Raw genomic sequence first — 72,089 nt, 5'->3', positions numbered from 1 at the left:
CTTAAGATCATTTGATCTTCTTGCAAATAGGTTCTCGGTATCCCCATCAGATGACTAACATTTCACTGTAATTCCAGCTCCAGGGCATCTGATGTCTTCTTCTGGCCTTTGGAAGCACCCATACATATGTAGTACACACACACACACACACACACACACACACACACACACACACACACTCCTTCAAGCAAAGATTTAAGTATTTGCATACCATTCGCCCTCCACTGTAGGCCAAGTAGGTTCTATGGGTTATGAATTTAGACCATAAGGTCTGGCATTAGTGGAGTGAGATTGGAGCGCTGTGCTTTTCCTTGTAATTCTCCTTTTGCCTTCCTTGAAACCTCAGATCTCAGCAAGAACATAAGCTCAACTTGATTTAAATCCCAAACATAAGCAATGTTCGTTTTCAGGCTTCTAATTTCCAAAATAAAAATATTAGACAAAGACTGGCTACTTGTAAAGATTAGATTAAATTAAATTTATAATTATTTATTAAATAGTTGTTGCTGAGTATTTTTCAGTCCCTAGTAGCTTACTCATACTACCATACTACACTCATACTACAAAAGAAGAAATGTATTTGATCCCTTTACTAGGAGAATACAGAGATGCTAATGGCTAAGAAAATAATAACTATTAATTAAAATGAATTAAGATGCCTACTCACAGAGGGAGTTTATTTTAAAAGCTAAATCCTGAGGCTGTCATCAGTTTCATGTGTGTCCACTGGGAAGGCTCTGAGTAAAGCACCAACATATTCACATCTAAGTCAGCATCTTTTAGTGACCTTGGACTTCAAGCTATTGTTTGCTTATCTTGCTAATCTCAGAAAGTTTGTTGGTTTTATTGGCAAAATAATGTAAGGGATCAGATCTGCCTCTGAAGGGAGTTTTGAGTGTCCCATTATCTCAGGTTTTATCCAATCCAAGCTGATGATATCCTTAGGTGGACTGAATGGATATTCTCTTGATGAATGATCATGTCTTCTAGATTAGTTTTGGCAATTCAGTTTTGTATCTGTCTGTCTATCTATCTATCCATCTATCTATCTATCTATCTATCTATCTATCTATCTATCTATCTATCAATCTATCTACCATCTACCTGCTGACTAAATGGTCTACTAATACATCCATCTTGTGAAAACACTAATATTAAATATTTTCTTGATTTTAGATAGAAACTGAATTTCTCAATAGATTCAAGGGCAAACAATAAACAACTGTTTTAGTGATTTTTCTCAATTATTTTTCCAGTTATTTCCCAGTATCTCAAAAATATTTGACATTCTAGGAGTTTTTATTGTTTGAAAACACATGCACAAAAAGGGGAAGAGGTTCCCAAGGAAATCATGGTCATACGTTGCAATTACATGTTCTTTAAATAATATTAGATATTTGTTTTAATTACAAATTCAATACAAATGTGACTAAGTAAATTCAGTATCTTTTCTTCCCCCTTTTGTCCCTTTACATAGAAAAAAAAAGCCAAATGTCCTTTAATGGCCCATTTGGCCATAGTTATCACACCTATAATTTTAAACAGACTGAAACTTGATCTTTGGAACTTTTTCTTTTTATTTATTAAAATCTTGATGTACAAACTCTATTAGTGACCAAGGGCTTTGCATCATACACTTGAAGGAAATTAAGATTCAGAATGAGAAATTTCCCTAGTCAAATTCAAGCTTGACATTTTAAGCTCAAATACATTTATTTTTACTAATATGTGTATGCAGTCATACTTAATTTTAACAATTCTCAACACCAGAGCTAAACTCTACAATTCATACATCTTTACTCTCGCTTCAATGTTCTTTGTACTATTGCACTCAATTTTCCTCAAGTAAAAAATCCTCAGTCATAAGACCTACAATCATTTTCTGTGGAGGTCAAATTCTACTGCAGAAGGAAAGACCCGAGTCTTAGAGCAGAGATTTCAGAAATCCTAATATCTATTCAAAGCAATGGATACTTTGAATAGAATCCTTCTTATTATAGTAAAGCACAAATCCAAATTGTTCCAGGGGTGGGGGGAGAGCAGATTTACTTTTGACCCCCATGTCTATCTGCCTCTTTGCATAAGAAGCATGGATGAAAAGGGGGCATTTATTTGTCCCACTTTCAGTCACTAAACTTCCCCGAGCTACATTTTAATCATCTATAAAATGAAGACAGTAATAATACGGAGGTTCCTCATTATCTCAGTTTTATTATGTGTCTGCACCATAATGAGGCTGCACAGGAAAGCAAAAGCCATCATAACATGAAAATATTCTCTAATGCTCTAATGAGTTGATCATTTATAAAATTAGTCTGCTCTCCACATCCCTTCTCTCTGAAGATTCATATCTATACCCAACCATTAAATCAATGTCTTTGATCATTAGTCTATAAATATCATGCAAATCCTTTGTCAAAATACTAAGTCTCAGAAAGCCTTCTGAATTTCAAGCAAGAAGAGAGAGTAGTAATGGAGAACAGTGTGAACCACACTCAGAGCGACTGCCATACAAGGATTTGGCCTACTTAAGCAGCTCAGAACTTACAAGAGAGAAAAGATAAGGCTGGTGACAAGGTAGAAGTTTTAAAGTGAAAGGATTGAAATATCAGAATAATAAAAGTCCTTGGGAGAGCCGATAAAACCTTGTCCGTTGCTCAAAAGTGGTCTCCTTTTACACGATGTGTTCTAAGTTAATTAAACATGAAAAGATGTTGCACTGTGTTCTCACATGGTTTGCCAGAATTGTGTTCTTATAATAAAATCCATTATTTTCAACAGATGTCACTCAAAGTCATCATAAGTATTTTAAAAAACAACAACAACATTATTTTTGTTACTTTAATTCCATTTTTAAAAGATAAAGCCTTAATTGAATCATTTTTCCCTTTCAGGCCATGAAATTTTTGTTGCAGTTTTAAGTATGTTTCTATGTAGTGAATAATTATCTTTGCACAAAGAGCTCTCTTTTATCCACACCACTTCCTATTGTTATAAAGAACAAATGAGATGAGACTTGCAAATGCATTTTGGGAATTCTAAAGTGCTATATTAATGTTAGAATTTACTTTGTTTCTGAAGAACGTTTTGTTTACTATGTGCAAGTCATTTTCACCTACATTATTTATTTTGCTCCCAAAACAACTGTTGGAGACAGAATGCATCATCTCCAAACTACAGAAGAAAATAAATCTGTTCAAGGTCATACAGCTCTTAGGTGGGTTAGCTATACTGATATTCCCAAATTGGCTGTTCTCCTTCTGGAGGTCTTCTTTCTACTCATTTATACTATAAGAATCTTACATTTTCTACTTCAGGAGTAGTCATATAGCTGCATCCCATAGGTTCTATTTGACACATTAATTTAAGAAGCATTTATTGGCTACCTACTTCTCATTAGATGTCAGTCTGGATTCTACAGATGCAAGAGTAATCAATTTGAGCAATGTGTTATACTCATACATACAGACTGCATTCTAGTAGTGCATGTCATACTAACAATGAAGCAAATAATTTAGCCGAAAAGAAACCTTGTTGTTATGTTTAAATGTTCTCTAAATATAATAGGTGACAGAGAATCTGCCACAGACAAAATATTGTAGCACTTTGCACAAATCAACTCATCTAATTATCATAACTATATGAATAGGAAGTATTATAATCTTCATTTACTAAAGGAAAGCAAAGCAATGAAAGACAATGATGCTGAATATCTGTCTCTTGTCATGTAACTAGCAATGGAAGACCAAGCTTCAACATTCATTGATCTGTCGATGGCCCTCTTAGAAAATAACAGGATAGCTAATAGATAACTACAGTTGCTTCCTGCATTGTTTCATTAGTAATAGCACAGTGCCCAGATTCTATTTTTTTTTTTTTTTTTTGGTTTTTCGAGACAGGGTTTCTCTGTGTAGCTTTGTGCCTTTCCTGGAACTCACTCTGTAGCCCAGGCTGGCCTCGAACTCACAGAGATCCGCCTGGCTCTGCCTCCCGAGTGCTGGGATTAAAGGTGTGCGCCACCACCGCCTGGCCTTCTATTATTTTTATAAAATAAAATAGGTGGTCTTAAACAACATTTTCTCTAGTTTATTCCCGATTAATGGTGATGCTAAGATTTGAAATACATCACATAAGAATACATTTTGCCACTGTTTATACAACTGTTTAAGTTCTCAGCATCTCCATAGAGATTTTCTAAAAAATTTATTCACATTGGCTTAAGGACTTGTGGTCTGTAGAATAGTAGTTTACCTCCTCAATAATATTAGGACCATCCCATGGAGTTCTGTGACTACTGCATCAGGGAAAATGAAAAATTTAGAAGTACTGAATGAACTGGAGATGGAAATAGCTGATTTCAGGCTAGGTCCATCTCTTTCCAGCTGCCTACTTAGTTACTGTCCAGCTGTGATCCTTGCTCATCCCTAGATCTGAAGATCAGAGAAAATGATGATCGTACTTCCAATTAGAGCAACTAGTAGCTATCTTCAGTTGTATCATTAATCCTTTCAGGGACATTTGTATTGTGTTACTTATTCTGTAGCCTAATGAGGCATAAAAGAAAAATCGTTTTCCTTTTTCTGTCCCTAAATGCAAGTCTAAATAATTATTCCTGCTACTGGAGACTGGAGTTAATTTGAAATAAAGATTCAGCTGGAGAAATTTTCACTTGTCTAAGCAATAGAATCAAATGTGTCTAGGCACCTTCATAAAACTGTCACCTTCTGACTTCCATTTTTACAGTCTGTGTCTCGATTCTACAATCCCTTTACTTCTGCATGTCTGCTGGTTTGGATGTGTACTAAGAATTTTCCACACCTATGCACTAAAGTAAGTGTGTGGGTTAGATCAACTTAAGATGGCAATGAATGCACTTATTAAATCATTTTCTCCTTCAATAACAAGTGCGCCAAATTTGCATTAGGGCTGGTGAGGGAGAGCACTGGGATACCACCGCCATCTTGAAAGAATTAAGAATGTATTTGGGTGAAACAAGGAAGAGGAGTTAAATTAAAAATTAAGACTTCACAATTAAAATTCTGAAAAATAAAAGCATGAACAGTAGTTTTCTTCACTAGCCTCTGATGTTTCTTTCAAACTTTCTCTAGTACTCTCCTCATTCATTAGAGTCTGGCATTCTAGATTTATCTTCCAAACACCAGAGGTGTGACACACAGAATCAGTAACACTGAATGATGTCCTAAATGTACTTGTTTGAAGGAATATATCATTGTACTGGTTTGAGAGAATTTTTTTTGAAGGAAGCATACCAAAGAGTTTTTTTTAATGCACCTTCTACCTTTAAAGTATATTAAAGATTGTCTTATTATAAAAATTAGCTTGGGCACTTGTTAAAAACAAGAATACTCTTAAATATTCAAAGTAGCTGTAGTCTGGCCACCTAGTTCCTAGTCAAAAACTATTGTAAGGAGAATATAATGTGCTTTGTTCATATTATTATTTCATTTCTTTGTGAAATAAAAATATTTTAGTTATAGCTGTTGAAATGTCAAAAATTACAAAGAAAAACAGAAATTTTGTCCTTTAAACCTATAAGGGTTAGACATCCTAAATATTTTGAAGCCACATAATGTAGATCTAAAATAAAATCACAAGTAGATAAGGGATCAAATGCATACAAAACTTTAAAATATTGTTGTCCAGTGTTCACCAGAGAAGACTGTAAACGGAGGCTTCTCGGTCCCTCCCTGTCCCATAGCTGCTTTTTAAATAACCACTCAGAGGCTTAGATTTATTATCAATGTTTGGCCAATGGCTCAGGCTTATTACTAGCTAGCTCCTACATTTAAATTAACCCATTTCTGTTAATCTATGCATCACCACATGGCCCGTGGCTTATCAGTTCACTGACATCTTGTTCCTAGGGTGACTGGATTGCATCTCTTCAACTCCACCTTCTTCAGCTTCTTCATCTCCGTCTTTAGTTTGATTGTACTCAGCTAACCTTATTCTGCCTGACTATTGGTGAAATCAGCCTTATTTATCAACCAATAAAAGCAACACATATTTATAGTGTACAGAAAGAGCATCCCACAACAGAAAACTGCTCAGGTATGGGTTTAAGCCAATAGAAAGTCTTTATCAGCCACTGTGATTACACCGGGTGTTCAGGATTCACAGTGTAGCCCCCATACTTTCTCAGGGTGAGCTTTTAAACACACAAAAAAAAACATGGCCTGGGTTGAAATACTTCAGTTAATAAGAACAGTTAGCCAAAAATAGAACTAGAGAAGCAAAAAACCATGGTTACTACATTTAGAGACTTTCTTATAACTATGGACTTTGGTGGATTGGGTCTTTATTTTCATTTTGGCAGGTGGTGCTGTCTACTGCTAAGTTTTACAGCCTAAATGCCAATTCCATCATGGAGTCAGTTGTGCTAAGGTCTGGGGACCTTCTTAGGTCTGGAGCCCTGTTGTAATTGTGACCACATTCCTTAGACTACAGAACTGATGGTAAGCTCGGGCACATGGAAAGTAACAATGTTTTTTTTTTTTAACATAAAGATAGAAGTAGATGATAGATCAAAGTCAGTATATAGATGAGCAGATGATAAATGTAGAGATTGGTAACAGAAAGATATGTGCTATGTAGACAGATATTCAATTTGTGTTTAATGAAGACAAAATATTAATATTTAAAACCAAAATTAGATGGAAGATACTCCTAGTACTGATCAGACCTTTTAGCTCGTTGGGGAAATAAATCTTTTTGCAGTCTCTCTGTTGCCATACTCTTACAGCTCAGGAAGGGAGGAAACTTGAAGCCTTGGGATGAACTTCAGAATGAGAATAGAGAAAACTGAAGGAAATGCTAAAAGTTAACTCTTGGGAAAAGCCTATAGAAAAGGAAAGCAGGGGAGGGGTGGGGGTAGAAAGGACCATATTGACAATGGTACATTTTGTGAAAAAATGGAAGTGATTTGTGCATGCTGACACCATCCCTATCTCCACAAACTTTCAGTATAATGTGCAACACAGAATCAACCAAATGCTTCATAAGAGTGCTTTTGTTTCTGTCATTTTGGTGGCAATGGAAGGAGGAGAATATTCTCAGTATCTGTATCATGAAATGGGAACAATGTACTTAGCAGGAAAAGATAATGCCAACACTAATCTATTGGTACAGAAGCAAGATCTCAATACCCAAGGTGGATAAGAGGGTGTACACATTGATCCTCCCATCATTCAAACCACACCACCCCATAATATATGAACACATGCAGAATCTACCAGAATTCAGTGAGTAAGTTTTGAGGAAGGCTTTGTTTGAAACTCAAAGGTTAGTTTACATCTGAGCAACATACGCACTGAGGAGTAACTACATGTGTCCATTTATATAACAGCTTTAGAAATACAATAGGCACAGATTCCCATTTACATCTTCTCAAACATGAGATATAATACAGATGTAATACTAGCATTTGTTTATTTTGGTGATAGCATTTGGTCATGATCAGTTTACTCTGAGTTTACTTTGTGGTTTTGTTTGTATTGGGCAATGGAGTGGGAAGACTGTGGTGGTGGTAAAGGATGACAAAGATATATAGTTCTCTGTCCTAAAAATGAAGCAGGAATGCCCTAGAAGTGTATTGCTGTATAACCCTAACTGTTCCAGCATCCTTCACCTCAACTTCCTGCCTAGGTACTAGAATAACATTTTTATACTAATATTTTGTGAAAGTATCAAACATGTATGGCTTGCATGTTGCCAGTTCTCTTTGTTCACATCTGTCCATGGGGAATGCATTCAGCTCTAGTCCTGCATTCTTGAGGTGAACCAATGGAGGTTAGGGATAGACACTTCTGAACATGCAATTCTGTACCCCATCCCTCTCAGTCACCACTAATAAGAGTTACCACTTTACTTATTGGCAGCTCTAACATTAGCTCTGCAGTTTGAGTCAGGGTAAAGGTGGTAGAAAGTGCAATTGTCACCCAAGATCAAAAGAACTTTTCCCAATTTGTGCTTACTGAAATAAGGCTACGAGTTTGATCCCTGTTCATCTTACTCCTAGAAATTTTCTCAGCTGCTTCCAAACTTCTGCTAGGGGGCAAAAGACGTATGATTAATTATTACCCTTAAAAGCCAATGGTACAATCTATTTCCTCTGAGAACTGTGCCATTACTAAAACAGAAATAATCAGGTAATTGATGGTGATTGCCTTGCAGCTATGCCTTGGATGTCATTTCTAAAAAGGAAGCCAATTTTCTAAAAATGCATGTTAAATGCCGTACACAATTGATTCTGTATGCCAGTTAGTCAAGGAGGCTATGACTTAGGGGGCTATTCATTTTTATTTTACTTCAATAAATGTTAAGAGCTTCTAAATCACTTATAACAATTAAGACAATTAACTGTATGTGGCCCATAATGTTCGAACCTCTTTTGGTTTCTGATTCTTTTTTTTTTTCAAACAGAATTCACTTTGATGAAGCACACACCAGAACAGCAGTGTTCTTGGCTCTCATTTTTTCTTATGTAGTGAATGATCCTGTTGAGTTTAAGTTTCTTACTTAGAATTTTTGAAGTAAGGATGAAATAGTAACCCTTCACCATCTTTCACAAAGTTGAGAAATTTTGACAGATCGTGACTACTAAAGGGTTTTTGAGTTCTGTGTTCCTCGCCAAATTAACAGCTGACCTCTTTTACTGAGCATTCTAACAGATATATATATTCAATATGTTCAAAATAGGTTCAAAATGTTTCACTTATTGACACAGTCTTAAAATGTCTATCTAGAAGAGCATGAGAGGGGAGGAGCAGATCTTAAGGGAGGATGGAGAAAAGAGCATGTAATGGAATATCTGTGACCTGAACACAGAAGCGGGGACTATTGTGGAAGAGGATAAGCAAGAGACCAGTGTGGTTCTGCTCCCAAGGCTCAGCGAACATTGCAGAAGTGGAGGGTAGAAAGATTTTAAGAGCCAGAAGAAGAAGGAGTTTGCTGTGATATTGGTCTCCTTAAAATGTCAGAAGCCATACCCTTAGTCTCACCAACATGGCTGCCTAGATATGAGATGAGTAAGGATAACATTAGGCATGTTAATGTGGATGAGGGATGAGCTGTGAATCTCAGGAGGCTTCAACTCTACAAAAAGAACAGTAGAAATAGTCTTCCCCAAGGGAGAGCATGCCAATTAGTTCTCCAATCCCAAATGGTAATCCCTAAAAACATGCATACAAGTAATCTATAAACAATTAACAAAAAAGAGGCCACAAATTTGAAAGAGAGATCTATGGGAGGGTTTGGAGCAAGGAAAGAAAAGGGGAAATGATGTAACTACATTATGGTCTCAAAAATAAAAGAAATAATTTTTTAAAAGAGGAATGGGGGGAGGAAAGAATAAGTAGAAGAGGGAGATGAATAAGAACAAAGCATATATACATACATATACATATGGAAGTGTCGGAATGAAACTCAGTACTTTGAATACTAATTTTAAAATTTAGTGAAGAAAATTTTAATTGAAGTATCATTCTAAAACACCCGAGGGGACAATAGTGGGAGAAAACTGACACTCAGAAGCACTGAAGTCTGGGCACTTTAAAATATGACTGATTTCATTTTTGCAACAGTCTTTCCCGGTGTTCTCAGCTTTAGTTTACACAGGTGCATCCCTTCTGTGTGGTGTGAGACAGACCCCCAGAGCTGAAGAAGGTGGAATTCTGGATCACTAGATTTCAAAAGATCTCAGAAAATTATGTTTTGATTAATCTCCACATAACCCTAATGCTTGTGGCACGTGGAGTACATTATATGTTGGCTACTGTGGCTGTCTCTTCAATGAACAAGCAAAACTCAGAAAGGCTTGATAGCTTCTTTTAAGTCACCTACTCTTAGAAAACATGGGAAAAGTGTTTTTGCTGTTGAGAGTAAGCAACTCTGCTTACCAGGATGAGAAAGGAGTCAAGAAAGAATGAAAATATGAGACTGTGACATTGTCAGGGAATAATCATGGAAACAACAAATACCAAGAGGGTCTTTTGATTCTGGTGAAGGCAGAATGGTATCAAACCTACTCTTTCAGCAGAAAAAAAGGGGAAGGTATAAAATATAAGCGAAAAACTAAAATAATTGTCTATGGACACTGTTCCACAACCACCACAGAGGCCTATTCACTAAAATAGAAGTGGCACAAGGTAAAGAGCACATTTATATTGGCTTTCTCTGGCAGCATTTCTAACCCACACCACAGAATTAAAGTCCAAAACAAGTGCAAAAGTCTCACTAGAAAAGCAAACCGGCTAGAATCTGAAGTTTTCAAAGTGATGAGACTACAAGACATGTCTTTACATAGGAGAAATCAAAGTTAAAGGTCTCCAAAGTCTAAACAAGCATTCTCCCTAGGACTCTTGACCATCTCCTATTCTGTACATTTATTTGTAGGGCAAGACTCCAGTGTCCTGTGTCTTAGTCAAAGTTCTAATGCAATGAAGAGGCACCATGACCATGACAACTCTTATAAAAGAAAGCATTTAATTGGAGCTCGCTTACATTCAGAGGTTTAGTCCATTATCATCACAGAGGGAAGCATACAGACAGACATGGTGCTGGAGAGTGGAGAGGTAGCTGAGAATTCTACATCTCAGCAGACAGAAAGGAGAGAGAGAGAGTCAGAGAGACAGAGACAGAGAGACAGAAAGACAGAGAGAGACAGAGACAGAGTCAGAGACAGAGAGACAGAGAGAGACTGTGCCTGGCTTGATCATTAGGAACCCAAAAGCCCACCCCCAGTGACGCACTTCCTCCAATAAGTCCACACCTACTCCAATCCACACCTCCTAATCTCTGTCAAGTACCATTAGTACCTAATGGCCAAGCATTCAAATCTATGAGAATATAAGGGCCATTCTTAATTCAAACCACCATGTCCTGACGGGGAAAATTAGTGGGAAATTGGAGAGCTGAACAGAAATCTCAAGGCTTCAGAGTGTTAAGAAAATGTGTATCAGGGTCAATGAAGGGAGAGAGACTTTTGTGAGTCTCTCCAGATTTCAGTTAGAACACTAGAAAGACAGTGCTCTCAAAAAAATTACATATTATGGGTGAGGAATACTCACTAAGGGTATCAAATGTAAATATACATACATATACACACAAATATGTATGTATATGTGTATATATATACACACAAATATATATATGTGTGTGTGTGTGTATATGTGTGTGTTCACACCTAATGAGGTCTGAAAGCAAACCAGGATGAAGGATATCTTCCAACAGCTTCTTTCCTTATCTACACAAAATTTAACTCTCTCTAAATGATAGCGGTATAACTGAGGAATTTTAAAATTTATTGTATACTGTGTACAATATGTAAAGTTCAAAGTCACCAGGAGAGAGAATAAATAGGCAACAAATACTAGTAATTTTGCTGGTTAGTTTTACGTCAGCTTGACACAAGATAGAGTCACTGGAGAGGGGACAGCCTCAACTGAGAACATGCCTCCATAAGAACTGGTGAAAGGCAGGCCTGTGGAGCATTTTCTTAATCAGTGGTTGATATGAGAGAGTCCAGCCCATTGTAGGTGGTGCCATCCATGAGTTCATGGTCCATGAGGAACAAGCCAGTGAGCATCATGGAATGACCTCAGCACCAGCTCCTGCCTCCAGTTCCTGCCCTGTTTGAGTTCCTGTCCTGACTTCTTTCAGTGATGAACAACGATTTGGAAGTGCAAGTCAAATAAACCCTTTCCTCCCCAAGTTACTTTAGTCATGGTGTTTTATCTCAGCAGTGGTAACTTTTACTAAGACTGTAATCAAAACTAAAACAATCAGTGGTGGAGACTAAGAGATATTGCAGATATTACCATTAGTAGACAGTCTTCAAAATGACGGATTACTCTCCTAAATAATATCAAAGTGGATAAGAATCTGAAATATTTCAGTAGGGTGCTAGAAAAAAATGAATCACTAACATTAAAGATCTATGAATACAATTTATAAAATTAAAATTTCATTGTATAAGAGAATAATTACATAATAGAAGGTAAGATTAATGAATTAAAATTATTGAATTATAAAACAGCATATTATGAAGAATACAGAGGGAAAAGAAAAACCCCAGGAGTGCCTAACAAGTATGTGAGATGGACTACATATTTAACGGGAACTCGAAATGACAAGAAGACAAATGTCTAATGTTTGAACAGAAGCTGCCTGAGAAAGTTTGAGATTGATAGAAGACAACATACAAGTTCAAGACATTTAGCAAAGTCCACACAGGATTTAAAAGTCAATCCATATTTAAACAGATTCAAATTACTTTAACCAACAGAAGAGTGCACCTCAATTTTAGGGGTCAGAAGACAAATTAACTTCAAATCAGCAACAATAAAAGTGATAGTAGCCCTCATCCCACCTATCTCCTAGTCCCTCTGCATCTGCCCTTCATTCTTGTAGTACCCCCCAATGAAAGTTAAAAAAGAATAAAAATAATATAAAAAGTAAACAATAATAATTTTTTTAAAAAAGGAAATTAAAAAGAAAACACTTTGCTCCTCTTATCTTTCCCTCCTCTCCATCGCCTCTTCATTCATCTTAGTGGCATTGGGAGCTGCTGTGTATCATGCACTATACCTTTTGTACAGGAAACAATTCAGATCCTTTGATCTTTAAAATTAAAGGTTATTGTGGAATTCTATTCCCCCTGATTTCTTACTTATGTATCATTAATTGATGTATTGCACTTGATGCTATCTTGCATGTTAGAGAAACAGTCAACATGGTCCAGTCTTGAGAATGTATAGTCTAATATGAAAAAGGAGAAAAACAAAAACAACGATGTGCAATGAAGTGTTAGAGGTGATGTAGCAGGTTGACCCACTCCAGCATATTGGCTACAAGCTATATATGCTAGAATTGAGTCTGTTAATCTCCAAGATTCATTTCAATTACCCCAGGCTCTGTTACACAAATCAGCTAGTTTTCACAACAGACATTTTGTTACATACTGTCTGAGAGTCCCAGAAAAAGAAGAGCAATAAAGTTATATTAAAAAAAAATCAATGCATCCAAGGTTGAGCGAGAAAAGTGTAACGTGTATATAAGGGGAGTTGACTGATTTCTAAATTTTGAAACCTGAGAATCCACTTGACAAAGGCCATAATGAAGGAAATAGGAATGACAGAGGAGACAGAGAAGTCAAAATTGCTGCCACATGGTTTAAACTTTTTCAGATGAGGTACATAGCACTCCTAGACTCATAGCCCTGCACTATAGAATGTGTTACATGCGGTTCACATGTGGCCACTGACACTCAAATTTCATAAAATGAAAGGTCTACCTCCTCAGTTGCACTAATTAAATGAGACATAATGTGAAATATATATGTATATATATGTGTGTATATACATTTTATATATGTATATATATAGTAGATACTAGATTTTTCAACACATTTAATAGCTATTCTATATAGCATTGGCAAGCATACTGATAACAGGTGTCAGGGAAACAATCCCATTCAAAAAGCAAAAAAAGTAGTTAAATAGCTGAGAATAAACTTAAATACCTGAGAATGAACTTAATCTAGGGAATGAAAGAACTCTACAGTGAAAACTTTAAGACACTGGAGAAAAAATTGAGGAGACACCAGAAGACGGAAAGATTTCCTATGATCATGTATTGGAAAAATTAGTCTGGTGAAAATAGCCATTATACCAAAAGCCATCTACAGACTCAATGCAATACAAATCAAAATATGAGGAGTTCTGATGGAAGTAATCTCAAATTTATGAGACACAAAGCAATGGATAGTCAAAGCAATCCTGACAAATGAACAGTGCAAGCTGTATCCACATACTTGATTTCAAGTCATGGGGTGGAGGACCAGCATGGTAGTGGCACAAAAACAGACACTTAGGTCACCATAGCAGACTAGAGGACTCAGAAACAATGCAGCATGACTACAACTCTATGATCTTCAACAAAGATATTAAAAATGCACGTTAGAAAGAAGATGGCATCTTCAACAAATGATGCTGAGGAACACCGGTTTCAACAAGCAAGAATGAAACTAGATCTTTGCTTCTCACTCTGAACAAAAATCAATTGCAAATGGATTGAGGACCTCAACATAAAACCTGAAACCCCTAAACTGCTAACGGAAAAAGTAGAGAACACACTTCAACTTGTAGAAACAGGTAAAGACATTTTGTATAGGACTCCAGCAGCACAGAAAATAAGATCAACAATCGACACATGGGATTTCCTTTAGTTGAAAGACTCATGTAAAGCAAAGGAGACTCCAGGTGGAATGAAGAGGTAGCTCACAGGTTGGAAAGAGGGTAGAGAGTTATTTCAAAAGGCCTATGATGGGAAAGTTGGGGTGGACCTGGGAAAAATTAGGGAAGGTGAAGGTGATCAAAATACATTGCCTGAAATTCTCCAAGAATTAATGGAAATAAAAGACTAGGCTAGTACTTCAGGTTACGTCTATCCTTTCTATTAACTTTGCCCTGACAGAACTCAGTCTCAGGAATGTGGGAAGGTTGCTAGATGTATTGGGCAACTGGAAGACCAAGAGAAACAGAAACACTCCACTGTTGGTCTACAATCTCAACTACCCCTGATAACCCAAGGTCTTCACTGGTGTATTCAGTTATTATACTGTCTTCAGTGGTTCCTGGGGGCATTTCTACCTGGAGCTCTTATCTTTCTTATAATTGCTGAGAGTAAGACTAATTATCTTTGTTCTTACTATTTAACAATGAAGCCGTTTTCCCAATGTTGTGTTGTAGACAGTCTAAAGATTTCTAAAATAAAACAAGACTTCTGTAAGTAAGCTGAATTTTCAACATTTCAAGTCAATTGGTTGCTATATATTTTAGTTTTAGAATAAAATGCATTGGATTTATGTCTTCTCTTTGTCTTTATTTACAGGCCACTTCATTTACTTAGGAATTTATGATGGTTTTGAGATCATTGAAAATCTAACTCCTGGTTAAGTTAGGCATTGTTATTTATATCTCTGACATTTATAAATGACTTATTTTTATACAGCATCTATCTTTCCAAACTAGTAACTGGCAACATTTGCTCTATTGCAGAGAAAATGTTATATAATAAATGCCATCTATAGCCAAGACTGTAGACATTGTTTATGAGCTAACTTTTAGACTTTCTGCAGTGCTGGTATATATATGATATTCAGAGAGCTTTGCCAAACTTGTAATTTCAAAATATTATATAGTTTATCACATATGTCTATATGAAAATATACCATACAGATAACCACTTCTAACTAATGTTTAAATATATCATTGTGGTTAACTTATTTAATGGGCATTTATTAACCATACAGTAGAAACTGCTGTAGACACTAAGAAAATAGTATAATCTATACCACCACAATGTAACTATCTAGGAAGGAAAACAGGCACAAAGTTCACTGGAAAACGCTGAAAATAAGCTATACAAATAAGAGCTAAAACTTAAGAATAAGTGAACTAATATATTGTCTTGAATTCTCTCTAGTGCAGCTTAGAGTATGTGTGAATCCATGTCTGGATGAATCTAGAAATAAACTTAGGGGGAATGACATTAAATTCATAGTTGTAATACTCATAACTAAATATACCAAATATATTTAAGTGAAGAGAACCACTACATCCTCATCTCATATTATGAAGTGTCCAACTTCTTGTGCACATTTTGTGGCAAAGTTATTCTGAGAGCAGGTATGGTTTAAAATCACAATCCAACGGAGGTCTGTGTTGCATATCAACTCCTGTTGCTGGGTGATTTACAAATAATATAAATGCATTTCTCATGGTTCTGAGGGCTGAGAATTCCCAAATAAAGTCATCATCAGAGTCAGTGTCTAGAGAAAACAATTTTTTGTTCCCAAGATATAAACTTCTATGTGTAATCACTGGCAAAGGAACTGAAGGAGAATATAGAGTGAATTCTTTCTGCTGAGTCCTTTCATGAAGATAGTAATATGTCACCCATAAGGACAGCATCCTTGTGACTTAATTTTACCTTATGTTCCTCCTCCTAGCACTGATGCATTAGACATTGAGTGCGGAGTGACAGAAACATTCTAATCATAGCAGTAATGTTTACTCTAATATATAGGTGAGGAAGGCCCACCCACTGCCTCGAAGCATGGGTGGGCAGAAAACACCTAGGTCTGCCCATCACCTCCTGGTGATGGTGGGCACCACTCCAATAAGAAAGTATGTGGTGAAGAGATGGGACAGAAAGAGAAGCTGAGCAGTATGTGTGTGATGGGCCTTTGATGCCAGCTGAGCTCATGGTAATGTCTGGATCTGTGCTGTCCCTAAGGGCCATGCCTGGGTCCATGGTCCTACTGCAATTGGGGTCTGTTGTGGAATATTTAACTATGTAAAGATGTGTTACATTTGTTTATGCTGTGGAATATAACTTTAACTGTGTAAAAGTGTGTTATCTTTGTTTCTGCTGCCTTTGTTAATGGTGTAAAGCTGTGTTACATTTGTTTATGCTGTATTTGTTTAATTATATAAAAGTGTGTTGCTGTTTCACCTTGCCTGCCTAAGGCACCTGATTGGTATAATAAAAAGCTGAATGGCTAATAGCTAGGCAGAAATAGGATAGGTGGGGCTGGCGGGCAGAGAGAATAAATAGGAGAGAGGAAGAAAGAAGAAAGAGGAGAGAACAAGGGAAAAAAGGAGGGACAGGCTGGGGTCAGAAGCCAGACAGCCACCAGACAGACAGACAGACAAGAGAAGCAGTGAAGGTAAGATATACAGAAAGGAAGAAAGGTAAAAAGCTCCAAGACAAAACATAGATAAAGAAAAACAGATTAAGTTATAAGAGCTAGTGGGATGTTCCCCTAACTCCACATCCTCTCCAGCAGAAGCTGTCATCATTCTGACAAGTGTAAGATGGTATCTCAGAGTCGTTTTGACTTGCATTTCCCGGATGGCTAAGGAAGTTGAGCAATTCCTTAAGTGTCTTTCAGCCATTTGAGATTCTTCTGTTGAGAATTCTGGGTTTAGATGTATACTCCATTTTTAATTGGATTATTTGGTATTTTAATGTTTAGTTTCTTGAGTTCTTTATATATATATATATATATTTGGAGATCAGCCCTCTGTCAGATGTGGGGTTGGTGAAGATATATTCCCATTCTGTAGGATGACATTTTGTCTTATTTACTGTGTCCTTTGCTGTACAGAAGCCTCTCAGTTTCCAGTTGCTGGTTGGAAGTGCAAACTTGTACAGCCACTTTGGAAATTAGTATGGCAGTTTTTCAGAAAATTTGGAATCAGTCTACCTAAGACCCAGCAATACCACTCTTGGGCATATACCCAAAGGATGCACAATCCTACCACAAGGACATTTGCTCGGCTATGATCATAGCAGCATTATTCGTAATAGCCAGAACCTGGAAACAACCTAGACACTCCCTCAACTGAAGAATGGATAAAGAAAATGCGGTACATTTACACAATGGAGTATTGCTCAGTGGTTAAAAAACAATGGCATTATGAAATATGCAGGCAAATGGATGGAACTAGAAAAAAACCACCCTAAGTGAGGTAATCAGACCCAGAAAGACAAACATGGTATATACTCACTCATAAGTGGATAGTAGATGTAAAGCAAAGGAAAACCAGGCTACAATTCACAACCTCAGAGAAGCTACGTAACAAGGAGGACCCTAAGAGGGACATGCATGGATCCCTCTAGGAAAGGGAAATAGATAAACTCTCCTGAGCAAATTGGGAATGTGTTGGTGGGCAGGGGGCATGAAGGAATGGGATGGTCAAGTTGGGGAAGGGATGGAGAGGAAGAGGAAGGAAAGAGACCTCTTCATAGAGAGAGACATTACGGGTTTAGGGAGAAACCTGATGCTAGGGAAATTCCCAGTAATCCACAATGACCCCAGCTGAGACTACTAGCAATAGTGGAGAGGGTGCCTGAACTGGCCTTCCGCTGTAATCAGACTGATGACTACCCTAATTGTCATCATAGGACCTTCATCTAGTAACTGATGGAAGCAAAAGCAGAGATCCACAGCTAACCACTGGGCCGAGCTCTCAGAGCCCAGCTGAAGAGAGGGAGGAGGGATTATATGAGCAAGGGAGTCAAGATCATAATGGGGAAACCCACAGAGACAGCTGACCTAAGCTAGTGGGAGCTCACGGACTCTGGACTGACAGCTGGGGAATCTGCATAGGACCAAACTAGGCCCTTTGAATGTGGGTGACAGTTGTGTGGCTTGGGCAGTTTGTGAAGCCCTTGGCAGTGGGACCAGGATTTATCCCTAGTGCATGAACTGGCTTTTTGGAGCACACTCCCTAAGGAGGGATACCTTGCTCAGCCTCAATACAGAAGGAAGGGGCTTGGTCTTGCCTCAACTTGATATGCCAGACTTTGTTGACTCCCCGTAAGAGACCTTACCCTCTCTGAGGAGTGTATGGGGGTGGGGTGGTAGCAAGGTGGGGGGGGGGTGCATGAGAAGGGAGGGAGGAGGAACTGTGGTTGGTATGTAAAATGAAAAAAAAAAACCACTTTTAAATTAAAAAAAAGGAGCTAGTGGGATAAACTTAAGACTGAGCACTCATAATGAATAAGTCTCTGTGTCATGATTTGGGAGCTGGTTCGTGGCCCCAGAAAAAGCCTGTTAAAGAGGTCTGTGTTGATGTGAGTGGCCTTCACTGCCAGCTGAGCCCATTGTGATGTCCAGATCTGTGCTGCCACCAAGGGCCACAGAAGACCATGTCCAGATCCATAGTCCTATTGCAGTTGGGGTCTGTGTTGATGTCAGTGGCCTATGCTACCACGGAAGGCCATGCAGATGTCAATGGTTTGTGCTGCAGCTTGAACCCATATTGATGTCCTTGGGCTATGCTGCCTTGGGGGGGGGGCATAAAAGGGATGTGAGTGATCTGCACTGCCACCTGAGGCCAAGTTGATGTCTCCGGTCTGGGGTACCTCTGAGGGCCTTATCTTGGTCCCTGGTTCTACTGTAGCAGGGACCTGTGCTGTCACCAGAAAACATGATCATATTTTCTGGAAGCCCATGACCTGTGCTCCAGCTGCAGGGATGCACATCTGCAGTAGTGTCACAGCAGACACAATTGAGAGAGAGGGACATGGGTAACAGCCTAAATACAAACCCATTAATGAGAACTCTTAGGAAATGTGATAAAGATGCTGAGGTTAGCTCCCCACAATTGATGGCTACTGGTAGGGGCTTGGGAGGGCAGCAACTCAGTTCTACTTAAGGAGAAGGCCACTGAGAGTTCTACTATACTCCAGTGAGTGTATGGATAACAAATGCTGGACTTTAAATTTTTTTTAAATTTTTTTTTTTTGGTGTTACCAAGGAGGAGGGCAGACATGGAAGGACTGGGAAGCGAGAGTGATTGGGGTATATGATGTGAAATTCCCGAAGAATCAAGAAAAATAGATGAGTGAATAAATAAAATAGAAGTGAGGAATCATGAGTTGCAGGTTGCACCCTGACCCAGAGGACTGAGTAATTTGAAATGTGGTGATCATTCCCATGCAGCACAAGAAATACAGTGAGTGTATGATAGAATATAATAGAGCAGGTGCAGCAGGTGTCAGTGGGAGAATCTAGGAAATGAAGACAAGGTCTGAGGCCTCCCGCAAACATTTATTCTTTATCTGTCTTATTTTTCAAAGACGTCAAAAAATATTGCTGTCCTGCAAATGGTATGTGCATGGTTAACAAAAGTTCAGTATTTTCTCATAGTTGTTTTGTTTTATAAAAGTTACACTCCGTGAACTGTATAAATTTAGTGTGTATAGTCAAGAGATTTGATAAATGAAAGTATTTGCATTCTCCAGACCTCCATTAGGATATATGGAACATTACCATCACACAGAAAGTTTCCCTCAGGCCCCTTGCCAATCTATTCTTCAATTTGATCACCATGGGCAATACTGTTCTGATGTTTTTCTACCATAGATTAGATTTTCTGGTTTTAACATTTCATACAAATGGTATCATAGGCAGTTTACAACATAAGATTTCTTTCAATTAGAATAATGTTCTTGACAAATATTCATGTTTTCAGGAGGTGGGCATTTTGTGTGCGTGTGCATTTTTGGCTAATATAAACAAAGCTGCTATTGATGTTCATGCACAAGGTTTGTCTTTAACATGATTTTTACACAAAGTGTAAATTTGTAGAATTTCTGAGTCACAGAGTAGATCTATCTTGATTTTCACAGAAAGATGAACAATGACACAACAATCTCTCCTGCTTATTTATCCAGCAGATGCAAAAACACGCTAACATTTCCAATAACCTGGATGAAAAATCAAGACATTGTGCTAAGAGAAATGAGGCAGCCAAGGGAAGACTAAGATGCTTGGTTCCACCTACGCCGGGTGTTCAAAATTGTCAAAACAGAACTGAAAGAGACTGGTGCAGCAGAGGTGGGGAGTGAGAAAATGGGAAATGCTTTCCTATTTGTCTGTCTTGTTTTGTTTTGTTTTTGTTTTTCTTGCTGGCATTTTCAGACAGCCTCATTATGTAGTGTTAGCTAGCCTAGAACTTGCTATTTAGAGAAGGTTGTCCTTCAATTTGTTACAATCCTTTTATGCCAGCCTCCTGAGAGCCAGGATCACAGGAGTGTACCAATATACCTGGAATGGAAATTATTTTGTTCTAGACATAAAAGTATGTGGTTTCAGAGGAGTATAATAAGCTTCAGAGCTTTATTGAATAACACGATGCTTGTGATTATCAAAACAGTTTAAATATGTTAAAAGACACACACACACATGCACACACACATGCACACACACACCACACACACACACATACATACACACACACACACACACACACACACACACACACATTTTTCAAGTGATGCTTCTGCCCTTTCAGAAAATCCTAAAGAGCACACTAGGATTTTTGGAAGTGGTGGATGTGTTGTTTAGTACTTTGTTTATTGTGGTAATGTTCTCTCAGGCATAAGCATATGAGAAAACTTGTGAAGATGAGTACAAGCAATATGTTTACTTTGGAAATCTGAATTATTTCTCAGTAATGTTAACATGGACTGATGCTGTAGTACACTCCTGTAATCCCAGCACTTGGGACCATGAAGCAGAAAGAACAACATGAGTTCAAGGCCAACTTGACCTATAGTGGCACCTTGTGTCAACACACACACACACACACACACACACACACACACACACAAAAAAAAAAAAATCAAAAATATATGAATTGAGTTTTATAAAGAGTTCCATTTGCTCACACCCTCACCCATATGTGTTATTTTCAGTCTTTTTCATTTTAGCCATTCTAGTGAGCATGCAGTGGTATCTTATTTTGATTTTAATTTGAATTTCATGATGACTGATGTTGAACACATTTTCTTATTATTACAGACTATATATGTATATATATATATATATATATATTCTTTTATGAAATGTACTTTCAGATTTTTCCCCACTTTACACTAGTTTAGATTTCCTTTTATTTTTGAGTTCTATGAACTTCTGTGTATACTTTGAATTCCAGCAAATTGTTAGATAGAATTTTATTACTATTTTCCTAACCTGCCATAATCCTAGTGGAGTCTTTCTTCCTTCCTTCTTTCTTTTCTTCCTTCCTTCCTTCCTTTATTTATAAACGGAGTCTTACTTCATATCCCTGACTGGCCCAGAACTCATTATTATGTAGATCAGACTCACAAAGATGAGTTTGCCTCTGGTTCTTTAGTGCTGAGATTAAAGGCATGTGCCAAAGAAGTGGTTTCTTTTATTGTTTTGCTAAGGTCTTATTGGCATTTTCTTTTGTGATTATTTCTTTCTCTGAACAAATAAGAAGGCTCTGTGCATCCCTGTGGCCTGAAAGGAATTCTCCTTTGTGCTGCATAGAACTCCTATACATTTCATGACTCTCTGTTTACATTTGGATCTATGACACAGCTCCATTTAACTTCCTTTGTATAACATGAAGGAAGGAGTATTATCCATGGTTTGAGTATGGCTCTTTGCTTATTCTGGTACCATTTGTTGAAAAGTATTTTCCTCCCCCATTGGATTGCCTTGACAACTTTCTCAAAAATCAAATAACTAAATGAGGATCTATTCCTTGGCTACAGTATCACTCAGAGCTATTGTAGCTTTTTATGCCCGTAGTGACTTGATTGCTGTAACAATATAGTAAGCTTTGATGTCAGATAGTGTAAGTCTTTAATCTTGGTTCTTTTCAGTAATATTTAGGATATTTAAGATTGTTTTCACCATGCATAAAAAGCTATGGATCAGCTTGAAAATTGCTATCACTATAGTTGGGATACTATTTAATATAGACATGGGCTGAAATCATAAATATAGATGTAAAAATATGTATTAAATATTAATGTATACATGTATGTATATAACAATAATTAATGAAAAACAGATCATAGATTTGAAAAAGAGCAAGAAGGTATATATGGGAGGTTTTGGGAAGAGGAAAGAGAAAGGGGAAATGATGTTAGAATCTCAAAATATAGAAAGATATTAGAATCTCAAAAAATAAAAAGATGATATATTTATATATACATGAATTGTTTGTAGTTGATGAACTTAGTATCTGTCTCTGTTTGTCATCTTTGTTTCAAGGATACACCCCAGATTCACTACAGTGGATAGGAACTCCAGTGCTGTAGAGAGAGAGTGTGTGGAGAGAGTTAAGTATCTCACCATTAAGTATGATATTAGCTGAAGAGTTTACAAATGGCCTTTTTTCCGATAGGAAAATATCTTCTGTCTCTAATTTGATAAGATATAGTAAATTAGTATTACTTCCTTCTCCATATCTGTTGTTTAACTATATATTTCTGTTCTTTATTTTATTGATATAATGAATTCTAGTCAATGGTTTCTAAAAAGTAAATCTCACATCCCTATAATAAAATTCCTTTGGTCTCCATAATATTGCTGAATTTCTTATATTTTAAGCCTTTTAATGCATATGAAAGGATTTTTGTGTAACTTTATAATACTTTAGTAAGCTTTTGATATCCAGTTAATTATGGTATCATAAGGCAAATTGGGAAGTGTTTCACTTATTATCTATCATCTATTATCCAATTTGTAAGAACAGAATCTTTCACAATTTAAATGTGAAAATAGTTGGGTTTAGGGATTTGATGAAGAATCTCTCCAAAGAAACAAAAAAAAATGATTCCCCTTACAATAGCATTACTAAAGACATGGGTGCTTTATACACTGAAAATGTCAATGGAAAAATTAAATGTTATATTGTATTGATGTTGGGCAATGTAGATGAACCTAAAGGACATTGTGCTAAGTGAAATAAGCCATGTATCAAAAGACAACATATTCTTACTTCTATGTGGCATCTAAGGAAGCAGATACACAGAAACAGTATAGAATAGTGGTTGCCAGGGTTGAGTTTGAAGGTACACAGAAAGGGATGTTATTGGTCAGAAAGTTCAATTATTTACTTATGCGATGAAAATGTCTTAGTGATCTCATATAGCATGGTAATGAAATAATAAATAATACATTGTATATTTTAAGTTTATTAAAAGAGTGTCTCTATTGCTCACATCACAAAACATGATAATTACATGAAATGATGGAAATGTTAACTAGCTTTGTCATGATGATCATTTCACAATGTTATATGGAATCATAATATTAAATATCTTATGTGAACATGATTACTATATGTTAAATATACCTAAATGAATCTGTGGGAAAGTCTCCCATGTAACTCTAAGGCAATATAACAAGTACAAAAAATGTTTACATTCTGCCTTTATAGAGAAGGAAATGAAGCTGGATCAGGAGGCAGAAAGCCTACATTTTGGTACAGTATCCATTAGTTTGATGAAAATCTCATTATTTCAAATTGAATTCTCTGTAAAATGATCAGTGTTATCTAAGTTATAAGGGTGTTTTTGAGTTTCAAGTGTAATAATTAAGGCGGAATTCTGTGATAGATTGTAAAGCACTATATAAACATACAGTACAATTATAAGAGTTCTCTCTTTACCTTCCATCACTCTCTTCCTCTCCTCTTTTTCTTCTCTTGTTTCTTATTGGGCAACTGTAATAAAATAGCATCAATAATTTTATTTTGTATAGAATATATGCAATTTTTAATTTAAGAAAGTTAAAGTTCACAATAAAAAATGACTGTACTTAGATGTTGATTCTTTACTGTTGTAATATGCAATACTGAGTCACTTCTCACCTTGCCTTCTAACACATGGACCTAAAAATCAAAACTATTATACCACAGGAGGAAGTTCACCCCAAAACCTGTCCCTACTTCCCTCTCTTTCTATAACCTTTTGGGGTGTATTCACGTCCCTTCTTTTCTAATGTCATTCAACATTGTAAGTTATTTCTCTTTTGTTTCTAGTTATTCATGTTTTATCTCATTCTTGGAAAGATTTAAAAACTCACATGTACAAAGAGGTTGGAGACAATACAGCATGGGTGAAAGTAGGGTAATCCCTGAGTCCATTCCTTATCCAGAATTATGGTGTAGTCTACTATGGTCCCAAGCCCTCACAATGTGGGCTGCTTTAAAAATTGTACTTTCTATGTTTCATCTCTTTTACTTTTTATCATTCTTTTAGTCTTTGACATTCCCTCATTACTCACTTTTCATTCCCATATTCTGTCCTTTCTTTATGTGTCCATTTTCAAGTCATCCCATGCCTTTCTGAAGGATATATGACTTTCTAAACTGTTTCCAAACCTGTTCATTCTTCACCTATGTAAGAACAATACCTCACATGTGACACTCATACCGAGATTGATGCCAAGACTGTCTTCTTGTTCAAATGTCTTAGTCACCATTTGAAAAATTGCACATGTGTTTGAACATGTGTGTGCACATTCTAAATCATGAGGCTATCTTTTTTTTATTTTTGTTCAATTTGTTCATATATATTTTGATATACATTACATCCTGATTACTCTTCTATCTCCCTCCCATTCCTATTCACCCCTCTACAAGTTCCTTTCCTATATTCATGGCTTTTGTTTTGTTTTGTTTTGTGACCCTTGAATTTAACCAGATCCATCTGTCTGACCATGAAAATATTTGTTATCATCCTTCAAATTCAATATGATTGAGCACAAACCCTCAAAGAGAAACAAGAGCAGTGAATCTGAGGAAGAGGGTAGGAGTTGTGGGGGGGGATTGGGAGGAAGAGAGGGAGATTCTTGCCTCATACACTTTTGTGATGACAACTATTCCTCTCAACCAGACACCCTACTTTGAAACCCTAAAAATGCAGCCACACGGACTACTGGAAAATTTAGAGCTACTTTCCTGTCTTCAGTACTGTTGGCAGGGAGAAGGTGCCAAGAGGACTATTCCCATCAGTGGTACAGAAACCAGGCTCAACAAGATGATGCCCTGAGAGCAATTCTGCTGTCCTAGATGAGAGGAAGGAGGTAGAGTTAAAGGGGGTACAAAGTAGACTTGGGTGGTGAAGTCTGTGAAAACTTCACCAGGATGTATTCAGTATCTCCATTAAATTCTCCAAATAACTCACAGTGTTTAAAGATTTTTCTTTTATTAATATATTCCCACATATATGTATATATTTATAAAATAAATACATTATATAAATATAATACATACATTAAAAGGAACTCATAAGGGAGAACAAGGGTGGGAGAGAAGTGAGGGTAGGGATGATAATAACCAAAATGCAATATATGAATGAATGTGTGTGTTTGTGTGTATGTTTGTGAGAGAGAAAGAACTTGTCCAAGAACAAAAATCATGACAAAAAGATACTCTCATGGTTCAGAATGTACATTATATACATGCGTATATTTGTCCAATGACTATATTCACTACCATTGCCCTCTTCTATCTTTCTCCCTCTCCTCTAAGCTTCTTCTTTCCAACCAGTTTCCCTCCTACCTTCATGTCTTTTTGTTTAGACCCACTAAGTTTCATTGGGGTTGCTTGTATCATCTTGGATAGGTGTTATCCGCTAAAGTTTGAATAAGGTTGGAACTCACCAGTGCCTGCACCAATGAAGAAAATGACAATCTTCCCTATATAGGTAGATCTCCAGTTGCTCCTCGGGAAAGAGTAGGAGCTCCTGGGCAATATGCCTCATCCATGATGGAATGTTGAAGGGCTCAGTCCTGTGTAGGCTCTGTGCAGGTAACCACAGCTGCTGCGTGTTCATGTTGTATCTGGAAGGCAGTGTGTCATCGTACTCCTCCTGACCTTCCAGTTCTTGCAATCTCCATACCCTCTCTTTGTCATGTTATGTTCTCTAAGTCTTGCAGGGCATGGTATAATTGTGCCACCTAGGACTGAGAATTCAACAGTCACTTATATTTTTAATATTATGTTCCTATGACTTAGGCAACAGAAGGGCAGGAGGGAGTGCGACCAGCTTGATCAGGACCTTCGACATAAAGAAACACACTGTGTTGTTGCCAACCTAGGGATCTTATAGGTTGTACAAGTGGGGAGGCTTGAATTACTCAGAAAATTTCTTAGGAGCGGTCATGATTGCCAAGGGAAGAAGTCCATGTGGCCTCAGGTAGATGTTCTATTGCCAAAACTCTAACTCCTTTTTCTTTTATTCTTTTTCTAATTCCAATGATCTCTCCTTTCAGTTTTCATTTTGATGGTACATCTTAGAGATGTGTGCATTTAATGAGGTTAAAAAAAAAAAACAACCCTGGAAATGCCTTCACTGAAACAGAAGTAGCTTACAAATGAGAACTCAGGAGGAACTAGAAGCTGTTTCCAGATTAAAAGTAGGCAATGTGATGAACTTACATTCCAGGAAATGTCAAATTATTTTATATGTAGGCTTTGTTTTGCAACTATGATGTGATTTCACAGGGTGTCATATCTCATGTAAGAAAAGTGAGTAACAAAACAAACTGAAATGAAGTACAATGCCTCCTTGGGGCCTGCCTTCTGTGAACAGCTTGACAATAAGAATATGAACACCAGGGATGCTCTTTCCTCAAAGGGATAATATGTTGAAGATGTAAATTACAACAAATATAAAATGTAGGTGTTGGTGCTATTATACTGCGGTTACAGATACATTTGCAAAGTGTCAATTCAGCCACATCATTGATATCCTGGTTTAGAATATTTCCGTGACTCCTGTTTGTCTGGGGTTATAGGTGTGAATCTTTATCCCAGGCCTGGCCAGCCAGTCCTCACATATCTGTTCTCCTACCTCAGAAGTGTGGTGTTCATCCAGATGGCTGAGTCTTCTTAAAAGCAAGTACCTCTGTCAGGAAGGCCTTCCCCTCCTCCTTGTCCTTTTAATGCCCCTCATTCCACTGAGATCATTTCTTCAAGGAAGCAGCTCTTCCTTGGTGATGTCAGCCATTCATTGATTTATGGGATTGATTGTATGTCACTACCACCTCCTACACTCACTCCAAACTCTGGTTTTGTTCATCATTTCATCCTTATGATGCAACAGTTTTCTTAGTCCATGACAAATATTTAACATGCAATGAATAAAGAAAAAAATGAAAGAAGAAAATAGTAGTGGAAGAGCAGGAAAATGAAGGAAAGAAAGCAGGAAAGGGGGAAAGGAGGTCAAAGAGAAGAAAGGAAGACATATTTAATGGAGAACAGACACTGAAATCAGTGATTTGGGTTTGCAAAAAAGGGTCTAGTATTACAGTTGAATTTGTTCATTAGTGTTATCAAGGTCATGTTCTTTTTTTCTTTTCTTTATCTTTCTTAAATCCTATCCCCACTACACGGCTGGTCTATAAGCTAGGTCGTGTTGACTGAATTTTTTAGTGTGTGTGTGTGTGTGTGTGTGTGTGTGTGTGTGTGTGTGTGTGTGTTGTACTTACCCTTGTGTGTTTGTATGTGTGAGTAGATACATTGCACAAATGTGCATCTGGAAGCCAGAAGTCAACGCCAAGTACCGTCCTCTGTCACTCTCTCCATCTTAATTCTTGAGCACTTGTCTTCCACTCGACATGGAGCACGTCTCTTTAGCTGGGTTGGTTGGTCAGTGTGCTTCCTAGATCCCGCACCCCCCGGCACTGGGTTAAAGATTTATATCCCATAGCATCTTTATACTGGTGCTGTGGATCCAAACTCTGATCCTCAAACCAAACCAGGCTTGGGCAGCTGGTACTTTATTGAATGGGACTTGTCCTAACCCATGTGTTCTGTGTCTGTGCTGCCAACTACCAGGAAGTAGGTCCTGGGAACTGTAAGTAAAGTGTTAATGCTGACTAATCTAGCATTGTCTGCACATAAATTAGAAGATCTCTTCCTGTAAAACAGCCAGTTCTTTGATGTATGTTTTACCCTATATACGGCTTGTGGCTAGGGAAAGATGCTCACAGAAATAACATTGGCTTTCATGTATTGTTTCCCAGTAACTAATATTTTAAAATAATCTGGAGCAAGCTTTGTCATAATTAAATAAAATGAGAATAATAAATAAGGTCTTTTCAAACTGTAGAACATCTACAGAAACACTTTTGTCTTGTGCTTCAGGGGCAGCTCTTCTGGTTCAGCTTCCCTAAACTCACTGGGAGCTGCCAACACACATTAAGAGATTACAGACGTTAATCCCTTCACCAAAATGATGGATTAACGAAAGAGGCTACATTTTAGATCTGTTTTTTTAGTTCTTAAAAAGCTCTCTGGGTTGGGATCCTTACATCTTCAAGGAATACATAGAACTCTGTGGTTGGAACCTTACATCTCATAGGAATATATAGAAATCCATGGCTTAAGGCTGCTGATGACAAAATGCTTCTCTGGCCAGATGTGAGTGAATTAGAAGGATGTCTGAGTAAAAAACTTTGTAGGAATCTTTGTCTCTTTTGTTTTGTTGTCATGATGCTCTTATTTCCAAAATCCAAAGTTTTGAGTCCCCCATTATTTCCCCATTAATCTTGTTACTTTCAATATTCTATGTTGTACAATGTGAATGTTTTCAGTAGCACAAGTGTTGGCACTATGGAAGAAACACCAACATTTTCTATAAAATGTAACTTTCTCTAGATGAAAAAGAACTAATGTTTTTGTCCGGATTACCTGATTGTGCTTTGGAATCTCTGAAATCAAAGGCCTAACACTAACAGTAACCCTGACCCTGACCCTCACCCTACCCTCACCCTCAGCCCCCTAAACCTCACCCTAACCAAAAACCATGACTCCCTAACTACTTAACCCCCTAACCCTAAATCTACCCCTAAGTCCTGGGTGATCTGTGTTCCAGGATTTCCCACAGCTCGGGGAAGCTCAGCTTCAGTATCTGTGCTGATTCTCATGGAACCTAGTCAAGTGGGAACTTGAGACTTCTACCTTTAAATGAAGATAGTTTTGTTTTGCCTTTTAAATCTGGTCAACAGACATGTACTCTAACAAACATATTGTAAGGGTCAACATTGCCCATACCCCCAAAGTTTGTATTTGAAATTTGCCAGAGCTACAGACCTTTCCCTGAAAACCATAGAAACAATCTTTGTTTTAGAATTAAGACTCCTAAGGCCCTAGATATGAGCTCACTCAGTACTTATTTGCTTCTTCTTAGTATTCTAGGGGATTTGATATACAGAGTTGTCTGTAGCTGTAGATTTCTCCAATCCCGCCGGGACCCAAAGCCACTCAGATCCAAGTAAACTTATATTACTTATAAAGTGTATGACCATGGCAGGCTTCTTGCTCTCTAGTTCTTATATCTTAAATTAATCCATTTCTATTAATCTATAAGTTACCACATGGCTTGTGGCTTACTGGTACTTTACATCTTACTTCTCATGGCAGTGGTGGCTGGCAGCGTCTCCTGACTCAGTCTTCCACTTCCCAGAATTCTCCTCTCTGTTTATCCTACCTATACTATACTTCCTGCCTGGCTACTGGCCAATCAGCATTTTATTTATCAGTCAATCAGAGCAACACACATTCACAGCATACAGAAAGACATCCCCAGCACTTCCCCTTTTCTTTTTTTCAAAAAGGAAGGTTTTAACTTTAACATAGTAAAAATTATATGTAAAAAAACAATTATCAAGCAAGAATTATAGCTCTAATATTTAGTCTATTTGTGTTTGGCAAAAATCAAAGAAGATATCCTATCTATCCTGTATTTGTGAGTCCAAGTTTCCATTTCTACCTTATCTCCTATCAAAACCAAGGAAAACCGGGTGACATTTGTAGCTAGAGATTTCTCCAGTCCTGCTGGGGCCTGAAGCCACTCAGACCCCAGTAAACACTAGCCAATCAGTGTTTTATTTATCAGTCAATCAGAGCAACACATTCACAGCATACAGAAAGACATCCCCAGCAGTTGTCTTGGTGAGATATATACATATGTCTATAAACCATGTGTATACATGTATGAATGCATGAGACTTGTAGAGAGATACAGATTAGGCACACCCTGACCATACTCAACAGAGGTGTCTGTGCATATACATCCATTCATTTGAATAAGTATGTTGTTTTTCCACCTATGGAGCCAAATATCTCAAAAGTGTATTAATGTTTTCTTAGGAAAGCATGGTTTAATATCAGACTCGCACTTCTTAGAGAAGGTATCTCCTTTACAAATACTAGGCCCCACATATACATGTTAATACAGTAAAACCTGCACTCTTCATGCTGTTAGAATAACCTTCAAGTTTAGCTTTCATGTTTCTATCTTTATTTCCTTGAGAAAATTGCCAAGGCCCTATGAGCCTTGGTTTCTCTGTCTCTAAAGGGAGATAGCAATTGTACACAGTACAAGGTAGTCGTGAAATTTTAAAAAGCTGGCAAAAATAAATAACATATAGCAATTGTACACAGTACAAGGTAGTCGTGAAATTTTAAAAAGCTGGCAAAAATAAATAACATCACCTAGCACCTAGAAGGTATTGAGTTCAGGTGTTGTTCAAATGATCATCAAATTCATAGAAGAGTTGCCAAACATAAGATGGTATTCAGGGAATAAGAAGCAGAAGATAAGATTTTTGCACTTAATGAGTTCAAATCTTAACAGCAGTATTGGCAAACAAACAGAATCAAGATATGATTGCAGGATGCATTTGAGTGCCAGGAACACTCAAGGAAGGTTATGTTATAAAACCCATAGGATCAGAGATTTCCCTGGATGATAATGCTCTATCTAGATCTTGAAGACTAAGTAGATATCAACAAGGTAGTGTTGTTTAAGAAGTGGAAACATTTAAAGTCATAGACATGATAGAGAATCAAATAATCGTTAACTATGATTCAAAGAAATGCAAATAATTGCCAATTAATTTTAAAAATTGGTAAAGTCAATAGCATAGGATCTTGGAGCATATCTTCTCATTGATATTAATATAATTTTAATACATGTCCATCTAGTTATCTTTCTCATCTGCCATATAATGTGGTTCATGAAGACATTAACATAGTCTATCTTGTTCAGTATTGTATCTTGGGTAAAAATAAATGCTTAGAGCCTACAAGGAATGCAACAAACATATGAATAAATACATTTCATTTAGTAAAAACTATTCATTTTACAATGTGGAAGTAAAGACTCCAGAAAGTTGACTCACTTATGTAAGGAAACATGGGAGAGCTGATATTGAACTCTGAATTCCTCTCTTCCTTCGGCAGGACTCCATGAGACCATTTCCACATCGGGGCAGAGCTGCTGTTGGGTTATACCGAGGTGAGTACAGAGGCCAGACAAACTCTTCACGTTTAACTAACTTGAAATTTCTGACTTGGGAGAACAAGTACTATCATTTCTTTCTTTCTTTCTTTGCATAACTTGGTAGCTGAAGACTGAAGTACAGGAACACACAAAGCATAAGACTTAAAAGTTCTTAGCTAGTAACTAGGAAAACACAAGGTATTTTTTGGAAGTAGCCTTTTTTCTCTATCATATAAAAATTCAAACAGCTGTCTTTTTATAAATGTACTGGAAGAACATAACAATGACAATGTAGGAGAGTAGTAGGAGGCATGGTGATTATCATACAAGGTTCTGGGAGCACAAAGTTAAGCCATAAGTATGAGCCCATTTCAGAAATTTAAAGGCAGAGGATTAATACAGTCAAAATAGCCTCCTAATACACTCCTGCACTTCCGAATAGAAACAGCACTTGTCATGCCATGTTTTGTATCTTGTTATAAAGCTCCTTGGACTCATTACAAGTGTCCTGACATCAAACTCTAGTTGCGTCAAGCCTACTAACGTCTCCTAGTCAGTACCTGGACAACTTCTCTAATGTACTTTTAGTAAGTTGGTAAAGATTATATAAGAGTAGAACTCACATATGAGAATGGGAGTGAGTACCATTTACTCTAGAAGTCCACCAAACACAATATGCTAAAAATAATATTCCTAATTCTGACTTCCTCATTAAAACAAAGCCAGCATGTCCAAAGAAAGCACTGTCCTCTTTGTTCTGTTAGGATTTCTTACTTTCCATAGGTTTGATTCTTTGAATTTGAAGTTATTTCCTTTTATTTCTTGATATGTCAGAGTGACCATTTGCATTCACCAAGAACAACTTTTGCTCCACACTCAGGTTTGAAATGTAGAGCGCTCAGAGAGTCTCAGTGTGGCATAATCCCTGGCTGTCTGGAGATGCGCAGTCTTCACAATTTCAGGAGATACTAGTTTTTCTGAAAAGCTGGAAAGAAACTTGGGTTTAGTCACATGAATTTAGAGGTAGAAATAAGAAAATCAGGGGGGGGGGAAGATAATGATCATTACAGACACAAGTTTGGGAAGTCAATAGAGCTCTCTTGATGTCTTGTACTGGAGCAACAACAAAAATTTCATCCCAAGCTCAGAACAAGAGCATACATGCATAATGCTGATGAAAGAGATGGCCGAATCTAGCATGTTGCACTGTTAGGCGAAAAAAGAAACAGGGCCAGTGTTGGTTGGTTGTTTCTGAAATTCAGGACCAGATAGCTTGGCAATGACTTTCTTTCATTGGTAATCAAACTGATGTTAGGCAGACAATGGCACCCTTTAAACTTTTACTGAGCTTGAAGTTAATAGTTTGTAATCCCTTAACACCATGAATATAAGATGTTGACCATACAAATTCTTTAAAAATCTTTGCTTCATCACATGTAATGCCAAAGGTGAGGCAGCCTGCCATGTCAATCAAGAATCTTGATCACATAGGAATCTGGATGTCCTCACTCGTTGCCTTCATGATTGGGAAATTACCCAGCCACACTAAATCTCAGCTCACTCGCCAATAAAATTGCAGCAACCAAAGCCAGTTTATTTTGCTGGTCACCAAATAAATTTTGAAGGCTCTCTGTGCAGAAAGCACAGGTGTAAGGACTGGGTATACAACAGAGAACAAAACATAAATGAGCTCAGGCCTTCATGGAGCCTCCATTCTCATGTGCTATATTAGTTGAACTGAAATAAAGAAATTTGCACTGACGGGCACTTCTGGACCATGTTGTCGTTGTTGTTGTTGTGACTCTGGCATCTGTATCCTTGCCCTGGCACATCTCAGGTGTTTTGTTGTTTCTCTGGTGTCTATATCCCTCTCCTGGCACACTAGGGTTGAGTTTCATTTCTGTCATCCTGGCATCTGTCTCCTTCCCAACTATTACTGTGGCTTCTCCATAATGTGGTAATACCTTCAAAATATCGCTTCCCCTTGACACTTGTTACATACATTTACAAAAGCCTCGTCTTCCTATTTTTTAAGATCAATGTACCAACAGCACACACCCCACCCAAAATTGCCCACGCCTCTTAAGATATCAACCTCTCTCTCTCTTTCCATGTAATAACAACTTTTATTCCAAGAGTGTCTTTCCAAGCACTGTTTGTTTCTGTGTCACACCAACCTGCATCGCAAACACACTCCTCCATTGTTTAATATTATTTTTGTAACTTTTATTCCAGCAACCCAGAGCCTGTCAGCTTCCCCATTTTTTAACTGCACATTCAACCTTGTCAACTTATTTTTCTTTTTAACTTTTGCCTCTTGATCACCTCTCACACCTATCCCATTCTTAATACCTCCATACTCATCCCTCAAGATCAAGCTATAATCACGTGGCTTCATTCTGGCTTCTGTTCTCACGACCCAACGAAATCTGTTCTTGCTAAGCCTATAAATGTCTGCTTTCCATCCATATTACTAATTCTGACGTACATTTTCCAATCCTCCTCTTAGGTGCTTTTTTATCAAGTTTTTCCTACTGGGAATACTCTCTTGGCTTCTCCAATTACACATTTTCCAACAGCTGTTCCAAACAGACTCATGTGGAAACTTCACACACACAATCTGTTTTCAGTTTTGAGATTGTTTATGGTTTGGTCTTAGCCTTCTTTGTGTTCTCTCTCTCTCTCTCTCTCTCTCTCTCTCTCTCTCTCTCTCTCTCTCTCTGTGTGTGTGTGTGTGTGTGTCTGTCTGTCTCTGACATACACACATGATTCGTGTGTGTGTGTGTGTGTGTGTGTGTGTGTGTGTGTGTGTGTATGAGTGGGTGTGTGTATGTCTATCTCTTTATCTCTCAGTCTTCCTTCCTCTCTGACTCTCTACCACTTCTACCCTGGGTCTGTCTTTGTCCTCATTAATTATCTCCACCACTCTCCTGGCCATCTCACAAGTGCCTCAACTATAATGTGTTATAAGATGAATTTATTTCTCCTTAAACAGTCACCTGCATTCCAAATCCCTCCATTGTTTAATATTTTTCATCTAATGTTTATTCCAGAACCTAGATCTTGGCATCTTTCTATTTCTTAATTTCACACTTAGTCTAGTCCACTGATTTTTTTTTCAGTTTTACCTCTTAACCACACCTGTTCACTTCTCAATAAGTTCACTCTTATCACCTAAGATCAAGCTACTATCATCTACAAATAACTTCCCAAGAGTTCCACATTATCTTCTCCAAATATGCTTTCTACATAAAAACACACTATGGCTTTAGAATAAAGGTCTTTTTCACTTCTCTACCTAACGCTTGAGAGATACTTCACATCTAAACAGTATGGCGGCACACACCTATAGCTCCAGCACTTAGCAAGTGCAGACAAGAAGATGAGAAGTTCCAAAGGCATCCTTGTTAAATGGTGAGTTAAAGGAGAGCAAGGGATACATAAGGCCTGACTCCTCCTCCAGCAAAAACAAAAAATTATGTTCCTCTTATAATCAAAACTTTTATATAATTCATAAAGCCTTAAACAAGCTTGCTCACCAATTTACTAAATCAATAAAGCGTGTTTGTATTAAATATGAAACAAATATATTAAAATTTCGCCCTTGATCTTTTAAAATTCTGTTTTCATTTAATGAAAATGGATTATTTTCTCATACAATATATCTTGATTACAGTTTCTCCTCCCTCTACTCCTCCCACTCCCTCCCCTCCTCACCCCCCATCCACTCCTTTTCTGTCTCTCGTTAGAAAAGAACAGGTGTCTAGGTTAACAATCAAACATGACAAAATAAAATATAATATGATAAAATAAAAACCATCACATCGAGTCTGGACAAAGCAACCCAACAGAAAGAAAGGAGCCCCAAGAGTAGGGACAAGGATCAGAGACCCACTTGTTCAAATACTCAGGAGGCCCATAGAAATACTAGATTGAAAAATATAATCCAGAAGAACTGGTGCAGACCTGTGGAGACTATGCTCTTGCTACTTTAGTCTCTGTGAGTTTATATGAGCCCTTCTCCATTGATTCAGGAGCGCTTGCCCTCCTGGTGTTCTCCACCCCCTCTGGCTCTTACGCTCTTTCCGCTTCCTCTTCTGCAGGGTTCCCTGAGCTCTGAGGGTGGAGATTTGATGGAGACATGCCATTTAAAGGTGAGTGTGACTCTCTCTCTCTCTCTCTCTCTCTCTCTCTCTCTCTCTCTCTCTCTCTCTCTCTCTCTCTCTCTCTCTTTCCATTATGTCTGTGGGTATTTGTTCCCATTTGCTACAAGAAGTCTCTCTGATGAGAGCTGAACAAAGTACCCAACTGTAAATATTGCAGAATATCATTAGTCATTTTATTGTTACTTTTTTTAAAGGCCAGTAGTATTTGGTTTTACTCTAGGTCTCTGAGTTATCTAGTCTCTGGTTCTTAGTCACCCAAACAGTGTTGGGTATGGGTTCCCTCTCGTAGAGTGGGCCTTAAGTTAAATCAGACATCAGTTGGCTACTCCCACAAGTTCTGCACCACCATTGCCCTAGCATATCTTGCAGGCAGGACATATTGCAGGTCAAAGGTTTTGTGGTTGGGTTGGTGTTTACATTTCTCTTTTGGTAGCCTGAAGAGTACCTTCTTTCATCAAAGACAACTAAAAGTTAGAGCTGAAGGCTCTATGTGGGCTCCAGTTTGACTTCCCCATGGTCAGCGAGTTGTGTGGGTGTTGTTCTCAGAAAAAGGGCCCCACAATCAGTTTGTGAAGAGCATCCCATTGTCTTAGCATCAGGAATTCCCTCCCTCAACCCTATGCCAACACTGGATCCTCTGAATGCATTTCTATCTGCCCCCAGTCCACTCTTAAAATCTATTCTATTTCCCCCTCCCAGCAAGATCCAGGTATCCCATCTAGTCTCTTCCTTTACAGTGGTTCTCAACCTTCCTAATGCTGTGACCCTTTAAATCAGATCCTCATGTTATGGTGGCCCCAAACCATAAAATTACTCTCATTGCTATTTCAGAACTGTAATTTTGCTGCTGTTATGAACTGTAATGTAAATATTTTTGGAGTGACAGTTTGCCAAAGGGGTTCCAATCCACAGGTTGAGAACCACTGCTACCTAACCTCTCTGGGCCTACATAGCATAGTTTTAACTTTGATAAATGATACCTGGAGAAAATTTTCTATCTTTTTTTCTAGATTTTCTAATTTGAAGGAGTACAGGTTTTTAAAAGTATGACTGTATTTCCTAGGTGTTTGTTTTTATGCTCCCCTTTTCATTTCTGATTTTGTTAATCTGAATAGTCTCTCTGTGTCTTTTGGTTAATTTGGATAGGATTCTATCATGTTGATTTTCTCAAAGAATTAATTCTTTGCTTCAATGATTCTTCGTATTGTTCTCTTTATTTCTATTTTATGGATTCCAGACCCGAGTTTGATTATTTCTTACTGTCTAATCCTCTTGGGTGAGTTTGGTTGTTTTTGTTCTAGAGCTTTTAGGTGTATTGTTAAGTTGCCAATATGAGATCTCTTCAGCTTTTTTGTTTTTTGTTTGATTGTTTTTATGTAAATGCTTAGTGCTATGAACTTTTCTTCTTAGCACCACTTCCATTGTGTCATATAAGATTGGGTATGCTGTGTATTCATTTTCATTGAATTCTAGAAAGTCTTGATTTCTTTATTTCTTTCTGTCTTAACCTAATTTTCATTTAGTAGAGGTTTTTTTTTTTTTCAGTTTCCATGAATTTTCAAGCTTTCTGTTACTTCTGTTATTGTTGTTATCCAGCTTTAATCTGTGGTAGTTGGCGGTCTGATAGGATGCAGCGAGTTATTTTAATTTTCTTGTATCTGTTGAGACTTGCTTTGTGACTGAGTATGTGGTCCATTTTGTAGGAAGTTCTGTAAGGTGCAGAGAAGGTACATTTGTGTGTGTGTTTGGGTGAAATGTTCTGTAAATATCTATAAGGTCCGTTTGGTTTATAATGTCTGTTAGGGCCAGCATTTTTCTGTTTAGTTTTTGTCTGGATGACCATTGGTAAGAGTTGAATATAGAAGTCTCCCACTATCAGTCTGTGAGGGTCAATATGTGACTTAAGCTGTAGTAGTGTTTCTTTTACGAACCTAGGTTCCCTTATGTTTGAGGCACAGATATTATGAATTGCAATATCCTCTTGGTGGATTTTTTCATTTGATGAGTATGTAGTGTCCTTCCTGATCTCTTTTGATTTATTTTTGTTTTTGAAGTCTATTTTGTTAGATATTAGAATGCTTAAATGGCTGTGCTAGCTTGCTTCTTAGGTCCATTTACTTGTAATATTTTTTCCCAACCCTTTACCCTGAGGTGATGTCTATCCTTGATGTTGAGGTGTTTTTCTAGCATGCAGTATAAGGATGGATCCTGTTTTTGCATCCATTCTGTTAATCGGTGTCTTTTTATTTCAGAATTGAGACCATTAATGTTGAGAGATATCAATGACCAATGATTGTTGATTCCTGTTATTTTATTGTTGTCGTTGGTGGTGGTCATGGTGGTTGTGCATGTATGGGTGTTTCCTTTCTTTTGATTTTTCTGGGATTAGATTATATTCTCTGTGTTTTCATGGGTGTGGTTAACCTCCTTAGATTACAGTGTTCATGCTAGCACTGTAACAAGCTGTTACCACACACACTATTGCTGGCCATGATACAATTACAGTTTATAGCAATTGATAATTCAGATGTCAACCCACCAGAGGAATCATTCTCTGATGGGCTAACCTGTCAGGCAAGGCTTGCAGGCCACTGACTCTAAATACTGTTGCTCCCATCTATAGTTTCTTGTTCAATAACAGCTATGATATCTCCCCTTTACCATGCATTTTCATGTAATACGTACATGTAATCTCATAATTACATCTCAATCTTATGGGTACACATAATGGTAGATGGTCAAGAAGATGGTTTCTCATTTAACTGTATAATTTTGTCAAATAGAAACATACTAAAATATGCTCCATAACTAGATCTATTGTTCCATGTGGGATGTAGACACTTAGAGGTCTTGTTCTCCATCCTTAGCCACTGACAAGGCAAATTGGTCAAACAAAGTATCCTTGTGGAACTTCTATAGAGTGGAATTGCAGGTGCCTGGCCTTGTTGGATCAAAACCCTTCAGAAGAATTATAGTGAACTAGAAGTGATAGTGCAGGTGTCTGGCCTTGGTATATCTAAGTCCTTCAAGAGATTGATAGCACCTATGTTGCCCTAAGCTTCCTCCACTGGTACCTCACCACTCTGATTTGAAAAACAATTAACATTTTTTATTTATTTCTACACCAGTTTTTAATGCAAGATTTTAGGCTAAGTAGACTATGTATAGGTCCTGAGATTCAGGTAATTAACAGAAAAAGGCTGTTAACTGATTAACCGTGTCTGGATATTATTAATCACATAAAATAGTACACATATTCTTTGCCTTTTCAATAAATATGTCATTGATTTAGTTTCTTCCCTTTATTACCCTTGTAGCTATCCCCTTAAGAGATAGCCAGAACTTTTACAACCTACAGCTGTTGTCAGTCACCAATTAAGCTGACCAAGTCTTTGCCAAGTGCGACTCTTATCAGAGTGCTTGTCCCCAAGCGTTTTTACTTTGTAGTTTTGCTCTGTAGGTTTTACTAACAAGTTGCTAATGAATGCTAACAAGCACACACATGCATGCCTGGAAACTTGTAATGGATAGAAGAATAAAGATGAAGGAATAAAAAAGAAGAAAGATAAAGAAATGACAACACAACAATAAAGAGCACATAGAATGAAGAGCAATTGCCTATGTATATGAAATTATTATATCTTTCCCCCTCGCTCCTGGAAGCACTTCTCTTAAGGAACCCTGGGTAGAGGCTGCAAGCTGGTACCTCAACCTCTACATAGTACCTTCTGTAGAGCTGGATCTGTAGATTGATATTTTTATCATGGAATATCTTATTTTCTCCATCAATGGCAGTGGTTCTCAACCTTCCTAATCCTGTGACCCTTTAATACAGTTCCTTATGTTGTGGTGACCCCCAACCATGAAATTATTTTCGTTGTTACTTGATAACTGTAATTTTGCTACCCTTATGAATTGTAATGTAAATATTTTTGGAGATAGAGGTTTGCCCAAAGGAGCCGAAACCCACAGGTTGAGGAACACTGATTTATGGTGATTGAAAGTTTTGCTGGATATAGTAGTCTAGACTGGCATCTGTGGTCTCTTAGAGTCTGTGACACATCTGTCCAGGCTGTTCTGGCTTTTAGAGTCTCCATTGAGAAATCAGGAGTAATTTGAATAGGTCTGCCTTTAGATGCTATTTGCTCTTTTTCCCTTACAGTTTTAATATTCTTTCTTCGTCCTGTACATTTAATGTTTTCATCATTGGGCCAGACTTTCTGTTCTGGTCCAATCCATTTGGTTTTCTGTAAGTTTCTTGCACATTTATAGGAATTTCCTTCTTTAGGTTAGGAAAATTTTCTTCTGTGATTTTGTTGAAAACATTTTCTGGGCCTTTGAGCTGAGTTTCTTCTCCTTCCTCTGTTCCTGTTATTCTTAACTTTGATCTTTTCATAGCGTCCCAGATTTCCTGGATGTTTTATGTCAGGGGATTTTGGATTTAACATTTTCTTTGGCCAATGTATCCATTTTTTTTCTATAGTATCTTCAGTGCCTGAGATTCTCTCTTCCATCTCTTGTATTCTGTTGGTGAAGCTTGCCTCTGTAGTTCCTGTTCAAATTCCTACATTGTTCATTTCTGTAAGTCCCTCAGTTTGAGGGTTTCTTTACCCATTCTATTTCCATTTTCAGGTTGTGAACAGTTTTACTCACTTCCTTACACTGCTTGTGTTTTACTGGGTTTCTTTAAGGAATTTATTAATTTCCTCTTTAAGGATCCCTGTCATCTTCATACAGAAAGTTTAAAGATATTTTTCTTGTGTTTCAGCTATGTTGAAATACCCAGGGCCTGCTATGGTAGGATAGTTGGGTTCCAGTGGAGACATATTGCCCTGGCTATTGTTGATTGTTTTTTGGTTTGGTTTGGTTTGGTTTCTTGCTGGCATTTAGGCATCTGGGATTGCATTGATTACAGGCTTACATGCTTGCTGATTTCTGGATTTGTCTTCATTGGGTGGATGTTTTGCTCCTTGGTTTCTGTTTCCTCTCTGGATTTTCCTGGAGTGTGATGCCTATGTGTTGCCTGGTAGGAAATTTTCTTTGGACCTGAGAGATGTGCTTACTGGGGTATACAGGTAAAATGTGTTTGTGGTTATTAGAAGCTGACATTTGGGATGGGGATAGACTGGGAATCTACAGGAGGGAGGAGAGCGTTGTGTTCCACAAGGGTCTCCTTATTTCTTCCTCTTGGAATAGGGTGAGACATTGAAGAGAGGTCATCCCAGATGGTGTAGCCCGGGGGTGGGATAGGGGTTGAATCTAGAGGAAGAGAAGGAGCTGCCAAGATCTGCAGACAGCCTACCTGCTTTCTTTTCAGGAGTGGTCTGTGGGTTAGCAGGAGTTGGGGGCAGGATAAAGCAACAAGTGGAGGGCAAAGGAGGCTAGGAGGGCAAGGTCTGTGAGCACTATAGGAGATGAGGGCAGAGGGAGAAGGGAGGATGCAGCTGTTGTTCAGTTGCAGAGCCAGAGGTGAGTCTGGGGAACAGAAAGAGAAGAGAGGATCTGCAGACAGCTTACCTGTTTTTCTGGCAGGCATGGCCTGTGGGTTAGCAGTGCCTGCTGGGGTTGGGGAGTGGGATATTATGACAAGGGGTGGAAGTTTAGAAATGGAAGAGCTGTGGAATCCACTGGGGATGGGAGCAACGGTGACAGATTGTGGGGGTGGGGCTGAAGGGGGTGGTCACAGGTGCTCTGCTGAAGATCTGAGGATGAGACTTGAAGGGGAGGAGGAAGTGATTAAGGTCTTCAGCTGGATTACCAGTTTCCCTGGCCCTCCTCACCTGGTGAGCGTTCCCAGTGAATGCCGGCTGGTGTTGGAGGCTAGATTCCTGGGATAAGTTGTGGGAGGCAAGGTTGGAGGGAAAAAAAATCTTTGTAATTGCTGGGGATGGGGTCAGAGAGTAAAGGGAGGCCACAGCAGGGTTGTTGCTACAGAGCTGGGGATGAGACTGGGGATTGGATCTGGAGGGAAAGACAGAGAGGTGTGGGTCTGCTGTTAGCCTACCTGTTGCCCTTGCCTTGGATTAGCAGGAGGTGTCTGCTGGGCTTTGGGGCTGGGACAGAGAAATGAGTGGGGGCAGTGAGGTTAGAAGGAGAAGATCTGTGGCATCCATAGGAGATGGGAGCAGTTGGGAGGGAAGGCTGTTCTGCTGCAGGTGTTGTGCTACAGATCTGGGGATGAGACTGGGGTATTGGATCTGTGGACACAGAGAAAGAAGAGAAGATCTGCAGGCATTCTACCTGGTTTTCTGCTGCCTTTAATCTTAAATATTTTAAAACCCATAAAACAGTAATGGTCTTATAATAAAAAACCCGGAGCAAGATATTGGGGTGAAAGCTGAAAGATCAGAGAAACAGAGCAAGCCAAAGCCAACCTCACCTCGCCAACTCCTCAGCTGATCCTGTTTCCTCAGACTAAAAACCTCTGAGTCTTCACCCAAAAAGGTCTCAGGTGAACTGCTTCAGTTCCTGTCTCCTCACACCTTATATACCTTTCTCCGCCCTGCTGTCTCTTCCTGGTATTAAAGGTGTATGTGCTTCCCAGTACTGGGTTTAAAGGTGTGTGCCACCACTGCCTGGCTCTGTTTCCAGTGTGGCCTTGAACTCACAGAGATCCAGGAGGATCTCTGCCTCCTGAGTGATAGGATTAAGGGTGTGTACCACTACTGCCTGGCCTCTATGTCTACTCTAGTGACTGGCTCTGTCCTCTGATCCTCAAGGCAAGCTTTATTAGGGTACACATTATATCACCTCACAGTAATTACATGAACATGCATGATCATTTGTATGCACGTATGTACGTATATACAGAAGCTGTAACCCAACCATTCTAGAACTCCCTTTGAGATGTTTTAAGCATGTGTCCTTATTTTTAACTTTTAACATGTGCTTGAATAAAGACTTAAAACTCCTCCCAAGCAAAGACAGTCCTAAGCACCCCAGCAGGCCTTGAGGTAAGAGAGAATATTAAGGAATTCCTGGCCTCCTCTCTTTTCCTCTCCTTATCACTACTCTGCTCAGAGAAACCATGTTTCATGACAGGAGATAAATGAGCCCTCCAGAAGTTATTACAAAGATGGTCTGTGTTCTCCTTTTCCTAACACACGGATCAATCTAGGGGAAGGGGTGTCCTTTGCATCTTTACCAACAGAATCTTGATAAATAGCAACTGAAACAAGCTTTATGAAAAGCTCCCCTGCATTTATGTTGTTAATTTTGATGTTAGCCTAAGTGTCTAATGAGCCACCTATTAATTTCCTGTTATACACCATTATTCTGCCTATCTCAACAGTAAATACTATGGCAGCTGGCTCCTCAGATGGTGATCTCTGACTTTTGGAATGATATGGAAGAATGACCACCTAATTGCTCACCTTTTAACATTTGCCAATCTGTCCATTTTCCTAGGTTCTTGAGGTTTAGTTGACCAGGGTGTCTATCTGTTTACTCATGTGGGCAAAGCTCCCAAATGGGTCCACTTTATAAACCAGTCTTTATACTGTCTTTTTGAGGATATGCATCTGCTACATAATTTTCAAAAACTAAATCAGTTTCTGAAGAGAGGCAGGCTATGGACACCATATACATTGCATGCTGGCTCTTCTCTATAGGCCAGAGAGGTTTCTATTATCTTAGAGACAACTTCAGAAGTGACATGATCTATGCTGAGTTAGCTTTTATTGTCTTCATAGCCATCTTAATAGGGCAATGCCTCAGTGTAATAGAGAAAGTAGTTGACATTAAAACGACTTGTTTGTGCAAATTTTATAGCAAACAACTCCTGAGATGGCCAGCCACAGAGTTTGCCCTAGAGCATCACTAATAAGCCTACAGACACATACTAACAAAACACTCTGTACATGTAGACATGCACACGCGTACATAAACATCTAAATATTTAGTCATTTCAGTTAAAACTCATGAGTACTCTTATTATATAAAACAATAATGATATAACTGAGGAGAATCATCTATATTTCCTTTCAAATGTCACTCTATTTAGTTACAAGGAGCAGATGATTTCTCATAATGGATAGCTCCAAGTGACATGGTGGATGAATCATGGGAAGAGGACCACATGGAGTATGTTACAGAGTTAGCAGCAGGATGACAGACAAAAAAATGAGAATTATAATGCACCATAACAACAATAGTTGGTCTTACCAATGATGTCTAGGTCAAAAGTGTTTAGGAATCAGGAAAAAAAATTAGCCATTCATTAACTAATAAGTTTGATCTTTCATAATATTGTAGATTCTTAATTGAAAACATTTGCAATCTAACAAGTATGCTTTATACAGTGTAATTCTAAGTTATGTTTTATAGCCCAGTGTTGTGTGACAGATTTCCCTGAGACTGAAACATTCCATCCCACAGGGAAGCTCCTTAAGCAGGAAGGTAAACAAGTCAAAATAGCTTCAAGAAGTCCCTGAAACTGACCAGATTCGCCAGGCCTCTCCCTGTTAGGGTAACCAATAAACGCTGAGTCCTTCTCAGATTAGGAAAATCAAGCAGCCAAGAGACTCTCAGACCATACCAGCTGCCTGGAAGAGTTTTAGGCTAACTGAGGAATCTGGAAAGGACACTCTCTAACCTGTTGAACTGCCTGCAAGCTGTGCAGTGTGCTCTAGGTTCCCATCTTTGTGAGCTGTCACCCATGCTGGGGTGGGCCTTGGTGATGCAGTCGTCTTTGTAACCTCTCACCCATATGCCTGTAAGTAACCCCAATAAAACTCCTTGGCTCACCAAATTGGACTTTAGTAGTATCCTTACTTTGATCTCTCACAGTATTCCTGTCTGGAGGTGAGTAGATGTGTGTTACATCTCTCCAGGAAAGATTTGTCACACAACATCCAGTTATAAGATATATTATATATATATGGTGAGATACTTGTCTTTAGCTTAAGAATGAGTGTTCACTCAATTCTAAAGCTTGATAGAAATTAACATTGATCATACACATATGGGAAGAATATGAATGCACAGTATAGATATGCAGGACCCATGTTTTCACATGGCATATAGTCAGCAGTCTCTCCTTAATATGGACATGGAATGAACATCCTGGTAAACTGCCTGCACCAAATCAAGGCCTGAGGGAGCAGATGCAAGGGAGTTGGAGTTTAAGCATAGGTTAAGAGTCTCATATCAATAAGAAAATAAAAGGATATGCATAAACAATTACCCTTGAAAAAAGTCTCTTTGTTGTGGATTGCAAAGTTTTTGAAAATGACTGATCTACACTAAAGACAGAAACAGGAAGTCTAAATTCAGGCGCCAAGCTCTGAAAGCCATCCAGTTTTAGAAAATAATTATGAAATCCCTAATGGTTAATGAGGGGCTGATGGGGAGTTTTGAAATGTTCCACTATGCTAATGGATTGCCCTATCCTTTTTAAAAATGACATCTCTAAAACTTGAACATGTAGTAGTAGACTGGCAGATTTGTTAACTCCTAGGAGGTCTTGGATGAAGGAGGTTGGACAATAATTTCGAGAGTGAGGGGGGACTCTACTGGGGAAAAAAAATCTGTGATACAACAGTGATCCCTGAAGAAATGTAAGGAGTACAAGCTTGGTCAATCTTATTCTTTCCATGATTTTCCACGGTTCCTTCTTCTGTGTTGTATGAGTGAAAAATAAAGGAGAAGCAAATGACCAAGGTTGGGGATATATCTCCATCCTTACAGAGAAGCTTCTAGTGGTAGAGGTCCCACTTAGACCTGTTTTCAAAATGTAGGCTGCTCAGAGTCATGTCCAGAAGCTTTCATTTCTTCACATCTGCCACTAGAGTGCACACACACACACACACACACACACACACACACACCCTCACATATGGTAACAAGGGCCAATGTTTCCAAGGAGTAAGGTGGTGATTCCATTTCCTTGTATGAATCCACACTAGATTCCTGTGTAGTGATTAGCAGATGGCCTGTGATTAAAGATGAGAAGATTGTAAATGTGCTGTGATAGTGGTGGTGACTGTGTTCTCACTCAGAAGACCATTCCCTCATAAAGCTCAAGGAAGGATATCAATTCCAGATGTTAAGTCAAAATCCTGGCCTTACTTATCACAACACATTTCAGATTGAGTGTTTTTCTTTGCGTTCACCGAACTTGCCATTTAAGAAGAGATTAACATTCCCAAATTAGCCAGCTTTCAATAAAGAAAACCCCCTTCTATAAACAGTGGTTCCTCTCTCCATCATTAATTTAATGAAAATGGTGCAATTATGGATAGCAAAGAAATTGCTATCAGAAACGCTTCTCTGCTGCTCACTCTTCCTGTGATTAAAAATAACAAAATATCCTTCCAGCAAATGTTCTTTACAAAAATATAAGTTGCATGATAGGATTATTTCATGACTTCACATAAGCTGTCTTATTCTAAGAAAACAATTCCCAAAGTTTCCAGAAGTTAGCTGAGTTACAATATAAACAAGCAGTTTAAATATGACTAAGACAGTATCCTTCCCACCTCCCCTCCAACCTTTTATTAAAAAGCACATACTTTATTTCAACATTCTGAGCAGGTCCTAGACAACTCTGTGCATATAAGTCCCAGAGCAGACATAAAAACCAGATGGGAAAGAGATTTACAAGAACCAATCTCAAAAGAATATTTGCAAGCAGAATGTCAACTCAACATTGATTTCAGCAATGTATTTTGATTTACAATACAGATGTCTTTCCAGAATTTTCATTTCTCCTTATGTATGAACAAAGTGCAAGAGGATATAGTCCCAGATGCTCACTTCAAATGTTTCAGCCCTAAACAACAACACAACAAAAAAAACTCCCCAAATTATCATTTACTTTTATCCTCTGGGAAGTTCAGAAGTTTTCATAGGTTTTATAGGCAAATTGTCAAATTGAGAAGTCGTTCCTGTGTTTATGAATATTTCCTGGGGCTATGATACTGTTACATCTCAAGAATCTGAACAAGGTGGAGAGAAAAATCAAAGTGTTTTCCTTTGTCACTCTCCCATTATACAACAACAGTATGTTTAGAGTTTATGGTGGTGACACTGGGCACCAGGGTAGATACAAAAGATGTAAAATACTCCTCCGTGATCATAGTCTCCTTGAAAGAAAGGTAAGAAAAATCAAATGTGAAGGGGAATATAAAAAGGATTATCTGAACACAAAGAAAGCAGCACATAATTCTACTAGTCAAAACAGGGACACTAGAAGGTAGTGAGCCACAGTGAAACCCACCCTTAGACTGCTTATTTCTCATCTTAATGGGTCACAGGAAACAAAATAAGTTCTGAAATATAATCATCAGCAAACATTTATTGAATTAATTAGAATAATTTCCAGTTCATTAGAATAGCTATTCCATAGAAATTCTGACATATACTTTGGTAGCTTATGTGTGATATGCTCCTGGTTTTGTTCACTGTTGGAAAAATGTCAATCTTCGCATTTGTTTGCTGGAGCCTTATGTTTCTAGAGCCATATGTAAATATCATGAATACCTTCCTCCAAGGTTTACTGAGTTTCCATTAATTTGATTTAATTTATTGTGGTTAAAGATAAAAATGATGATCAGACTGACCATAGTATGTGAGCATTCCTAAAGCACTGTGATCATACAATCTAATATTTTTTGGAGGCCTGGATGCATTAATTGATGCATATCAGTTTTGACGATGAAACTTAAGAAAAATACTCAAACTTCTTTGACTCTATCAACCTATCATAATTTTGAAGGGTTTGTTCATTCAGTAAATCAGTTCATTCAGTAAATCCTCCAAAGATAATATTGCACTTTTCTTTCTTTCTTTTTTTTTATAAATGAAGAAAAATGGATTTGGGAGCTAAAAAACCAGTTGTTTTGTTGTTGTGTTTAATTCCTTTTTGTATTGTCCACCTTATTGAGAGATAATGGCTACTATCACTAATGAATCAATGGCATTTTTGTGGCCAACTCCCTTGACCAGTTCTTCCACATTCTTTGGTATGCAGTTTATCTCCAAAATGGTAATATCAACTCTACATATGATAAAGACATCCAGTTATCCTAAAAGCATCTCTGTGGTAGTTTGAATAAAAATGGCTCCCATATTCCTGTTACCATCGAGGATCATGTGAATGCCCAAGGTCTGGGCCACCACCTGTGGCCATGTTGGTGTCTTAGGGCTATGCTGCCACTGGGATCATGCCAATCTGGGTGGCCTGCACTGCCATTCAGGGCCATGGTGTTATTTGGGCCTGAGTTGCTGCTGAGGGCCAAGTCTGGGTCCATGACCCTGCAGCAGCTAGGATCTGGGTTAATGTCCATGGTTCCTGTTGCCACCTGGGGTTTAGTTGGCCACCTGGTACCATGTTGGTGTCCAAGGGCTATGCTGCAACCACGGCCATGGTGGTCAGGGCCTGAGGGCCATGTCTGAGTCAGTGGTTTTGCTCTGGCTGGGGTCTGTGTTAATATCCATGGCCTATGCTACCACAGGGAGGGCATGGGAACCATGCATGTTGAGGTCTGAGTGTCCTGCTTGGCTGGCACAGCCCTTTTCTGGCTCTGGGAGAGCTGGCCCTGACTCTTCCTGGCCACTGCCGCAGAAGAGCTGGCCCCACTCGCTGTAGAGATGGACCCTCACCACGGACATGGGAGAGCTGGCTGGCCCTGATGGCAGGGGCATAGAAGAGCTGGCTCCACCCCTTGCCTGAGAGGGGCAGTCCCAGAGGCCAGGACTGACCAAATCAGCTACCATCCAGACCCACATCCAGGGCTTTGAGTTGGCACACCCCAACATCTATCCTGTTTATCCTGTTGTGGAATATTTATTTAATATGTAAAGATTGTTGCATTTGTTTAATTATTTAGAGATATGTTGTTGTTTTGCCTTGCCTGCCTAAGGCACCTGACTGATCTAATAAAAAGCTGAATGGCCAATATTGAGGGAAGAGGTAAAGGCAGAACTTCCAGGCAGGGAGAGTAAATAGAAGGAGGAATTTAGGCTAGAGCAAGAAAGAAAATGAGATGACAGGAGATGTCAGGGACCAGACAGACAGACACAGAGGAAGCAGGAAAGTAGAACATACAGAATGAAAGAAAGGTAAAAATCTCTGGCAAAACATAGATTAATATAAGCAGGTTAATTTAAGTTATAAGAGCTAGTAGGACAAGCCTAAGCTATATGTGGAGCTTTCATAATTAATAATAAGTCCCTGTGTCTTTATTTGGGAGCTGGTTGGCAGCTCCATGAAAATTCCAATCACACTATCCCATCTGTCACCTGCAGGATTGCATGAAGGTACTGGTCTTGAGGAACCATAGCCACAGGTTTTCCATGACTCAGGACGACAGGATCTCCAAGAAGAGTCCCAGTGAGGGTCCAGCATTGATGGTGTGCCAGAAGCCAGAGGCCTTGAATCTGAGCAACAAAACATTACACAATGAACATTTGCAAGTAAAGCTGACTAGCTAAAAGGGTGTACTGTTCAACACACCCCAGCTCCCAATACCACTAAGGCAAATGAAGAGGTGTTGGAGAGGCAGGATAGTCAGAGGAGCAAAGTGATCTTCTGTTTGTTTGCTTTGTTTTGTTTTTAATTAATATGTTTTTAATTTTCTTTTGAGGGTGATATTATAGGGTGATGGGTAATCTGGAGGGACTGGGAAATGAGCAGGATTAGGGTGCATGATGTGAAATTCCCAAAGAATCAATAAAAATTATGTTAAAATTAATAAAAACAACAAAAAACAAAAAATGGCCCCCATAGACCCGTAAGGAGTGACACTGTTAGAAGGTGTGGCCTTGTTGTAGTAAGTGTGGCATTGTTGGGGGAAGTGTATCACTAGGAACAGACTTTAGGGCCAGATCCTCAACCCTGGCCTGTGCATCACAATCTCTTCCTGCTGCCTGCTGATCTGGATGTAGAACTCTCAACTACCTCTCCAGCACAATGTCTGCCTGCGTGCCTCCATGCTTGCATGACGACGATTGTTGTGGGATATTTGTACACTGTGTGAAGGTGTATTGGTGTGGTTGGTGTAATAAGAAGCTGAACAGCCAATAGCCAGGCAAGAGGTATAGGCAGGACTTCCAGGCAGAGAGAGGAAGTAGGAGGAGAAATCTAGGCACGCAAGCGAGACACGAGAGGACATGCAGGATGGGCAGTATGTGATGGAACATAGATTAATAGAAATGGGTTAATTTAAGTTATAAGAGCTAGTTTAAAACAGGCCTAAGCAAAAGCCAAGCTTTCATAAATAATATGTCTCTGTGTTGTTATTTTGTGAACTGGTGGCCCAAAGGAAAGTCTGACTATATATGGTGTCCAATAAGTGGAGACTTGAATATCCAAACACAGGGGCTGAGAAAGCTAAGTTCTGGACAAGAAGCCAGATGTGGCTTCATAGTCCTGCAGCCTCTCAGGCAGGTTGGCACTCAGCATACAGAGGCATGGCTGCAGGCTGCTGCCTGTGGACTGGAGCTAGGCACTGACTACTGCCATGTGCTGGTGCCACAGGGGAGGCTGAGCCAGGCTATGGCTGACATGGCAGTTTAAGATTTGTCTCACTCGTGATCCTCCTGCCTCCGCCTCCTTCAGCAAATCCTGATCTGTTTGGGAGGCATCCAGGCAGTGGGACTGGGTCCTGTGCTCAGTGCATGAGTTGGCTGTTTGAAACCTGGGGCTTATGCAGGGACGCTTGGTTCGGCCTGGGAGGAGGGGACTGGACCTGCCTGGCCTGAGTCTACCAGGTTGATCTCAATCCTCGGGGGAATCTTTGCCCTGGAGGAGATGGGAATGGGGGGTGGGCTGGGGGGAAGGGGAGGGGGCAGGAGGGGGAAGAACAAGGGAATCCGTGGTTGATATGTAGAATTAAATTATATTGTAAAATAAAATAAAATAATAATAAAAAAATAAAAACAATCCAGTATGGTTAAAAAAAAAAAAGAAAAAAGAAACCATAAAAACTGCAACTAATCATGTGCTGACATAATACCACCACATGTGCTTAGTTTAGCATGCGATGAAAGAGAATTAAAGAAAGTTAAGTGCTGGAAAAAAAAAAGATTTGTCTCACATAGTCAGAGAATACAGACACTTAGTAAAGACAGGTCCAGACACAGAAAACCTCTAAAAATGTATAGTATCTTTAAAAATGTGCTTAGATGCTAAAGAAAAGAAAATGAATATAGACAGTTATAGAAAAAATAGTTTAAAAATAATAAACTCTTTAAAGAAAGAATAAAGTAATATAAAAAGAATAAGCCACAAAGAGATGGGAAATACACAGGACCTCTGGATCCTGTATAGTGCTTTGTTGACTTTGAATTTTTAAAATGCTAATGTACAAAAAATAACTGCTGAAAGACATTGGATTATGGAAACTACTAAATTAAATCAACCTATATATTTTAGGAATGTTTTAACTTCAAAATGGAAGTCAGAAAATATGTTGCATTGGGGGAGAGGTTATGCTTTTGTTTCCATAGGAAACAAAAAATTACAGTTATCTTCAAAATTAATGAAGATCAGATTTGATTGGGGGAGGCCTCCAATCTTGGATATACACATAAAAAAGAAACCAAGGAAGACTACAGGACAGGTGACATATATGCTAATCTTGCTACATGGAAACAGTTCTGAGACTGGATGAGACATGATAAATCTTGTTGGATACAGAGTCCTCATGACTTATTATTACATGCCACCCTTTCATATGTCATGAATAGAGGTTTGGTTATAATATAGTCCAAATGGACTTAAAAAGTTAACAGATGCCTTTTACCTGCTCAAACATAGAGCAAAATATCATCTTTAACTGACTTGTGCACACTGCACATTCCGTATTTGTGTTAACGCAGATATATATGTTATCTTTAAAAGTTTGTATGTTTAAAAACATCAATGAAGACAAGTAATCTAGATGATCCAGCCTAAAAACGCCCCTGTTGTGGTTTTCTCAAAATTCTGCATCCAGAACAACTTTGAAGCTTCTAGCTGAGATGGTTGAGCCTCACAGACTCCTCCAGCTGAGACTTCAGATAAGCCCCACATTTTCCCATTACACAGAGACTGGACAACAAACGATACAACTAGCTCACCCAAGGATTTGACCATTATCCAAATTTTCTCAGGGTCGCCTAAAGATGCTGTCACCCCCAGACAACAGGAAGCAGTCTAGAGACTACAGTGCCCACATTCCCAAGAGGTGGGGTGTTTGGTTTGGGGTCATTTGGTGGGTTATAAATGTTTGTTATCATTTAGGGTTGTTGGGTATAAGTTGTTTTGGGTCATGGTCAGGAAGAAAGCTAAACAAAAGAGAATAGATTCATTCTGAAGGAATCTCTTTATGAAGGGAAAAAGGGGGGATATAGTATAGAAATGATGGGATAAAAAGGTGAATTGTAGAGTCTATTTTTGAACAACCACTAGTCCCAAGTATTTTATATTGGTGTGGATTTTTTGTATATTGATAGAAATTTAAGGTTATTTTTGTTGTGTTGTGTATATGTTTCTATTTTTGTTTAGGGTATTGTACCTATGCAGCTCATTTTAAAATGTAATGTAAAATTCTAGTCCTTGAAAGTTAAAGATGATTAAGAAATACAGGTTAGTTGTTAATTATCTATAATAATCAAACTTGTAGTCATATTAGGTATGTTTTCAAGGTCAAAAAAGATATATTTTAGATAGATAGGTTGTATTCAAACACTTCAGAGATCTACAGAATATAGCACTTAAGATGTTTTTAATAACATGAGGCTTTTCGTGACAGTGAGACACATCTGCTCCTGGCACAACCAATTTACTTCAAAAAAGGTTGATGGGCATCAAAGAACCTCCATATGAAGTTTGCTTTCAGTGTGACAAAGCTAGCCATTTGGGCAAGAAACTGCCCTTGCCTCAACTGCTGACAACATGCTGTACAAATTGGACAAGCAAGACACCAAAGAAGGCAACTGCCAAACTTTGCCAAGACAAGGTAGGACAGTTCTTCAAAATTCTTACTTCACTGAAAGTCTATCAGATATTCTAGGCCTGTAGTCCAAAGATGGATACTCCAACATTGCAAAGGAATCTTGGGTGACTATCCAGGCAGCCACATGTCTTTGTAATTTCTATAGTTTTGAAAGTTGCTTGCTCTGCACTTCCTGTTTACTCAGGAAATATTATATCTTTCTCAGAACTTTGATGGGGTTGAAGACTAGACAGTTATAGTTACAGTTTTCTTTGGTACCAAATTCAGAAAAGAAACTCACAAAAGAGGTGTAAAATGTATAGGGTTGAGAGATATAAAAGCTTAAGTTGTTTATCTAAGAAAATGTTTTGAGAAGTTTTAGAAGTTTTAAAAGATAGTTTTAGGTTGGCAAAACAAGTTAGGATAAAAAGTAAATTAGGTAAAAATAACTTTGGACTCACCAAGATAGAATAGATAATGGATTATTTTCTCTGAATTTGCCAAATACAGATATACTGGACATTATAAATGTAATTCTTTCCTGATAATTGTTCTTAATGTATATAGTTTTGCTATGTTAGAATTAAAACCTTCCCTTTTATTTAGGCAAAAAGGGGGAAATGTTTTGGGATATTTGTACACTATGTGAAGCTGATTGCTGTGGTTGGTGTAATAAAGAGCTGAATGGTTGGCTAGGCAGAAGCTATATGTGGGACTTCCCATCAGAGAGAGGAATCTAGGCATTGGAGAGAGACACACAAGGAGACACAGAGGAAGTAGGATGGGTGGTACGTGACAAAATGTAGATTAATAGAAATGGGTTGGATTAATAGATTAATGGTTAGATTAATAGAAATAGCCCAAAGGAAAGTCCAACTACAGATGATAATGGACTAAACCTCTGAAACTGTAAGCCAGTTCTAATTAAGTGTTTTCCTTCATATGAGTTGCCGTAGTCATGGTGTCTCTTCACAGCATTAGAAACCTTAAGACAATCTTTTTGCTCCATAACCCATTTTCATCATAAGAGTTTCCATGATTTGAAAGCACTTTCATATTCATTATTTTACCTACTCACTGAAGCAAGCATTAGAGGTAAGTAAAGTGTTAATAGGCCCATTTTAGATGAATAAACATCTTCAAAATGCTTATGTAACTTAACAAAGGTTATGCAGCCGGTAATGCATATTCATAGTGGTGAACTCTAGACCTCATAAGAATAGCTGAACATGACCTACACTGTTTGTGTTAATTATCCAGTCTTATTTTATTTCAATTCATTAAAATATGCAATCTAAGTATAATAAAAGGGGACACTCAGGATTATCCAGGATATTTGATTAACCTTAATGCCAAAGAACAGTATTGAATAACCTAGTTTTCATGACTTAAAAATACAGGCCAAATTTGTAAATGACTTTAGGAAAGCAGAGCAACCCTGGGTTAGATTTTTTTTTTTGAGGTATAAATTTCCAACTTTGCCTTGAAAGTAGTAATTCATCAAAATGTGTGTTTGATGAAACACTGGGCTGAGACCTTGGAGGCATGTGATTATAGTCGGTTTATGCTCTCAGTTTCCAAGAGCGTACTCCACTCCACTGACAGCTCCAGGAATGACAGGGAGAGCTGTGAGAGGTTTTCTTTTTCTCTCCAGTTCAGCCTCCTTGGCTTGACAAATGGGCTTCCCTGCATCCTTCCTGAAGAACATTACTCAGGGCTTTGCAGATTTCCTCACCCAGCCCTGGATAGAGTCCAGAAAGAGACTTGAAGGAAGGTAAGAATTGAGTGCCAAACTCAGACTCCAGTGGAGGGAGCTCTTACTTAAGAGCTAAACTGGCCGCAGTCTGAGAACACACTGAAATTCTTGACTTTAGTTACTTATGCTTAAGAAAAATATAAGTACCAGCAGCACACAAAGCTGCCTCTGGGTCTATGCTTACATATCACAGAAGAAAGTGTTAATATTTTTCACCTCTAAGCCACTCTATCAATTCCACAAATGCTTACTATTGAAAGGGCCCAAGAATTAAATCAGGTATTCTGATGATAAAAGAAAAATTTTGTTTTAAAAGGCTTGTCTTGTTTTGTGGTGGAAATTCCACTTAAAGGTATTATTGTTGGCCGGGCAGTGGTGGCGCATGCCTTTAGTCCCAGCACTTGGGAGGCAGAGGCAGGTGGATCTCTGTGAGTTCGAGGCCAGCCTGGTCTCCAAAGTGAGTTCCAGGAAAGGCACAAAACTACACAGAGAAACCCTGTCTCGAAAAACCAAAAAAAAAAAAAAAAAAAAAAAAAAAGGTATTATTGTTGTCTACCTGAATTTGTAAGGCAGGCCTAGAAATAATTTCATCACTTTTATAATTAGAAAATATTTTTGTAGCTTTGTGATCAAATACTTCTAAAAGGTTCCAAAAGCTTTGCCATAAATAAATAATGTAGGTCTCCAAGGAACTCAGAGCTCTTTTACAGACAATGCAATACTTAACATGCATACTAGTAAAAAAAAAAAAAAGTCTGCTGTAATGAATTCCTCAAGAAATGCAAAGCAGGTGTGGATCTGAGTAATAATGAAGGCATTGGCAGAAACCACTTCCTGCTCTTCCCTGGGAGGTAGTAAACTAGCCACTTCACAGCAGACTTCAGGGATTGAAAGGGAGGAGGCCAGGGACCAGTTCTAAATCAGCGACAAAATGGACACAGCCTCATGCCCATTCCTCTTCTCCAAAGCCTCCTTTGGGTAAATGTTTTGAACAAGAGTGTTAAAGGTGAGAAGGTAATAGAAGGAGGAAATATAGAGGATTAACTCATCTCTTGATCCCTTAGTCTTTCCAACCCATATGGCCTTATTAAGTATGCCCATGCTAGATTCTCTTGCCATTCTATTTCTTAAAGAAATAGATGGCTATGGAGATAAACCATGAGAAAATGAACATGTTTTAAGGTGATCACTGAAAGTCATCATTCTGCCTCTATTTCCCTTCATGTCTCCCTATTCCATGAGGTAGGTGGTGCACCAGCCTGCTGGACCATATGCTGACGTCCCAAGAGCCCTTTCCTAGCCTAGCTCTCACTGTATCACTGCATGGCAACTCTTCATGGCAAAAGAGTCAGAACATCACAAACGAAATGACTCAGTGGGTAAAGGCTCTTGTCGTGCAAGCCTGGCAACCCAAGTTCAATCCCTAGAAGCAACATAAAGGTGAATGAGAGAACCAAGTTCGTAATTTGTCCTTTGACCTCCATACCTGCACTGTGGCACACAAGGAGATGCACACAAATGCATGTGTGCATACACACACACACACACACACACACACACACACACACACACAGACAGAGACAGAGACAGAGACACACAGAGACACACAGAGAGAGAGAGAGGACTATAAGATAATTAATTAAAAAAATAATCGGCCGGGCAGTGGTGGCGCACGCCTTTAATCCGAGCACTTGGGAGGCAGAGGCAGGTGGATCTTTGTGAGTTCGAGGCCAGCTTGGGCTACCAAGTGAGTTCCAGGAAAGGCGCAAAGCTACACAGAGAAACTCTGCCTCGAAAAACCAAAAAAAAAAAAAAAAAAAAAAAAAAAAAAAAAAAAAAAAAAAAAAAAAAAAAAAATCACAGTGGTAGTCCTGGGACTAGAATGTATTAAATTTGGGCTGACCAAATATTGTATTTCCTGTGGTACAGGGCATATTTTAGATGCAACAACTTACTTGAAAGGAAGTAACCCAAATGCACCCTTCACCCTGCACAATAAGATCTTTAAAGAATGGCAGGTATTTTGGGGACCCTTTCTTCCTACCGTGTTGCCTCATCCAGCCTTAATAGGAGAGGAGATGCCTAGTCTTACTGCATCATGATATGCCACGGCTGACTGATACATATGGGAAGCCTGCCCTTTTCTGAAGAGAAAGGAGGATGACTGGATGGGGGCTTGCACAGATGAACTGGGAGATAGGAGGGAGGGTGGAAACTGTGATCAGGCTGGAAAAAAATTAATTAGTGTAAAAGCCCACAGAAACTTCTTAGTGAGAACTTACTCAGGGTCCAAGTATCTGAGCTTGCTTTGCACAGCAGGGCTACATAATGAGATTATTTGGTCATAGGCATGTTTAACAGGTGTTTTGAAGGGTCTGCACTTGGCTGTATGGTGTACTTTGATCTTGCAAGGGGGGAGGTCTTTTGCCTCTCCCCTTGGCATGTTATAAAAAGCCCTTTTCAGTAAAGGATGAGGCTGTTGGGTATTGACTCAGGCCCTCCGGAAGCTATACTGTGTTTCTGTCTTTCTTCTCATTGTCTAGATCTCTCTTTCTTTTTATAAGTTCTTAATTCCTCTGTACTCCACCTAAGAACCCTTCAAAAGGTGGGAGCAGACTCCCACAAATTAGTTAATTAATTAAAAAAAAAAAGAATGGTAGGCCCTTAAGTCTTCAAAATGGCTAGCTCCCATCTCATAGAGGGCAAATTACCCTTTCAAGATTTCTAGATGCTGTCCTCTTCTTGCTCACCCTGCCTGCTCATCAGCACTCCATCATATAAATGACTGGCATAGTGTCTTGAAGAATATCCATATGATCTAGAGTTCTGCTATTTTCACCATGACAAGGACTGAGAAAATTTTATCTTGAGGCAAAATAATAGATAAAATAGGGTGTCTGTTTTTTTGTGAAAGGGAATTGTTTCTAATCTTTCTTGACTAAAGGAAAAACAGAAGTATACTCACTATATCACTGAACCTGTACTGTTTAATCCATTCATCTTCTCCAGCAATGAAACAATGCCATGTGCAGTAGCTATGATCAGTGCTACAGCACAACTAACTTTTGTGGATCCATGTGGTTTCTCTATGGGGAGAATGGAATGAAACTGAGATATGCTTGAGGGCAACTATGACAGAATTCTTTAGATTTTAAAAACTATTATCTTCAACATCTGCCCCTTAGATACGATGGTAATTTTTTTTATTTGTGATTATGGCCAAAGCATAAAGAGACACTTCAACTTACTAAATACAATGGTTATTATGCCTTAATACCAGGATGCAATGGAAAAATTACCTCATGTCAATCACAGTTACACTCATCAAAACACTGTGTCAATTTCAATGATAGATTTAGGACCTGGGGTGACCATTAGGAGGTCAACAACAGCCATAATTGCTAAAGATTCATTTCCTTCCACCATTATACTCCTCTATAGCATAAAGATGCTTTACATAATTAGATATCCATGTCAACATAGACCTTACAACCCAACAGACTCAAGACAGTGTAATATTATGCTTCCTTCAATATAAACACATCTAGGTTACTGGGTCTATTGAAGGACTGGGATGATCCTTATGATTGGTAACAGGGACTGAACACCAAAACTCCTTATCCTGTTCAATCAGTATATCCTACTTTAAAAACTGTCTTTGGTCCAAAAATCATTCAAAGAAATATGGCTTTCCTTGAGAAACAGGCCTCAGCCTCCTACTAAACAATTGTTCATCTTTAACTGCAGTTTTTCTATTTTGCCCAATAAGAAAGCATGCTCTCTTAACTACCTCCACATTTCTCTGCAGGACAAGACCCTTTGGCTATCACTCTGACCTTGTCTGTTCTTGAAATAAAAACAATTATTTTGTGGCCTTTAGTGTTAAAAAAAAACCTGTTTCCTGACCTCTGTTGCTTAAGGGATCTGTTCTACCCTTTGCTGTCAGCAAGCTGGGTTCTACAATGGTTTTTTCTGCCCCAAATCTTAGTCCACAGGAGAGAGCTATCTCTGAGCTCTGTAACAATGCTAGTGTTCCTTTCAACATGCACATGGGTCACAGGTCAACATGCGACGTGGGAGCCTCCTAGATAGCATAATCCTCTGTTGTTTTATCTGGCTTCTGTACTACACCCATTTCAGCCTGTTAGGTTTACTCAACTTTTTAACTCTTTTTTTTATATTCCACTTAGTAATGTTTTTGCTCATGGTGAGCCATTGCTTTGTCTAGGGTCTGAGAGCCATCCTGGCTATAAGTTTGGATCATCCTCTGGCATCTTTTCTAAGATGCTAAATCCTATGTTCCAGAAGAATTCCTTGGAGTAAATTAACTTCTAATAACCTGTCATATGTCCTGGTCTCCTTCATCTTGTACTTGTAACCTCTATGGTTTCACCCTAGTCTCTCCCGGGCATTGCAGTTAAGTCTCACAGCTTCTTTTAAATGTATTCTTTCCTCTCCCTTATCAGACGCACTTTCACTTAAACTGGAGGTAGGCAATCAATAGAAATGTCTTATTATGTGTGCTATTTGTTATCTTGTCTCCTAACTTTTGGGGAATAAACTAGGCCTTAGGGGAAAAGTTGTCAACCCTTATAGCCTCAGAAGATCAGAAAAAAATCTACAGCCACATTGTTCCATACTATGTACCAAGTTGCTAGGTGTTCCCAACTAGGGTCTTGACTTTCACATAACTGATCTTCCTCACTTGAACGTTCAACCATTTTCTTAGGCTTTCTATTGCTGTGAAGAGACATCATGACAAGGTAACTCTCATGAAGGAAAAGATTTAATTGTGCAGGCTCACTTACATTTCAGAGATTTAGTTCATTATTGTCATTGTGGGAAGCATGGTGGCATGCAGGCAGACATGGTGTTGGAGAAGGAGCTGAAGGCTCTTTTATCATCACTCACAGGCAACAGGAAATGGTCTGAAACTCTAGGTTTCTTGAACATATATGAGACCTCAAAGCCTGTTCCCATAGTGACACATTTCCTCCAACAAGGCCATACCTACTCCAACAAAGCCACACCTCCTAATAGTGCCACTCCCTTTGGGGACCATTTTCTTTCAAACCACCACAACCATCTTTGAAATTCAGCCACTCCATCAAATCTTCATCCTTTTGTATACCTACTATATAAGCTAATGACTTCTTCAGGTAGCACAAATATTTAACGTAACTTAGCTATCTCCTTCCATTTCCTTGATCCTTATTATTGTCAGATATATTGAATTCCTTGGTCAGTACATATCTTCTTCTAAGAAAATTCCCTTACCAAAAATCCCATCTCACCATGAATGAGCATTTTAACAAGTGGACAAACACCTTGTATTCTGAGGGACTTGTTCATCATTAGTGGTAAGCCAGTGTGTAGTCCAGTTCCCAATCCCATCTAATTATTCTGGGTACCAACTGTGCCATTACGGATTTTTCATGAAAGAAAGGCTCAGATGGATTAAAAACAAGAAGTTTCTTGGAGAGTAACTATTGCCAGAAGAAGACAACATGTATGGTCAGGGAACCCACTAGATTAAGACAGAATAGAGATCTTACAAATTTCTCATTTTAAAGGATGTATCTAGAGCAGAGTTCACTCATTTGAAGACTATTGTGATGATGAACATGGACAAGCTCTGATAACACTGCTTGAATTAGCCAATGGTCAGGAGCTTCCCTGAGAACTAGATAAACTTTGTTGTAGATTGTGATAGCTCATAATGAAGCAGACAGTTGAAGACAATCAGCTAAGCACACTCCTTGTGCTGGATGGGAAGTCCTTCCATTTTGTTTCTTTTTATTATTACATTTTTAGTTAGCATGAAACATAGTGAAATTAATTTGACATTTTCACATGTGTATATTATTATACTTTGCTCACATTAACTCCCTTGTGCCCCTCTTCCCATTCCCACCACTCCTCTTCCTCTAAATAGTGCTCTATCTGCTTTCATGTCACAAAAACAGAGATGAATATGTAGATGACAGATGATAGATAGATAGATAGATAGATAGATAGTTGATAGACTGATAGATAGGTGATACATAATACATAGATAGACTATAATGTGAAATGAGAAAATATTAAATAGCTGTCTTTCTGGCTCTTGCTTATTTGCTTGACATGATGGTCTGCAGTTAAACTCCATTTCCTGCAAATGACATTTCATTCTTCTATGTCAATGAATGAATGAAGCTCCATTGTGTGTGTGTGTGTGTGTGTGTGTGTGTGTACGTGTGTACGTGTGTATTTTATTTAAGTGTACATTGATAGACATCTAGATTGATTCTATATCTTGGCTATTATAAATAGTGCTGCATTGAAGACAGATGTTCAAGCTTGTATGCAGTATACTGAATAGATTCCTTCAGATACACAGTCTTAGTCACTGTTCTATTGCTGTGCAAGACACCATGGCCATGACAATTTTTATAAAGAAAACATTTAATTGGGGCTTACTTACATTTTCAGAGGTTTACTCCATTATCATCATGGTGGGGAGCATGGTGGCATGCAGACAGACATGTGCTAGAGAAATACCTGAAAGTTCTACATCTGGATCCACAGGCAGCAGAGGAGAAAGAACTACTGGACATGGCTTATGCTTCAGAAACATCAATACCCAGCCCTCAATGACACACTGCTCCAACAAGGCCACCCCCCAACCCTTCTCAAGCAGTGCCACTCCCTGATAACTAAGCATTCAATTGTAAGAGCCTATCGGGATCATTCTTATTCAAACTACCACATGCACCAAATGTGGTATTGACAGATTATATAGTAATTTCACTTTGAGTTTTGTTTTGTATGGGAAGCCTCCAGACTGATTTCTACCATTGTTGTACTAGTTTACATTCCCATCAGCAGTGTAGAAGGGTTCTTTTTTTATTCTTCCATCTTTACCAGCATTTATTGTCATGTTTTCTAATGGGTCATGATTCTGATTTGGATGAGAAGGAATCCCAGTAGAGTTTTGAGTTTCATTTTCATGATTGCTTCTCTTGAGAATTGACTATTCAATTCAATTGACAAATAATTGATTGGACAAAAAATTTTATTTTGGTGAGTAATTTTTTGAGTTCTTTATAGATGTTACTATAGATGTACAAGTTGGTAATCTTCCTTTAGTCTGTTTCTTCATTTTCATAATTGCTTCCTTTGCTGTTCTGAGACTTTCTAATTTCATACAATGTCACTTATCTTTTTTTCAATTATTTCCTGAGCTATTGGATTCCTTTTCAGGAAAGCCTGGCATAAGCCTGTACATTCAAGAAGTTTTCCTTTAGAAGTTATAAATTTTTAGGTTTTTTTTATTAATGCTTTTGATCCATTTTGAAATGAATTTTGTAGAGGATGAGAGACAGGGATGCAGTTTCATTTTCTACATCCAGTTTCCCAATCACCATTTGTTAAAGATTGTCTCTTCCCCAGGGTATATTTTTAGCAACTTTGTCAAAAATCAGCAGTCCACAGCCATGTGGCTGTGTGTTTATGTCTTCTATTCTATTAAATGCTATTCTATCCTATTCTGTTCTATTTATTCTGTTCTGTCTTGTCTATGATAGTACTCAAAGGTTTTGTTATTATGCTACTGCAATATAAGTTGAGATTAAGTTTTGTGATAGTTTAAGACTGCTCTTTCTGCCTTGAACTGCTTTGCCCATTCAGGGTCCTTTTTGTATTTGTTTTTATTTTTAAATTTTTCATGCAATATATTTTGATCATATTCTTGTTGCTCTTCAAATTTCTCCCAGATTCTTCCCCTCTCTACCCACCCAACTTTATGCTCTTTCTCTCAAAAAAAAAAAAAAACAAGAAAACAATACAACAAACAAACAAAAAACCAAACCAAAAAAAACCACACAAAAACCATGGAGTATGTTTTGCATTGGCCAAGTACTCATGAGGCCTGTCCTAGAGTGTGGTTGTTGTATTACTGTCATATGATTATTTTTAACTTTCTTTTTATTTATTCTTTGTGTCTTTTGCACCATACCTCTTGATCTGACCCATCCCCCCCCCCCAGAATAAAACAAAATAAAATTTAAGAGAAAAAGGGTGGGGAGAGAATGGGAAAATCTCATCACAGAAGCTGCAGTGTGACACAGTGACTAACGCAGTAAACCTCCTTATCCATACCTTTTTACATGCAGACATTCATCCCAAGGAATCATTGGTCTAGTCTGAGGCCCTTGATCTCTGCTACATCATCAATGCTGAGTCCTCACTGGGACTCTTTCTGAACATCCTGTTGCTGCCCTGTGTCTGGAGATCCTGCAGCCCTGGATTTGCTGAACCAAACCTCCCCCCACTCTCCCCACTCCCCCCACTCCCCCCACCGCCACCCCACCCACCACCCCTTCCCCTGTGCTCTGGCAGATCACAGATTGGGTGGATGTTAGGATGGGTCAACTCATAACCCTGGTTCTGGGCCTGGGTAGTTGCAGGGTTGGTCAGCCCACCAGCTCTCCCCTGTCTTCACCACCAGGGTGACTTCTCCAGCATTACCCTGGCTAGTTCACCCCTTGCAGTGATAAGCAAGGAGTAGGACCAGTTCTGCTTTCAGGATCTCAGGTTTGACTCTCCCACACCTACACCTTCAGGATTAGCTCTACTGTGTTGCCCAGGCAAGGTATAGGGGCCACTCTCCTCATCTGTAGCTGTTGAGGGGCAGGGATAGTTCTCCCTCTCTTATGACATCAGGGCCAGCTCTCCCACCTGCCTTGGACACTGATAGATTCTCTCCCCCACCAATGCTGCCACAAGACAGATGAATAATGGGGACAGCTCTCCCATGCTCACAACTTGGGGGCTGGCTCACCCATACCTCCGCCAACAGGATCAGCTCTGTTGTGCTGCCCTGGCAAAGTGCAGGATCCACTTTCTTGAGTGCTGTAGCTGGTAAAAGGGTCATTTCACTTGACTAGCCCAGGTGGTAGGGTCAAGGTGGCGGAGAGAGCATCTTTTTCTGGCCTTCACTACCACATAATAGATGAGGAGGGGTGTGGCCAGGTACCCCACTCTCACACACTCAGGGATATCTCACCCATGCCTCTGCCAACAGGGTCAGCTAGCTCTATTGTATTGCTCAGACAAGGAACAGGGCCTGCTTCCCTGGTGCTGCAGAATAGGGGTTGCTTTCCTAGGTGCTGCAGATGGTAAGGGGGAGGGTCAGCTCCCTGTTGCAGGTGGTGAGGGGCAAGGTGTAAGGAGGGCATCTCTCCTCCACTCACACTGCCACATGATGGACAGGTAGTGGGGACAGCTCCCTCTCTCACAACTTCGGGGCTGGCTCACCCACACCTCTGCCAACTGGTAAACTCTATTGTTCTGCCCAGGTGAGGTGCAGGGCCTGTTCTCCCGAGTGTTGCAGCTGGTGGGGGGACAGGGGCAGCTCTCCCACTGTTAGGACCTCAGGGACAGCTTTCCCATCTGCTTGAGGCTTTGATTGGAGTCTTCCCATACTGCCATAGGGCAGAGGAGGGGTGGGGCTAGGTCTTCCATGCTTGGGGTTGGCTCACCTGTGCCCTCATCAACAGGGTCACCTCTGTTGTGCTATCCAGATGAGGTATAGGACCCTCTTTCTGAAGTGTTGCAGCTGGTAAAGGGGTCAGCTTCCTCACCAACTGGAGACAGTAGGGGCAAGGGAAGAGGGTATCTTTCACATGTTCCCACCACCATACCACAAATGAGGGAGGTGGTACCAGCTACGCCCCTCTCATGTCCTCAGGATTGGCTCACCCACACCCCTGTCTACAGGGTCAACTCTTCAGTGCTGCCCACATGAGGCAGAGGGCCCATTCTCCCAAGTGCTGCAGCTGGTGAGGGGTTAGGTCAGGGCCCCTACCTGCTGCAGGTGTCAAGGAGTGAAGGGAGGAGGGCATCTTTCCCTCACCCATGCTACCACATGGCAGATGAGAGGGACATGACCTGCTCTCCCATTCTCCCACCTTCAGGGCCAGCTTGCTTATGTCCCTGTGAACAGGGTCAGCTCTACTGTGCTGCCCAGGTGAGGTGTATGGCCCTCTCTCCTGCATGCTTCAGACGGTGAGAGGTGGGGGCAACTCTGTACAGCCCTATCCTCTCTGCCTTCATCAGGGTCACAGACCAAGTCATGGCTATTGGCAGTAGCTCAGACTCAGACATCTGGCCCTGGGTGTCAGTAGGACATCTGCATCAACCCATTCCTCATCTCCCTCACCTCTTCACATCTACCTCTCTCCCATGCACATGACTCATTCTGCCTCTCTCTCTTCTCTCTCTCTACCATTTTGCCATCCTGTACTCACCCTCTCCTAGTTGAGTCCTGCCCCTGCTAGCTGCATGGTGTGGCAGAGTTGTGGCTGTTGCTGTGTCACAGCCTGGGGCTAGACTTTTGTCATATGATTTTTAGAGTTTCTGTTTTTCTATTTCTGTGAAAACCTGTCATTAGCATTTATATGGGGATTGCAATGAACCTGTACATTCCTTTTGAAAGTATAGCTACTTTTGTGATATTAATTTCAATCAATAAGGATGGGAGGTTTCACCTTTTAGCATTCTTTTCAATTTATTTATTCAGTCTTTTTAAGTTTTCTATTAGATATCTGTCACCTTCTTGATTATGGCTATATCTCGACATTTTTAAACTATTGTGAGTGGGTATATTTTTTTTCTTGATTTCTTTCCCAGCAAGTTCATTACTGATATATAGAAAACTACAGATTTGGGGATTTTCATTTTATACGCTGCTTGTTGCTTAAGTGTATACCAGGCCTACGAATATTTTGATTCTTTAAACTATAGAATTTTGCCATCTTCATTGAGCACAATTTGCCTCTCTCTTTCCTGTGTGTATCCCTTTTACTCTATCTTTTTCTCTAGCTAAGACTTCAAACACTACATTGAATAAAAGTGAGAAATAAAGTGGCCACTTCAGCTTACCCCTGATTTCAGAGGAAATGCTCTCAGTTTCTCTTTTAATATATACTGGCTATAGATTTGTCACATGTTAGCCCTTATTATTTTATATGTTTCTTCTATTTTTAGTTTCTCCAGGGCCTTTAAAATAATGATGAACTTTGTCAAAGGCCTTTTTGCATCTATTGAGATGATAATGCTATTTCTGTTCTCTAGCCTACTTATATGCTACAAAGCACTTATTGATTCAGTGTTGAACCATCTTGCATCCCTTTTGCTCAAGCTTGGGCATGGTGAATGACATTTTTAATGCACCATTAAATTGTGTTATTAAGTATGACATCAAGAATTGTTGTATTTCCACTCATTGGGGAAATTGATCTAAAGTTTTTTGATGTTTTATTATTATTATATTCTTACCTAGTTTTAGTATCAAGGCAATAATAAATCTATAAAATGAGTTGGTAGTGTTCTTGTCCTTTCTATTTGATAAAATAGTCTGAAGAGCATTTGCTGCTCTTCTTCAAAAATAAGATAGAACTATTTAGTGAATCTTTCCATTCCTGGCCTCTTCTTTGTTCAGAGACTATCAGTGCTTCAGGTTCATTTCTTGTTGTATATCTGTCTAAGCTGTTTATATCCTCCTGATTTGATTTTGCAGGTCATGAAGTCTGAGAATTTATCAAGTTCTTCTAGTTTTTTTCCAGATTTTTAAACTATTCTCTAATGATCCAGTGAGTCTCACTAGTATCTATTATAATATCTTATATTTAATCACTAACTTTATTTTCTTCCTCCCACACTTTACTTTGGTTAGTTTGGTTAAAGATTTATTGATCTTGTTTATCTAGGCTATTTCTAAAGGAAATTGGGTGTTTTTGAGTTTGGTGCATATATGTTCAGATGCCCATTCTGACAGACTATTGCCAGTGTTCTCAGTTACTTTCTAGAACTTGATGGTAAGACACAATATACTTGAATCATACAACACAGAGAAATCAATCTGGTACTCACCTGAAAGCTTCATTCCAACTGGAGAGCTTTAATAGTGCTAAGAGGTACTGTGTACTCCTCCAGAGGGGTAAAGTAATCATCAATCTTACCCAGTGGTGAACCCTGAAAGCTACAATAGAGACCAGCCTGCAAGATGTGCCCACTGGGACAATAGTGGTACAACTGTCATGGAAGTAATCAACCATTAGGTTTGTAGCCTGCTCCTCATGGTTAAACCCATACCTGGCCAAGAACCTGTGTTTAATCAGGTTATTGGCCTTAGGGGAGAACACACTACTACTACTTTGTTGAATAGATATAGTATTAATCTTATTCCTAATGGCTTCTTGTTGTACTTATAGATTATTATGTCTACCAACCCTTTATCTGAGACTCTTTCTTTGACTTTAGGTGGCAGCAATTAATACAGAGACCCACAACTTGCCAACATGTGGTCCCTGGTACGTTGAAGGTTATTCAGTGAGGGCTGCACATCAAAGAATACATAGGCAGTACAAACTGTACTTGATACTTTTTTTTACAGGACACAAAAATGGATGGCTAGGGAATTGGGGTGTATCTGAGAGGAGTTAGAGGAGAGATGAATATAATAAAAATATATTATGCAAAATTATCAAAGAACTAATTTAAAATGAGGGGAAATGATAAATCTATTCTAATAAAATTAAATCCCGTTTTACATTTCAGTTATTTACCAGAAATTACTTATTCTTGTCATGTTTTAAAAATATTAAAAGAAATTAAGGAAATTAGTTTAAGGGAAAAAAATCAATCAACCTAGATCCCCTGGTTCATTTTATTTTTATTTGAGAAAGTTTGACTGTAATTCTTTTTAGATTTAAAGAAAACATAAGGCTACTCTTGTACATGTCATCTGCTACATTCAATAGAAACATCCAACGAGTGGTGAGATTTTCAAGTCTACGTAGATGAGGTCAAACAAGATCAAGCAGAAATGGTAATCCCCCTGTCTTTGCTGATGACTAGTTTTAGAGTGCATTGAAGTACAAAAGTGTATGCCACAAGTAGATCAAATAAACTCTATTACCAGAAAAGTTCACTCCATAGTTAGAACATTATTGCACCATTATATTTGCAACCAACTGATCCCACTAGTGCACAGAGAGCTGTTGAAGTTTTAAGTTTATACAGAGATCTGCCAAAAAATGACTTCAAGACTCCATCCAGGGTAGAAAGCTAAGAAATTCTCTACAAGTTCTCCCTCATTGTTCATTACTCCCACTGCATATGACTAAATTCCAAATCAAGATGAAAACATTTAAATTACCGAATTTTAAAATTCTAAACTTAAAACCTACATATTTTTAAGAGTAGTAACTAATTTTTTTAATAAATGCCTGAGGAAAATTTTCCTCACCTTTTGCTGAACTAAAAGGCATTTTTCTCCCTTAACTATGTAGAAAACATATGAAATGCAAACGACTGGCTGAAAAACTAGAGAGATGGGAAATATGAATGGTTAATGATTAAAATGGACAGTTCTCTAGTGAATGCGACCAAAATACACTCTGGAGAAGGATCTTGGAATGAAATTAAAGTCTAAAGTTGGAAAAATAAATTTGGAGGCATGCCATGGCAGATTTAGAGGCAGGCAAATTAACAGTAGTGAATTTCAAATTAATTTCACAGATGGTATCCAATTCTGGTGTGGCTGGCAAGGGTCCAGGTTATATAGGAAACATAAAGAAAGAGAAAAAAATCTTACTTCAATTTTCTTGAGAGATGTGAGATGCCTGATCTCTGTAATTGTATGTTTATATATATGTTGGTATGTGTTTGTGCACATGAGTGTGGGTGTTTTATGTGTATCTAGTCAATATGGTATAAAAATTAACAAGGAGAAAAAGTAAACCAGCCTGCTAGTCTGCTAGGAAATAAATTCTCAGACACTTGTCAAGGGAAATATCAAGTAAATATTTATTGGATCTAGTTTTAGGAACTGCCAGACACAGCTTGTTATGACATTGAAAATAAACTTGATCCTTACTCAAGGGACACAACTGTACACCCATAACATATATACTGGAGCTGAAGTCTTGATCCTCTGCTACTTGGGTAAAAGTAGAGGAAAAACATAGCTGCCTGGAAACATATACTACTGAATATTTAATAGCCAATATCACATATATGCACATTTTACTTACCCAGAGAACTGCAGGATGGTATTTTACTGATAGTTACATACATGAGGATTGTTTATCTGGTAATTCATTCTTGTCCCCTGAGAGATTTTGCTCTCTTTTAGTGTTGGTAAGTATATCTATATCTATTTTGAGACTTCTTAATCCCCCAAACATTATAAAGTTTAAAAATCTTCCATTCTAGATAGTTTCAAACATAAAACTCTTATCAGGTTTAAATAGTTTTTCACAAATTTTAAAATATGAGTTTTCTTGAAGGTAAATGATTACTTTGTTCTCATGGGTGACATTTATAATTTTCATAATTCAGCACAGATGAACTGGAATACACTTCACATAAATATTACACTCTATGGGCATTTAGCTATACTTGTATTCATTTCAAGATTTTAGATTTTTTTTCCTGATTTGGAAGCCAATATATGTTTTTCCACATTTTAAAAATTCCATTGACAAGGTGGTAGACTCATCTAGATGCTGTGCCCATAATGCCTAATGGATAAAACGGCTGTTAGATTACCACTAATGATGCTATGCTTGGTATAAAATCAAAGTCTCTATGCTGGCCTAAAATATCCCACAGGCCCTTTTTTGTGCCTTCCTTGGTTCTGTCTCTTATGTTCTTTTCATTCTGAGTCCTTCCAAGCCACACTGAGAATGTTTTGTTTTGTCTTAAGGACTCTCTTATGCTGAAAAGAAAAATGATCAGAGTTCGAGAAAATATCAGATGAGGGAAGAGCTTTTGGTGTTCCGTTGTGATTTGTACAAGACAGGGAAGACCTGACCATGCCTATAGCCAGACAGAAAATAACTTTGCAGAGAAAAACAGCCAGGAAACAACAAAAGACCTCCTTTTTCATTATTAAACTTCTTTCCTAATTTATCGCCTGGGTATCACATGGTAGGAGAGAGTCTTAAGACAGATGCAGTGGTGCATGCCTGAAATCTTAGAATTTGGGAGATTGAGGCTTGATGATCAAGAGTTTAAAGTGTTTGTCTACATATCAAGTTCAAGGCTAGCCTGAGATACACGAGACCCTGTCTCAAACAAATGAGCAAAATAATATTACACAGTATGTGCTTTGTTATCAAGGAGGCAGGGATTATCTATTACTCATCAAATAAACAGTTTCTTCTAAGTCCTTTCAAGGCATTGTGGACAAGCATGAGTACTTCATAGGCTGTAAATGAAAGGCTCAGCTGCCTACCTTCAGCCAGAGGCTTCCTTCAGTTTCCTATGACACAGGTGGCATTGCACAAATCCAAACATGACAGCTGCCTCATCTCAAAACAACTGAAAGCAAGAGGAAGTCAGCACTCAAGATATAAATTGTCTTTATCACTGTTTGATTGCTATGAAGAGACACCATGACCATGGCAGCTCTTATCAAGGAAAGCATTTAATTGGAGGATTGCTTACAGTTTCAGAGGTAGGCTAAAGTCCATTATCATCATGTGGAGGAGTATGGTGGCAGGCAGGCAGGCATGGTGCTGGAGAAGCAGTCGAGAGTTTTACATCCTGATTCTTAGGCAGTATAGGGGGGAGAGAGGAAGAGAGGGAGAGAGAGAGAGAGAGAGAGAGAGAGAGAGAGAGAGAGAGAGAGAGAGAGAGAGACTGGGCCTGCCTTGGACTTTTAAAACCTCAAAACCCACCACCAGCCCCCAGCCCCAACCTCCATCACTGTGACATACCTCCTCAAATAAGGCCACATGTACTCCAACAAGGACACACCTACTAGTCCTTTCAAACAATTCCACTCTCTGGTGGCAAAGCATTCAAATACATGAACCTATGGGGGCCATTCTTATTCAAACCACCACAGTAGCAAAAGCCTTTCTTTATAACAATGCTTCAACATGGATCCTATTTCTTCTGCCCAAACCCTAAGAAGGGGTTTTCACCTGGGCATGGCTCTCTGAAAGTGAGCATTGATGGGAGTCATCCTAAAGCCACAGTTATTCCTAGTAAAAGAATTAGGCTATCTGAACAAATGTCAATAGAGTATGCAGAGTAGTATTTTTAAAAGCAAGATACTTATTCCTGTTTGATGCAGTTAAAAAAAGAAAGAAAGAAAAAAGGAAAAGAAATCTTCAGTGAAAGTGGCATTGGAACTTATCTCTTTAGACACTGAAAAAGCCTTTGACAAAATCTAATATGCCTTCATGATAAAGGTCTTGGAGAGATCAGAAATACAAGGAACATACCTAAACATAATAAAGGCAATTTACACCAAGCCAACACTCAACATCAAATTAAATGGAGAGAAACTCAAAGCAATTCCACTGAAATCAGGAACAAGACAAGGCTGCCTACCCTCTCCATATCTATTCAATATAGTACTCGAAGTCCTAACTAGAGCAATAAGACAACAAAAGGAGATCAAGGGGATACAAATTAGAGAGAAAGAAAGAAGTCAAACTTTTGCTAGGTGCAAACAATATGATAATATATGTAAGTGACCCCCCCCCAGATTCTACCACAGAACTCCTACAACTGATAAACTCCTTCAGTAATATGGCAGAATACAAGATTAACTCAAAAAATCAGTAGCCCTCCTATATACAAATGATAAATAGGCTGAGAAAGAAATCAGAGAAACACCATCCTTTACAATAGCCACAAATAATATAAAGTACCTTGGAGTAACTTTAACTAAGCAAATGAAAGACCTGTGTGACAAGAGCTTTAAGTCTCTGAAGAAAGAAATTGAAGATGTCAGAAAATGGAAAGATCTCCCATGCTCATGGACAGGTAGGATTAACATAGTAAAAAAGGCAATCTTACCAAAAGCAATCTATAGATTCAATGCAATTCCAATCAAAATACCAACACAGTTCTTCATAGACCTGAAAGAATAATACTTAACTTCAAAACAAAAATCCCAGGATAGCTAAAAGAATCCTGTACAACAAACCCACCTCTGGATGCATCACCATCCCTGACCTCAAGCTCTACTATAGAGCTATAGTAATAAAAACAGCTTGGTATTGGCATAAAAACCAACACATGGACCAATGGAATTGAATTGAAGACCCTGACATTAACCCACATACCTATGAACACCTGATTTTTGACAAAGAAGCCAAAACTGTACAATGGAAAAAAGAAAACATCTTCAACAAATGGTGCTGGTATAACTGGAAGTCAACATATAGAAGATTACAAATAGATCCATATCTATCACCATGCACAAAACTCAAGTCCAAGTGGAACAAAGATCTCAATATAAAACCAGTTACACTGAGCCTGATAGAAGAGACAGTAGGAAGTAGCCTTGAATGCATTGGCACAGGAGACCACTTTCTAAATATAACACCAGTAGCACAGACATTGAGAGCAACAATTAATAAATAGGACCTCCTGAAACTGAGAAGCTTCTGTAAAGCAAAGGACATGGAAAATAAGACAAAACAACAGCCTACAGAATGAGAAAAGATCTTCACCAACCCCATATCTGACAGAGGTCTGATCTCCAAAATATATAAAGAATTCAAGAAACTAGATATCAAAATAGCAAAC

This window comes from Peromyscus eremicus, chromosome 20, assembly GCF_949786415.1.
Source record: "Peromyscus eremicus chromosome 20, PerEre_H2_v1, whole genome shotgun sequence".
Classification (NCBI taxonomy): Eukaryota; Metazoa; Chordata; class Mammalia; order Rodentia; family Cricetidae; genus Peromyscus; species Peromyscus eremicus.
This window is presented reverse-complemented; position numbering follows the sequence as displayed.